The sequence below is a fragment of the Hyperolius riggenbachi genome, chromosome 7 (genome assembly GCF_040937935.1).
Source record: "Hyperolius riggenbachi isolate aHypRig1 chromosome 7, aHypRig1.pri, whole genome shotgun sequence".
Lineage (NCBI taxonomy): Eukaryota > Metazoa > Chordata > Amphibia > Anura > Hyperoliidae > Hyperolius > Hyperolius riggenbachi.
The window spans coordinates 223,547,238-223,619,326 of NC_090652.1; the positions used below are offsets into that span (position 1 = coordinate 223,547,238).

Below are 72,089 nucleotides of genomic sequence, written 5' to 3' on the forward strand. Positions count from 1 at the left end.
AGCCTAGGTGCGTTAAGGGGCCCAACGTCCTATGAGTACCTTTAGGATTTTACAGGTCATTTTGAGGCATTTGGTTTCTAGACTACTCCTCATGGTTTAGGGCCCCTAAAATGCCAGGGCAGTATAGGAACCCCACAAGTGACCCCATTTTAGAAAGATGACACCCCAAGGTATTCTGTTAGGAGTATGGTGAGTTCATAGAAGATTTTTTTTTTGTCACAAGTTAGCGGAAATTGATTTTAATTGTGTTTTTTCACAAAGTGTCATTTTCCGCTAACTTGTGACAAAAAATAAAATCTTCCATGAACTCACCATACTCATAACGGAATACCTTTGGGTGTCTTCTTTCTAAAATGGGGTCATTTGTGGGGTTCCTATACTGCAAGTTAGTCACAAGTTAGCGGAAATTGATTTTTTTTTTTCCCCCACAAAGTGTCATTTTCCACTAACTTGTGACAAAAAATAAAATCTTCTATGAACTCATCATGTGAGGTTCCTATACTGCTCTGGCATTTTAGGGGCCCAAAACCGTGAGGAGTAGTCTGGAAACCAAATGCCTCAAAATGCATGTTCAGGGGTATAAGCATCTGCAAATTTTGATGACAGCTGGTCTACGAGGGGCCGAATTTTGTGGAGCCGGTCATATGCAGGAAGGCCTCTTAGATGACAGGTTGTATTAGCACTGAAGTGCAGGAAGCGCAGGATGTTCTCAAATCTTGACCTGGACATAGCAGCAGAGAACATGGGCATGTGATGTATTGGGTGCGTAGACCAATAAGACCGCAATACATTCTTTTTGACTAGACCCATGTTAAGGAGAAGGCCCCAAAAAATGTTAAGTTTGGAAACTTGAAGTGGTTTCCACCGTAAAGGCAGGGCATGGTAGCTGCTTGGATTGGCGGTTGCGTATTATGTAGCATAATGGTTGGTCTTAGCCACAATTAAGTCGTAGAGATCCACAGTGCAGAACAGATGAAAAAAAGTCTAGGGCCAATCCTAGATTATCTGTCTCCACCTGGACTCCAGACTGGGCGGTGAAAGGGGGCAGTATGGGTGCGGCGGAACCAGGGGATTGCCAATTGGGATTTGCCAGCACCTCTGGGAGACTATGGGAAGTATGGGCCCGTTTTGCTGGTGGCTGCGAATCGGGTCTTAATGCACGTGCCTCCGAACCAGTTTCTACTACCATGCTGGTGTTCGCCACTTCACCAGGGTCTACGGTAGTACTGGTGCTAGATCCAGGAGATGCTACGCTGCTGGTGCATGCCTCACCAAGAAAACTCGGATCAGCGCTAGCACCACTCTGCTGCCCTTGAGTCTGATCCTGCGGTCCAGTGACATGGGGTGTGGTAAGCCTGGTTCTACCCGGGACCTCAACCTCGTCATTGCTATTGGTCAGAGAGCCACTGCTGTTCACCGGTTCGTATTCTGATCCGGAGGGGCAGATGAGGGTCTGATCTGATGGGTATGATGGGTGGCAGGTGGTGACAGGGGGTGATTGATGGATGATAAGTGGGTTATTAGAGGGGAGAACAGATGTAAATAATGCACTGGGGAGGGGATCAAGGGGGGTCTGAGGGCGATCTGAGGGTGTGGGCGGGTGTTTGGGTGCCCACAAGGGGCAGATTAGGGACTGATCTGATGGGTGTCAGTGACAGGGGGTAATTGATGGGTGATCAGTGGGTGATTAGAGGGGAGAATAGATGCAAGCAATGCACTGGCGAGGTGATCGGGGGGGGGGGGGGGGGGTCTGAGGGCGATCTCAGGGTGTGGACGGGTGATTGGGTGCCTGCAAGGGGCAGATTAGGGTCTGATCGGATGGGTAGCAGTGACAGGTGTTGATTGATGGGTGATTAGAGGGGAGAACAGATGTAAACAATGCACTTGGGAGGTGATCTGAGGGCGGGTCTGCGGGTGATCTGAGGGTGTCGACGGGTGATCAGGTGCCCGCAAGGGGCAGGTTAGGGTCTGATCTGATGGGTGGCAGTGACAGGGGGTGATTGATGGATAATTGACAGGTGATCAGTGGGTGATTACAGGGGGGAATAGATGTATACAGTACACAGAAGGGGGGGGGTCTGGGGAGGATCTGAGGGTGTGGGGGGTAATCAGGAGCCCCCAGGGAGAAGTTTAGGACCTAATCTAAAATATAGCGTTGACAGATAGCGACAGGGGGTGATTGATGGGTGATTAGGGGGGTGATTGGGTGCAAACGGTGGTCTGAGGGGGGATCAAGGGGGGTCTGAGGGGTGCTGTGGGTGATCAGGGGGCAGGATCAATGTCCTTTTGTGACTACATGCACAGCTGCCTCCTCCCCTGGTGGTCCCAGTGATCACTAGGACCACCAGGGGAGGAGGCAGCCTGTATAATACACTTTGTATACATTACAAAGTGTATTATACACATTGTACGTGGCAGATCGGGGGTTAACAACCCGCCGGCACTGCTAATTGGCCAGCGTGTTGACGTCGCGGGTGGGCAGAGCCTAATGCCGGCGGATGCGCGCGCATGTATGCACACGATCCCCGGTTAATCATTCCCCCAGGTAACGCTGCCGATTGGCGTTGGGCACGGTCATGGGGGTGCCATTTTCCCGCCGCCAATTGGTAGTGGGCGGTTGGCAAATGGTTAAAGGATACCCGATGTGACATGGTGAGATAGACATGGGTATGTACAGTGCCTAGCACACAAATAACTATGCTGTGTTCCTTTTTTTCTTTCCCTGCCTGAAAGAGTTAAATATCAGATATGTAAGTGGCTGACTCAGTCCTGACAGGAAGTGAGTACAGTGTGACCCTCACTGATAAGAAAATCCAACTATAAAACACTTTCCTAGCAGAAAATGAGTTCTGAGAGCAGGAAGGAGATAAAAAGGGGAATTTCTTATCAGTGAGGGTCACACTGTAGTCACTTCCTGTCTGAGTTAGGACTGAGTCAGCCACTTACATACCTGATATTTAACTCTTTCAGGCAGAGAAAGGAAATAAGGAACACGGCATAGTTATTTGTGTGCTAGGCACTGTACATACCCATGTCTATCTCATCATGTCACTTCAGGTATCCTTTAATAAAGTGGACCTGACGTCAGATCGTCCTCTCTGCTCTAAAAGAAACACAGCAACATAACCTTTAAAGAAAAAAAAACATTTCTTTGTTGTTGCTGGTAAAAATCCTAAAATAAATCTGCAGCAAGTGTCTACGTCCTGCTTTTATGGAAGCAGACATATTGTTAACATCCTGTGCTTTCAAATGAGCTTATCTGCTGTGGCAGTCAGGTGATACAGGGGAGAGATCAAATTACAAATTGCGATTAGACACAAATGAGGGGAATTAGACAGGCTAAACTCTCTAAATACATTCAGGGTGCATTTCTCTATGTTTTCATTCTGTCTTGTGCGAGAGGTCAGCTTTTTAACCACCAAATACTACTATGCTTCCAGAACTCTATCATGAACTTGTCTCTTCGAGCTGTAGTTGATATGTCATTGGCTGAAGCACAGAAGCTCGCACACTGATTGGCTGCATCCGTCACGAAGCTTCGAGCGTCTGGTCGAATGGTGTCATATGGACACTGATTGGACCGCCTAGTTTGCTCTGACACATGACAGCGCATTCTCCCGCAGTCCACAGCCCACAGCGTTATCAGCTATTATTTTCCATTATAGAGTGTTCCTCCAAACTGCTCCAGCGGGAGGCGGGTCACAGGGAAGCCCAGCGTGTACCTGTAGCAGACAGTACTGCTTCCTGATGGAAGGGGGCAGTGACGGGGCGGACTCGGCTAGTGCAGACGCCCCTAGAGTCGGTAAGAGAGTGCTATTTGCTGTTCTCCATATATATATATCCCTAGATAACTTCCTGTGTGCGGTTTCTGCTTAGGTCCCAGAGCCCTCGCTGCCCCCTGCTGGAGCTGTGACCTCACACCTTGCTTTACATTGCCTCCTGTAGTAACGCTGACATGATCAAACATTAACCCTGTGTAGCTCTGACATCACACTGTTCCCTGCTGGAGCTCTAACCTCACACCCTGCTTTACATTGCCTCCTGCTGTAACGCTGACATCACACAGTAACCCTGTGTATCTCTGACATCACAGTGTTCCCTACTGGAGCTCTGACCTCACATCCTGCTTTTCATTGCCTCCTGCTGTAACACTGACATCACACAATAACCCTGTGCAGCTCTGACATCACACTGTTGCCTGCTGGAGCTCTGACCTCACATCCTACTGTGTAGCCCTGACCTCACACCCTTCTTTACATTGCCTCCTGCTGTAGCTCTGACATCACACAGTAACCCTGTGTAGCTCTGACATCACACCCTGCTTTACATTGCCTCCTGCTGTAACACTGACATCACACAGTATCCCCGTGTAGCTCTGACATCGCACTGTACCCTGCTGGAGCTCTGACCTCACACCCTGCTTTACATTGCCTCCTGCTGTAACACTGACATCACACAGTAACCCTGTGTAGCTCTGACATCACACTGTACCCTGCTAGACCTCTGACCTTACACTCTGCTTTACATTGCCTCCTGCTTTAACACTGACCTCACACAGTACCCTGTGTAGCTCTGACATCACACTGTACTCTGCTGGAGCTCTGACCTCACACCCTGCTTTACATTGCCTCCTGCTGTAACACTGATCTCACACAGTAACCCTGTGGTGTAGCTCTGACATCACAGTGTACCCTGCTGGAGCTCTGACCTCACACTCTGCTTTACATTGCCTCCTGCTGTAACACTGACATCACATCGCCCACTGATGCAGCCCTGACCTCATACTGTGACCCTCTGTTGCTCTGACTTCACACTGCCCCCTCTTTGAGTTTTGACCTCACACACTGCTTTATATTGGCTTTAGTTCAAATTCTATTTTATTGTGTAAAAGCGCAATACAAAAAAAAGCTTGCTAGCCAACATTTTCTATCTTATAAATATTATGTGTTCAGATCATAAACAGTACAACATTAACACATCTTTGCGTACATAGTATGAAGTTATCTCATAGGGTACAGAGTCTTTTAGTTAACAGCAGGTAGTCTATAGTGTAACAAGTAACAAGCGTTACATTAATCTATCGGACAGCAAGAAGTATGGACGTCAGAGGGGCACGTGAAGCAACGTATAACAGCTCGGTGGTGTCTGAGCGGTCATCCAGGGATCCCAGATTCTAAAATGATCAGCAAGAGTAGCACTAATTTTCTTGCATACTATTGTATCGTTGATCTTATCAACAACTACCTTAACCACTTGAGGACCACAGTCTTTTCGCCCCTTGGACCAGAGCCTTTTTTTCCATTCAGACCACTGCAGCTTTCACGGTTTATTGCTCGCTCATACAACCTACCACCTAAATGAATTATACCTCCTTTTCTTGTCACTAATACAGCTTTCTTTTGGTGCCATTTGATTGCTGCTGCGAGTTTTTTTTTTTATTATATTCATCAAAAAAGAAATGAATTTTGTCAAAAAAATGACTTTTTTTAACTTTCTGTGCTGACATTTTTCAAATAAAGTTAAATTTCCTATACATTTGAGCGCAAAAGTTATTCTGCTACATGTCTTTGATAAAAAAAAAAAAAAAACATTCAGTGTATATTTATTGGATTGGGTAAAAGTTATAGCGTTTTACAAACTATGGTGCCAAAAGTGAATTTTCCCATTTGGAAGCATCTCTGCCTTTTCTAACCACCTGTCATGTTTCATGAGGTGCTAAAATTCCAGGATAGTATAAATACCCCCCAAATGACCCCATTTTGGAAAGAAGACATCCCAAAGTATTCAGTGAGAGGCATGGTGAGTTCATAGAAGATTTTATTTTTTGTCACAAGTTAGCGGAAAATGACACTTTGTGACAAAAAAAAAGTTTCCATTTCTTCTAACTTGCGACAAAAAAAAAAATGAAATCTGCCACGGACTCACTATGCTCCTCTCTGAATACCTTGAAGTGTCTACTTTCCAAAATGGGGTCATTGTGGGGTGTGTTCACTGTCCTGGCATTTTGGGGGGTGCCTAATTGTAAGCACCCCTGTAAAGCCTAAAGATGCTCATTGGACTTTGGGCCCCTTAGCGCAGTTAGGCTGCAAAAAAGTGCCACACATGTGCTATTGCCGTACTCAGGAGAAGTAGTATAATGTGTTTTGGGGTGTATTTTTACACATACACATTCTGGGTGGGAGAAATAGGACTTTGGGCCCCTTAGCGCCTAGGCTGCAAAAAAAGTGTCGCACATGTGGTATCGTCGTACTCAGTAGAAATAGTATAATGTGTTTTGGGGTGTATTTTTACACATACCCATTGTGGGTGGGAGAAAAATCTCTGTAAATTAAGATTTTTGGGATTTTTTTTTACACAATTGTCTATTTAGAGAGATATTTCTCCCACTCAGCATGGGTATGTGTAAAAATACACCCCAAAACACATTATACTACTTCTCCTGAGTACGGCGATACCACATGTGTGGCACTTTTTTGCACCCTAACAGCGCTAAGGGTCCAATGAGTACCTTTAAGATTTCACAGGTCATTTTGCGACATTTGGTTTCAAGACTACTCCTCACGGTTTAGGGCCCCTAAAATGCCGGGGCAGTATAGGAACCCCACATATGACCCCATTTTAGAAAGAAGACACCCCAAGGTATTCCATTAGGTCTATGGTGAGTTCATAGAAGATTTTTTTTTTGTCACAAGTTAGCGGAAATGGATTTTAATTGTGTTTTTTCACAAAGTGTCATTTTCCGCTAACTTGTGACAAAAAATAAAATCTTCTATGAACTCACCATACTCATAACGGAATACCTTTGGGTGTCTTCTTTCTAAAATGGGGTCATTTGTGGGGTTCCTATACTGCCCTGGCATTTTAGGGGCCCTAAACCGTGAGGAGTAGTCTTGAAACCAAATGTCGCAAAATGACCTGTGAAATCCTAAAGGTACTCATTGGACTTTGGGCCCCTTAGCGCACTTAGGGTGCAAAAAAGTGCCACACATGTGGTACCGCCGTACTCAGGAGAAGTAGTATAATGTGTTTTGTGGTGTATTTTTACACATACAGATGCTGGGTGGGAGAAATATCTCTGTAAATGACAATTGTTTGATTATTTTTTTTTTTTACACACAATTGTCCATTTACAGAGAGATTTCTCCCACCCAGCATGGGTATGTATAAAAATACACCCCAAAACACATTATACTACTTCTTCTGAGTACGGCGATACCACATGTGTGACACTTTTTTGCAACCTAGGTGCGCTAAGGGGCCTAACGTCCTATTCACAGGTCATTTTGAGGCATTTGGATTCTAGACTACTCCTCACGGTTTAGGGCCCCTAAAATGCCAGGGCAGTATAGGAACCCTACAAGTGACCCCATTTTAGAAAGAAGACACCCCAAGGTATTCTGTTAGGAGTATGGTGAGTTCATAGAAGATTTTTTTTTTTCTGTCACAAGTTAGCGGAAAATGACACTTTGTGAAAAAAAAAACAATACAAATCAATTTCCGCTAACTTGTGACAAAAAATAAAATCTTCTATGAACTCATCATACACCTAACAGAATACCTTGGGGTGTCTTTTTTCTAAAATGGGGTCACTTGTGGGGTTCCTATACTGCCCTGGCATTTTACGGGCCCAAAACCGTGAGTAGTCTGGAAACCACATTTCTCAAAATGACTGTTCAGGGGTATAAGCATCTGCAAATTTTGATGACAGGTGGTCTATGAGGGGGCAAATTTTGTGGAACCGGTCATAAGCAGGGTGGCCTCTTAAGGCTCATACACACGGGGTACGGCCGTCGCCGCAACCACGTGGCACGCGCGTGTTGCGGCGACGGTTCGTCCGTGTGTATGACGCGCGCGCCCCGAACCGTCGCCCGTCGGAGCTGTCGCCAGGCGATTGACATGTTCAATCGCCGGCTACAGCCGTCGCCGCAACATCGCCGGAACTGTCGCTAGCCCCGCATGTGTATGCGGGCTAGCGACAGCTACCCACACACAGTACACGGAGCATCCGGCGGGGGGAGGAACCTCGGCGACAGCTTCCGCCGCATCGCTAATCCCTCTGCTGCCGTGTGTATGCAGAGGGACTTGGCGACGAGCTGTCGCCGAACTGTCTCCGAACTGTCGCGCACACGCTCCCGTGTGCAGCGACAGCTACAATTGTCCCCCCGTGAGTACTTAGCTTTAGATGCCAGGTTGTGTTGGGCCTGATCTGATGGATAGGAGTGCTAGGGGGGTGACAGGAGGTGATTGATGGGTGTCTCAGGGGGTGGTTAGAGGGGAAAATAGATGCAATCAATGCACTGGGGAGGTGATCGGAAGGGGGTCTGAGGGTTTGGCCGAGTGATCAAGAGCCCACATGGGGCAAATTAGGGCCTGATCTTATGGGTAGGTGTGCTAGGGGGTGACAGGTGGTGACAGGTGTGATTAGAGGGGGGGAAATAGATGCAAGCAATGCACTGGCGAGGTGATCAGGGCTGGGGTCTGAGGGTGTTCCGAGGGTGTGGGCGGGTGATTGGGTGCCCTAGGGGCAGATAGGGGTCTAATCTGATGGGTAGCAGTGACAGGGGCTGATTGATGGGTGATCAGTGGGTGATTAGATGGCAGAACAGATGTAAACAATGCACTTTGGAGGTGATCTGAGGGTAGGTCTGGGGCAATCTGATGGTGTGGGTGGGTGATCAAATTGCCCGCAAGGGGCAGGTTAGGGGCTGATTGATGGGTGGCAGTGACAGGGGGTGATTGATGGGTGGCAGTGACAGGGGGTGATTGATAGGTGATTGACAGGTGATTGACAGGTAATCAGTGGGTTATTACAGGGAAGAACAGATGTAAATATTGCACTGGCGAATTGATAAGGGGGGGTCTGAGGACAATCTGAGCGTGTGGGGCGGGTGATTGGGTGCCCGCAAGGGGCAGATTAGGGTCTAATCTGATGGGTAACAGTGACAGGTGGTGAGAGGGGGTGATTGATGGGTAATTAGTGGGTGTTTAGAGTAGAGAAAAGATGTAAACACTGCACTTGGGAGGTGATCTGATGTCGGATCTGCGGGCGATCTATTGGTGTGGGTGGGTAATCAGATTGCCCGCAAGGGGCAGGTTAGGGGCTGATTGATGGGTGGCAGTGACAGGGGGTGATTGATGGGTGATTGACAGGTGATTGGCAGGTGATCAGGGGGGATAGATGCATACAGTACACAGGGGGGGGGGGGGGTCTGGGGAGAATCTGAGGGGTGGGGGGTGATCAGGAGGGAGCAGGGGGCAGTTTAGGGTTAAAAAAAAATAGCAGTGACAGAAAGTGACAGGGAATAATTGATGGGTGATTAGGGGGGTGATTGGGTTCTAACAGTGGTCTGGGGGGTGGGCAGGGGGGGGGGGTCTGAGGGGTGCTGTGGGCGATCAGGGGGCAGGGGGGGGGGGGGAATCAGTGTGCTTGGGTGCAGACTAGGGTGGCTGCAGCCTGCCCTGGTGGTCCCTCGGACACTGTGACCACCAGGGCAGGAGGCAGCCAGTATAATAGGCTTTGTATACATTACAAAGCCTATTATACTTCTTCCATGCGGCGATCCGGGTGCTAGTAACCCGCCGGCCCTTCCGAACGGCCGGCGGGTTACATCGCGAGGGGGGCGGAGCCTGTCGCCAGCGGCTGATCGCGTCATGAATGACGCGATCGCCGCATAACCACGCCTGCCGCCGCCGCCGATGGGCGTATTGCGGTCGTTTAGGCCCAGTCTTTGCTGGCGCCCATCGGCTGGGGGCGGTCGGCAAGTGGTTAAAGAGAAACGCCGAACCAAGAATTGAACTTTATCCCAATCAGTAGCTGATACCCCCTTTTACATGAGAAATCTATTCCTTTTCACAAACAGACCATCAGGGGGCGCTGTATGGCTGATATTGTGTTGAAACCCCTCCTACAAGAAACAAGAAAAGTACATACTCTTGGCAGTTTCCTGTCTGTGAACCTTGCTGCATTGTGGGAAATAGCCGTTTACAGCTGTTTCCAACTGCCAAAACAGCAAGCAGCAGCTACATCACCTGCCAACAGTAAAAATGTCATGTAATAAATGTCAGAATGTAAATTGGGGATTTAAAAGATTTGACAATGGGCAAACACTGACTAAATCATTTATACATAATGATTGTAAAAATCCTCATAGGGGATTCTCAGGGTTTTCTTTGTTTTCAACAGCATTTCCTGAACAGCAGTATAACTGCCAAAATAGTAAGATACCAGCCAGCCTTTAAGCCTAGCAAAAAAAAATAGTTTTACTCTCTTGGGGCTTCTACAAGCCCCATGCAGCCGTCCCGTGCCCTCGCAGTCACTCGCGGATCCTTCTGTCTCCCGCCGTCAGCTAATTTGCTTTCGCCTGACAGGCTCAATGCGCCTGTGCAGGCCTGGCCATGTGTCTCCTTAATCACGTTCCCATCTGCAATGGCGCTATTGCAGATGGGAACGCGAAGGAGACTACGTGTTGCCAGGCCTGTTGCTGAATCAAAACTAGCTGAAGGTGGGGACAGGAGGATCCGCGAGTGACTGCGAGGGCACGGAACTGCTGCAGGGGGCTGGTAGAAGCCCCAGGGGAGTAAAAATATATATATATATATTTTTTTTTTTTTGCTAGGCTTAAAGGACACCTGAGGTGAAAATAAACTAATGAAATAAACAATTGCATCTATCCTCCTTCTCCTAAAAGTGGGGGATTCTCAGGGTTTTCTTTGTTTTCAACAGCATTTCCTGAACAACTGTTGCAAAGTCTAACTGACAAAATAGTGTGCAAGTGAGTAGGGAGGCTGGCTGGTATCTTACTATTTTGGCAGTTAAACTGCTGTTCAGGAAATGCTGTTGAAAACAAAGAAAACCCTGAGAATCCCCTATGAGGAGATGGACTGGCCCAAAACCTGTTGGTTTTGTCAGATTTTAACTACCTACTTTTTTCATGATAGTGGTCCTTTAAAGAGGAAATCCTCCTTCTCCTAAAAGTGACCTTCTAAGATATTCCACAATTTTATTTTATTATTTAAATCTACTTTTTAAGTTTTGACTGTGACTTTTTTTTTTTTTTTTTTGCTCAATGACACATTCATTGAAGTATGCCGGAGCTAAAATCTATGAGCTATTGACCCCTTTTATCTCTTTCCTGCTCTCAGAAGCCATTTTCTGCTAGGGAAGTGTTTTATAGTTGTAATTTCTTATCAGTGAGGGTCAAACTGTAGTGTAACCCAGTCCTGATTCAGACAGGAACTGCCTCTTACATACCTGATGTTTAACTCTTTCAGGCAGAGAAAGAAAAAAGGGACTGATGATGACATCAGTAGCAAGCAATCATGCTGTCTGAGGTGATGCTGCAGCTGCTGAATCTTAGCCTTAGTCAGAAAGAGACAGCCAGGGTCTTCTGCGCATGTAGGATACCTTTAAGGATATAGCGTTTATGTTTGTGTGTGTGGTGGGGGGCACAGAGTGGAGAGGAATAAGGGCTGGTGCTATGTGGGGTGGGCGGACTGGGGGGGGGGGGGGGGCGCCACCACAAGTTTTCTTGCCTGGAGTGACAAAATGGCTAGAAACGCCCCTGCCTAAGCATGGATAATCATTTCCACCTTACATAATATGACAGTAGTCTGTAGAGTCTCACACAAACTGCCATCACCCAATTCAAATGCAAAATAACAGGTTGTGGTTTGCAGGTTAAAGTGAACCAGAGACGAAGCACCCTTGTGTATTTTACCATAGAAATCAGTGGGAACATTAGAGAAAACATTTACCATGCTCTCTGTTCCATCCTCACTGCTAAAAGTGTCTGTTATCTAGCTGAGATAAGAATCCCGGACTGAGCATTGAGTCTGGCTTTGCTATAATGACTCAGCTATAATGATTCCTGAGCAAAGCCAGCAGGGGGCAGGCTTGGACTTGAAGACAGCAAAGAACACAGTCTCAGCTATAATTATTCTGTAGCAAAGCCAGACCGACTGCTTAGTCGGGATTCTTATCTTACAGGTGATAACAGGCAAATTAAACAGAGAACAATGTAACAAAGAGCAGATTAGGTGTTTACTGTCATGTTCCCACTGATTTATAAGGTAAAATACATGAGGTTGCTTCATCTCTGGTTCTCTTTAAAGACTGCTGTGGTCCCCATAAGCCACTAATTTCTCATAAAACCACCCCTATAGAATTAAAAAATAAACAACTTTGTTGCCATTAATCAGCCTAAACAATAGTCCTAACAAAGTTCCACTCTAGTGACTCTACGGCATGAGGTGTATTTTTGTGAGGGATAGAGCTGGTCTTGTCAGCAGTAAGCATTGTGTCATATGTACAGCGACAAGTGCAGACTCTCTACAGCCCATGGGGATTCTTCCATGCCACCCAATATGTTCTTCACAGACAGAACAGATGGCCAGTGCCTGGAAGATGTATCTGCATCTCACACCACTGTACAACTAAAATAAATTACAATCATTTATTTAGGTCACAAATTCTTTCTGTATAGCAGTACAAAACATACCAATTATTCCGATTTCTTGTAAAGTATAATAGAATGCTGCTTTGTTGCTATTTGCTGTATTTTCTTCTTAAAGGACACCTCATGTGAGAGGGATATGGAGGCTGGCACGTTTTTTTTTTCCTTTTAAACAATTCATGTTGTCGGGCTTTTCTGCTGATCCTCTGCCTCTAATACTTTAGACCAGGGGTGCCCATTAGGTAGATCGCGATCTACCGGTAGATCTTGAATGACTTCATAGTAGATCCCGACCGCACTACATTTTCCATTATGTATATACAATTATGCTCCTAAAATTGCACATGGGTAGATCATATTGAATTGCTAATTTTTTTTAAAGTAGCTCACAAGCCGAAAAAGTGTGGGCACCTCTGCTTTAGACCCTGAACAAGCATGCAGATCAGATGTTTCTAACTGAAGTCTGACTGGATTAGTTCCATGCTTGTTTCAGGTGTGTGATTCAGACACTTCTGATGCCAGTATGATCGCCAGGATGGCCAGGCAACTTGTATGGTTTAACATGAAATATTGCAGCCTCCATATCCCTCTCACTTCTAGGGTGCTCTAAAGTGATCCTGTGCCCATATCCTTTATAGTAAAGCCAACCTGTGAAAACCCAATGCAGGTTGCTATGATACATTTCTAACTTCAATGTAATTATTTCTTTGTTCTGAAACCTCCTTTCTATTTAGAGTGTAAAGTGAGACTTGTTCCTATTGTTTCCTGCCTCACTAATTTGTTCCCTTTGGCCAACTATCTCTAATCATATCATACTGTGACAGGATTATCATGCTGGGTACACACGATACATATTCCGCTCGATTTTCCACCTGATCGATTTTTCCGCTCAATCCTCTTATCTTCCGCTCGCTTTTCTTAATTTTTTTCCATTCAGTTCTATAAGAAATTGAGCGCAGAATCGATCGGAAGGAATATCGGACATGTCAGAAATAATCTATCGAATCCATCTATCGATTATGGTGTGTACCCAGCATTAGACACCAGACTTCTGTTAATGGTGTCCATAGATTATTTTACTTGGCGGCCGATCAACCATCCGATTCAATAATTATAATCGAATGAAAATTGGTGCTGCCAAGAGTATACATGATCGATGATGCAACCAATTTTGGGCCGAATTTGGTCGCATGTATCGATTGGACATGCTGGAAAATCTCAGACTCATACGCTTGATCGAGTGTGCGGTGGTAACTGCGTGCGATAAACGCAAATGAAGAATGCAATGGAACCTTCCGGCCACTCCCCCCCCCCCCCCCCCCTACCCCGTGCATGCTGCCCACTAGTGTCTGCTGCAGTGTCCGCCGTGCTTGTGAACTCTGGCCCCACATGACCACCAGCATATAGCACGTGGGATGCGTGTTTGCCGTCACACACACACTGTGTGTTATAATGGCGGCAACAACGTGGGGGTGTAAATGTGAAAAAGCGAGGACTGCGACAGATGAGGGCAGTTAAGGTACAACTGCACAGAGCACCAGTTGGGACAAACAACATTAGAGAGACTGTGGTCGGGGGCGGTGTCACAAGGCATGCTGAAATCAATCGGGAATTGGCATGCGGTTTGTGGCGGCCAAAAAATCTCTTCGATCAGAGAGATATCTGTCTCTTGGTGAATCGGCAGCAAAACTCGCTAGATGTTTGGCTACCTTAACTTAGTACAGCTTGTCCCGTGTGAAATATAAAGATAAACAGGGGCTTACATGTGGGAAGCATTTGTGCTTATTGCTCACAGCAGCCAGTCATATTTCCTTTTCATTGGCAAATCAGCACTACAAAAATGATAGTTGGAATCAGAACAAATGCTACCGGGGTACTGATAAGTCTTTCTTACACACTAGAGCCTGGTACATACACACTTTTAATTATGATTGGCCAATCACTGACCAATTTTACTACAGCCATGTAGTATGAAGGTCAACAGTTTTTCAATACTCGGAACAGGTTGTGTAGGTGGACTCTCACACTACATAGGGGTGGTAAAATTGGTCAGTGATTGGCCAATCATAATTGAAAGTGTGTACCAGGCTTAAGGAGGGCAAATGCAGCAGGGAAGCTCCTGTGCTTGTGCCCATGATGAAAGCATGAGTTACAGACTATGAAGACACAAGAGATTTAGCGGGGAAGCCAGTATTATTACCCCATAAAGCTATGCATGCAGTCAAATGATTAAACACATTTTTGAAACAGGTTTACCAACCGGTGAGGAGAAAATACTTTTTTATTAGATACTTATCTCAATAGAATAAAGGCTTTGGATAGTCCAGAGGTTTCCTGGACCCTCCATGTGCCCACTGCTGTTTCTTGGGACCCTCTCTTACTAACAAAGCCCCCATTAATGTACAAGCACAGGTGCACTGTGCCTGCGTGAGTACGGTCCGCACATGCGCTGTAGCATGAAGCCGCACAGAGGAAAAAAGCTATGCACAAGCAGCTTTGCGCTATTGGGTATGCATAGAACGTACTTGCGCTGGCGAAAGCGGTGCTGCAAGAATATATTCGACAAGCTTTTGTCCACTATGTTCAAAGAAAGTATATTCAACAAGCTTTTGTCCATTATGTTCAGAGGGAACATATTTGACAAGCTTTTGTGGAATATGTTCAGAGGGTCCCAGTGCTGGAACAGTGGCCACCAGGAGGAACCAGCGAGCCTCTGGATTACCCAGAAGTTTCCCTCTACTGAGATATGTATCAAACTTTTATCTATTTTTTATCTATTTACTTTCTTCAGGTACGCTTTAAATTAGAACAGATTATATGCATTTAGATTGTTGTGAAAGGACAACCAAGGTGACATGTGACATGATAGATGTATGTATGTACAGTGCCTAGCACACAACTAGGCTGTGTTCCTTTTTTTCCCTTTCTCTACCTGAAAGAGTTAAATATCAGGTATGGATGTGACAGTTTCAGACTACAGCGTAACCCTCACTAATAAGTAATTACAGCCAGAAAACACTTTCATGTCAGTAAATGGCTTCTGGGAGCAGGAAAGAGATAAATAATGTCAATAATACATAGATTTGAGCTCTGGCATACTTCAATAAAGGTGTACTTGAGCAGAGACAATGAAACAGTAAAAACTTAAACTAGTTTTAACTATTAATTAAATTAATTATAAATTAAATTATAAAATAAAACAAAAAAGTCATTTTAGGAGAAGATAGTACAATTGTTTTTTTCTTATCAGTTTTTTTTCCACCTCAGATGTCCTTTAAGACCATGAAACATACTGCATCTTTTTCTGTTTGCAGGACGTAATTTGAAAGCTTGGCTGCAGGACCAGTACTGTGACCATGAGCTGGAGCAATGTCAGGACACTCTGCTGCACAATGCAGCCTGTGTGGGGGACATTGATACTCTCAGGACATTGTTTCGGGAAGAGAAGTTCCTGAGGTAAATCTAAAGTTGTGTATTGAAGGAACAGATTATTGCTTAGCTTCCATAGGGTGTGTGTAGCATATGTGCAAAGAGCACTGAGGATGCAGGTCCCTTACAAGTTTATGGCTTGGCTCACCATTTGGATATCGGTGCTGGATAGTGTACTGGTTAAGGGTTCTGCCTCTGACGTAGGAGACTTGGGTTCAAACCTCAGCATTTCCTGTTCAGTATACCAGCATCTATTCACCTATGCGTAAGACTCTCTAACACTGCTACTGAGCGTGCCCTAGTGATTGCAGCTGTGGCGCTTTTAGTTTGCCAGGAGAAAAGCTGCAATGCTAAAGCAGAGTCATTGCTACATTTTGCCATTATCAAAATGGCACAGAGGTTAACAAATCACTGCGGTGGTCTCCAATTACTATGTTTTATATGGTTGCATTTGTTTTATCCTTGTGAATTAATCTTTTCATATTGCACTGTAAAGTGTCATGGGAAATCATGGTGCATTATGAAGTAATGATAATTGTAGTATGTAGGTTTAGTCAATGCCGTGTTAGTACAGCAGCTTGGCTCCTCAGAGCTTGTATATGTATTTTTTGTTAAGATTCTCACTAAAGGCATAAGAGAGGATATTATGTTGTCCATACATTGATAGATCCCTCTCAGATCAGATTCAACCAAACACTGCACACCCATTTCTAAGTTTTCAGTATGAACTCTACTGGATATCTACCTAGCACTGTCTCCTCTCCCTGCTGGACCTCCCCTCTCTGTAAGGTGCCCCCCACAGGGCCCATGGTGAGTGCAGGTGCAGCTCATCTACCTACCGCGAGTGTCCTCTAGTGTCCAGGCTCCATCACTGCGTCAGTCACAGCACTCCCTAGCACTATTACCCCACCTGATTGGTAGATGCAGCTGTGCTAGCCCCGAAGATACCGTACTTAATCAGCGGCGTGCAGCATGTGTACAGTATGTAGACGGGGTCAGCACAGTGGAGGGGGCAGCGATGTTTCATCTGCGTGCAACATATCTACTGCATGTAGAAGGGGGCCAGCACACCGGAGGAGGCAGGGGGATGGGGACAGCATGCCACTGGGGACAGAGAACATGCGGGCGGAGGACAGGGACAGCAGCAAAAGTAGTGTTTGGACTGTAAGACTCCCCCACTCCCCCTACACTTTTGGAGGAGAAAAAATAAATGCGTCTTATAATGTGAAAAAATACATGGGCTACAATGCCCTCGGGCCACTGTCGTTTTAGAGTGTGGTATGCCAAATCTTTATTTATAAAGGAATTATGCCTTGGAATAGGGGAAATAATGGGCAGCACGGTGGCGTAGTGGTTAGCTCTCTCGCCTTGCAGCGCTGGGTCCCTGGTTCGAATCCCAGCCAGGGCACTATCTGCAAAGAGTTTGTATGTTCTCTCCGTGTCTGCGTGGGTTTCCTCCGGGCACTCCGGTTTCCTCCCACATTCCAAAAACAGACGGATAAGTTAATTGGCTCCCCCTAAAAAAAAAAAAAAAAAATTGGCCCTAGACTACATTACTTACACTACATAATATAGACATATGGCAATGGTAGGGATTAGATTGTGAGCTCCTTTGAGGGACAGTTAGTGACAAGATATATATATATACACTGTACAGCGCTGCGTAATATGTCGGCGCTATATAAATACTAAATAATAATAATTGTCAGCGCTTGCTGAATTCACAGCTCACTGCAGTGGCATTGCCCTGATTGCTCCGCGACCAAAACTAGCGGCAATTAAACATATCACAGGCTTCTACCACCTGCATAGTTTGGCATGAAGCACAGTGTTAAATTTATTTACCTACAGGTACTCCCTGGCTAACAAACAAGATAGGGACTGTAGGTTCGTTCTTAACCTGAATCTGTTCTTAAATCAGAACATGCTATCTCTGTCCCCTGTACCTCATCTGTGCCTCCACTGTCCCTCTCTGTGTCACCTCTGCCCTCTGTGCCTGCTTATACAAGTTTAAAAGCCATTTTTCTTTGAATTTTTTAAAATCAATTTTCTCAAAAACGACAAGTTCAATTTAAAAAACCTTTTTTTGGCTTGTTCACATGCAAACACTGAATCTATGCCATTCGTATCAGCGGATCGCTCGTAAGTCGGGTGTTCGTAAGTCAGGGACTACCTCTACTGCAGGGATTCCTGTTCAGCTGATGACATTCTCACCACAGCTCACACCTCTCAAACTTTCTGCTATAGATTGATAGACCAGCCTACTGATAGACCAGCCTACTATTTGCAGATGTGACTATGTGTGACTATGAATCATAGTTACGCTGGGAAAAAAAGCTGTATGTTTTTTTGTTTTTTTTTTAATCACTTCAGTACCAGCGGTCTCTGGTGCCTTAAGAATTGGCGCTACCGCTGATCATGCCGCTCAACCGTCGCACCAGTCTACTTGCTCTACCATCATAGCCAATGGGATTGGCTCACAGTGGTCATGGGGTCAGGAGCCAATTAAATAAGCTCCTGACTGGCTCACAGAGCCCTGCTGTCATACCAATGGCAGAGCGAATGGCTGCAGCGAGGGAGAGATCGCAGTATTGGCGATGAGTGAAATCTATGCCCTGGCAGGTATAACAGCTCCCAAACAGGTTGTGGATTTCAATTAGTGTCCTCCGAAGGTGGTTAAGGTCCAAATTGATGAATGCTTCTGTTTTATCCAGAGCATGTGTGTTTTTATTGGTGTCCGTGTCCCCATTATGGATGTTTGCTTTCATTTCTTGTTACTTGGGCTAAATGAGACTGACACCAGTGAGACAAAAGACAAGACAAGACAAATAACATTTATATCGCACTTTTCTCCTGGTGGACTCAAAGCTCCAGAGCTGCAGCCACTAGGACACGCTCTATAGGCAGTAGCAGTGTTAGGGAGACTTGCCTAAGGTCTCCTACTGAATAGGTGCTGGCTTACTGAACAGGCAGAGCCGAGATTCGAACCCTGGTCTCCTGTGTCAGAGGCATAGCCCTTAACCAGTACACCATCCAGCCACGAGACAACATCTCCATGAGAGACACTATAGCAGTTAAAATATTTTATGCATGCACAAGCTGTAGAAATACTGAAACGTTTTTATTTCTTCCGGTATCGCTTCCTTTCATGATATGGTGACAGGAAGTAAAACAGACCAGAGTCAAAGCATCTGATCTGTATGCTCATTTTGTGCCAATGACTTAGGGTGCATACAAACATGCAATATTTATTGGTCAATGATTGGCCAATTTAACCACCTCCATTTTGCATGAGGGCCAACAGACCATGAACAGATTGTGCAAGTAAGCTTTCATACTACTTCCAAGTGGTAAATTTGGTCAGTGATTGGCCAGTCAAAGTTGCAAGGGTGTATGCACATCCAATTTGATTGGCCAATCACTGACCAATTTTACCACCTCCATGTAGTTTGAGAGCTTACCTACACAATCTGTTCATTGAATTCAAAGTCTGTTTGTCCTCCATCCAGTTTGGATTATTAGCCAATGACTGGCCCATTTTACCACGCCTATGTAGTATGAAGGCCAACACATTTTGAATACTATGTACAGATTGTGTAGGGAAGATCCCATACTACATGGAAGTAGTAAAATTGGCCAATCAAAATTGAATGTGTGTATTCACACCATGTGCCTGATGCCAACAGCAATACATATCTGACATGGGTTATAATATGCTGTATCTTTGCTGCAGAATGAAATAAAAAGTGCAGACATCACTTCAGTCTTGTAAAGGTCACTTCCTGTTTCTCTGTGCACAGGCGTATCAATGAGAAGTCGGTGTGGTGCAGCGGATGGCTCCCCTGCTCCCCTCTACGCATCGCAGCAACAGCCGGCCATGCAGACTGTGTGGCTCTCCTTATCCATCATGGGGCAGACCTGGAACTGGTGGATGTAAAAGGACAAACGCCTCTGTTTGTGGCTACAGAGAATGGACACTTAGAATGTGTGCAGGTTCTTCTGAAAGCTGGAGCAGATCCCAATGGCAGCCCCCATAATCGCAGCTCTCCAGTATATCATGCAGCGCGTATGGGCCGAGCCGATATACTAGAGGAGCTTATACGGTGAGAGCTCACTTGTACCATTTCTTGTTAGTATGTGCAGTAATAGGCAGGGCTGTGGAGTCGGAGTAGGAGCAATTTTGGGCACCCGGAGTCTGAGTTGGAGTCGGAGTCGTGGTTTCAGAAACTGAGGAGTGGGAGTCGGAGTTGCATGATTTTTGTACAAAATACAGAGCCCTGTTAAGTATTAGACTAAGGAGTCGGAGTCTGAGCAATTTTGGGCAGCCGGAGTTGGAGTCGTGGTTTCAGAAACTGAGGAGTCGGAGTTGCATGATTTTTTTACAAAATTCACAGCCCTGTTAAGTATTAGACTAAGGAGTCAGAGTCTGAGCAATTTTGGGTACCCGGAGTCGGAGGCGTGGTTTCAGAAACTGAGGAGTCGGATTTGGAAGATTTTTGTACCGAATCCACAGTCCTGGTAATAAGAAAGGGATTGGTTTTTACACAGACATTATTTTTATTGTAAAAGTAGTTACTGAGACAGATGCATGAACTGGCATACCGGACCTTTCACTATAGTAGATCTTTTCTTTTTCATTGACCAAAAGGTTTATTACGTAGAAAAAGCAGTACAAAATATGCAGACAGATATAAGCATAGTAATAACTGTAGGGTACATATCAGCGTTACAGAATCATGTAAAATCTGATAACAAAATGAACACAGTACAAAGTACATGGAAAAGACTTAATACATAATATATTATGAAAGGCATACCCAGGGGACCTGTTTCATGTCTTCTAAGGCGTATGAAGGAAGGAAGGTGGGAGGTAATAGAATTGGGAAGAGTACATTTCCACCTAGTAATGAGGAGTTTACAGAAGAAAGGTAAAGTAGCCAGACAAAAAAAGGCAGGAAGCATTAGACATTAATTTGTATGGTACATGTGAATAAATTAACAAGCATATCAGTTGACTTTGTCCATCCATCTGTCCCAGATTTTATTAAATTTCGTTGGGCAACCCCTGTGTTGATACACTAATTTTTTAAGAGGGAGAGAGTTTTTAACCTTAGTTTTCCAGTCTAAAAACGTAGGGAGAGTGGAGGATAACTATCTAAATGCTATACATAGTTTGAGCATGAATAGGGTTTCCAACAAGAAATATTTGTCAAACTTGTTTTTGTCTTGGTCGTATATATTGAGGATGCAGCTTTTAATGTCTAATGAGGCCGGGGATCCCATAGTGTCGTGAAGGAAGGTCACCACTTGTTTCCACACATTGGCTATTGGAGGACAAAGCTACAGTAGATGTAGAAAAGAAGAGTTGGGTGATTTACATTTAGGACAAGTATTTGGGGTGTTCTGAGAGTATTTTGAGATATGGTTAGGGGTGAGGTAGCTTTGGTGAATTATGTAGAGTTGGAACAGACAGTCTCTAATACAAGGAGATACATATCGAGTGGCGAGCAGACAATCTTCCCATTCTTCCTCATCTATTTGGATCTTAAGTTGTAGCCACTTTTCTTTGGATTTTTCGGCTACTGGACCTGAAATCTGTTCATTAAGTATATTATATAAGGTGCCAATGTGGTGGGGGAGTGGGCCATCCTTGAGAAATTCCATAAGAGTTGAGTTTTCAGTAAGTGGGAGTCCGTTGGGGAATTGGAAACTGAGGGCGTGTTTCAGCTGTAAGTACATGTAATGGAATTGCAGAGGTAATGAGTAGCGACTTTGGAGGTCGGCATAGGAGAAAAGGGTTGATTGAGTAATTATTTGACCCATGTAGTGGATACCCTTGTCTGCCCACCGGCTGGTGTTATTAAGTTTAAGTAGTTACTGTAGTAGATCTTAACATGTATGTAACAGGATAGCAATCAGCACTGCATTGTTGAAATGATGGCAGGCTTCCTATACTGTCCCTACATCCGCTAGGCTACGTTCAGTGGTGTGTTGCAGTATAAGGGCTGCTCTGTAATGCACCACCTATGCTATGTCCACAGTGTGTCGGGTGCATTGCACTACAATGGAGTGCAGCATGGTAATGCAAAAGGGTTACAGTGAAGCATACTTTTCATTGACTATGCTTCACTGTATGCAACGCATGGATAAGGTGCAGTGCCGCTTTCCCAATCTGCTGCATTCCTGCTGCTATAGGGAATGCAAAGGCCATTGTGAACTTAGCCTTACTATAGATACTAGACTGGACTGGACTGAATTAGCTGCATGCTTATTGCAGGTGTGTGATCCAAGCACTAGGGCATCCAGAGATCAGCAGTATGCCAGGCAACTGGTATTGTTAAAAAGGAAATAAATATGGCAGCTACCACATGCTTCTACGGTGGCAATCATAAACCCTGTGGGAATTTGGAGTGCAGCAGGCATTTACTTACCTACCTACCTGTCGATATAGAAGCCTCCATCTTCTCTTGCTAAGTGTCGCAGGTCGAAATCCCTGATATATGTGCGTCCCTGGCAGCTGGCAACAGGGGCATTGCTAGCCCCAAAGATCAGTGGCACGTGCCACAGATCTATTCTGGGATGCCCTGGAGATCCTCCAGGCAGAGTCAGAGCTGTGGAGCCTCTATGGGGGCATTATAGGAGCTGTGGTGCCTCAATAGCAGGCATGATGTGAGCTGTGATGCATCAATGGGGTATGCTGTGTGCTGTGGTGCCTTTAGGGGGCATGCAGGGAGCTGTGGTTATTCTATGGGGGCATGCTGGGAGTTTTGGTGCCTCAATGGGAGGTCTGTGGGAGCATGGGAGGGGATCCACTAGAAAGTCAGATAATGCTATGGGGGGACTGCCAGACAACCTGGCAGCAGGCCAGCATACCCATCAGCAAGCCAGACCAGCCAGCACAGAAGCCAGGTAACGCTGCCTAGTTATGTTTAAAGTGGCACTACGTAATTATGTGATTTGCTGCATTTATTTATTTACTAATTGTATTAATGAGGGGGGCTTCATCCAACGTTGCTGGGCAGGCCTATTTAGACTGTTAAATTTATGGGAATTTGGCTCCACCCATGACCACACCCACATCCTGTTGCATGGCACCACCCATTTTTCAGCTGGAGTGCCCAAAAGTACCCCAGATATCTTAGGATCCTAGCAACGCCCCTGGCTGGTAACACATGCAGCAGAAGTAGTTAATTCATGTGATTACATCTTCTGGCCAGATGATGTAATCACATCAATAGGAACTACATCTACCAGCATGCATTACATGTCCCCAACATGTATTGTTGCCACCAAGGACGAGCTATATTGTATCCAACCTGTGTTTCTGCAGATGGATGCCTCCATACAGGCGAGGAGCTGTGGTGCAGCCCAATGTAGGTAAGTAAGTGCTTGTTGCATCCTGAAAGGTGCACACAGTTCATGAACCTCCCGTAGGGGGATATTTGTTTGACAAGTTTTGTAAAATGAATGCTTAGTTCCCTTTAATACTTTACATGAGTGTGAGTTGTCAGGACACAGCATGCTTTGCAGGTTACTGCACACGGTACTGCTTAGCTGCAGACAAGTCACAATGCCCATGCTGACCCCCTGTTCATTGCCAGGACTGGAAGCAATGAAAGAAGGTGGCCTGGTCTGTTAAATCACATTGCTTTGCCTCCCATTTCTTCAAATCCCACCAAGATGAAATTCTGTTGGTCCATTTTCAAGCTGCATAAATGTGCATTATCCTGCATAAGCTCAAAATTATTTGCATCTCCTTGACCATCCCTACTCATAATCATAAGGGCAAATTCTTAACTTTTTGTTAAGGGAAGGGAGATAAGTGTTTACAAATAGGTAAATAAGAGTTCAGTTTGTCTGATACGGTTTATCAGGAAGTGGAGACAACTCAAGAACGACGCATGGAATTTAGAAGAGGCCACAGTAAAGCAGGCCATACACTGGCTCGATTCCCAGCCGTTTCGACAGCAGATTCGATCCTGGGATCGAATCTGCTGCCAATCGTTCGCGGTAAACGCAGCCGCCGATCCGATTTCCTCCCGAAATCGGATCGGTGCGTCGATCGCGCCGTGCGGGAAATTAACCTCGATCGCCCGCGGGTAAAGTGCGCGTCGCTAGCGGCGGCCGATCCGATCAAGTATACATTACCTGAGGCTGGCTCCCGGGCGTCTTCTCCGCGCTGCACGGCTCTGTTTCGGCTCCGTCCATCCCGGCGCTTCCTGTGTCACTGCAGTGACCAGGAAGTTCAAATAGAGGGCGCTCTATTTGAACTTCCTGGTCACGGAGTAACACAGGAAGCGCCGTAATGGAGCCGGAACAGAGCCGTGCAATGCGGAGAAGATGCCCGGGAGCCAGCCTCAGGTAATGTTTACGGGGGGGGGGACAGGTGGCAGGAGCAGCTCAGCAGATGGTGAATCTGTTTCAGGCTGAAATCGATTCACAATCTGTTTGCAGTAAAGGCAGCCATACGATCCCTCTCTGATCAGATTCGATCAGATAGGGATCTGTCAGCTGGTCGATCTAATGGCACATCGACCAGTGTATGGCCACCTTAAGCAATAATATCCTGATTAGGGAAATAGACGTTGGGCTCTATGCACAAACCTTCTCAAAAATATTTATCACCTATTTGATAAAAAAAATAACCTTTCAGCACATTTACAAGCAAAATAATCACTTAGAATGAGTTCCTGATTAACTTCATTTTAGTATTACTTTTCTTACCTTAATTATATTTTTGCTCTTTGGAAGGTTACAAATGTAACATAGATAAGGTGAAAACAGTGGAATACAGGTGAAAAAGCTTTGTGACTCATGCCCTTTGTGTGAAAAATGAGTAGGATCAAATCATGAACAGCCTCATAAATAAATATTTAGCCCCTAGAAAGGCAAAAAATATACTCAAAATGCTGCCCCAAATTTACCCGAGCCGAAGCTTGTGTACACAGAATTAGATACTTGCCTAAAGAGAGGGAAGCCTCAGGATCCTATTGAGGGTTCCCTTCCTGCTGTGTTGTCCCCCGTTTCTGAGCACAGCCTCCCTCCCCCCCCCCCCCCGAAGATTAGCCGCTATGCATTGTTGCTAATCCTAGCGGGCCACGCAGCTCTTCCTGCTCCAGTGTGGCCGCACAATACCAGACCCAGCCCGCCCACGCGCATGCACATTAAGCCGGAGCCACAGGTTCTGTGCTATTCCGCATGCATGCACTGGCTGGCTACTGCACGGACCCGATGTGAAGATGGGCTTTACAGTAGCGAGGGAAGGCTCGATAGGATCCTGAGCCTTCCCTCTTTTAAGGTATCTATCTGGTTTTGATCCCGAGCTTTGGCACAAGATCAGTTTAAGGTTTACATGCTTTCCTTACCTTCTTAGGACTTATTCACATTCAAGGTGCTTAAAGGGAACCTGAAGTAAGAGGGATATGGAGGCTGCCATATTTATTTCCTTTAACCAATACCAGTTGCTTGGCTGTCCTGCTGATCCTCTGCCTCTAATACTTGTAGCCATAGACCCCGAACAAACATGCAGATTAGATGTTTCTGACAAGATTAGCTGCATGCTTGTTTCTGTTGTGATTCAGACAATACTGCAATCAAAGAGATCAGCAGGACTGCCAGGCAACTAATATTGTTTAAAAGGAAATAAATATGGCAGCCTCCACATCCCTCTCACTTCAGTTTCCCTTTAAAATGTATCTTGTAGATAAAATGGAAAACAAAACCCAGGAGAAAAGTTAATTGAACCAAAGTTAAGGGCCAAGGGTGAGCTTTTCTCAACCCATGTGCCGTGGCATAAATGTGTTTCGGCAGCCTTGGGTATGTGTCGCCCCGCTCTGTCTTCCTCTTCGACCGTACCGTCTGTAGTTAGAGCAGGGCTACAAGAAAATGTCCGCCAATGTCCACAAATATGGACATTGACAGCCATCTTTTTTGTAGCCCTGCTCTAACTATAAGCGAAGACGACAGAAGTGGAGGAGCACTTATGCAAAAGGATATGGGGCGTGCCGTAGCTTTAAGACCACTGTACCAATGATCATGGCTTCTGGCTTTGAAAAAGAGCTACTGAGCTTGAAACAGCGGGCTGTCAGCCTCTAAAGCCATTTTTATCGATGACTTGTCATTTTTTATGACTTTTTCAATAAAGAGCTACTAATTTACTGAAGGTGGTGCCTGCTTCGCTTGGATCTCTAACTATAAGCGGAGAGGGAGACAGACCAGGGCGCTGAAACGATGGAACGTATGGAGCTGGTGAGTGAGCCGCTGCTGCCATATATGATGTGTCATGGAGATCTGAGCATTTGGCGTCATGTGTCACAACTTTTAAAAAGGTTGAAAACCTTTGGCCTAGGTGGTATATTTTAAAACTGCTTGTAAAAGCTTTAGTCCAAGGTAAAAATTACTTCAGATTTGGGTACCATGGTAAAGGGTTAGAACCTAATTAACTTTTATTGCTGTCCTGTCACGATATCTGAGATTTTTCTCTCTCCTGCCAGAGAAAAAGAGGGAAAAACTCTGCAATAGTGAGAGTAGAAAGGGGAATTATCCCTTTTTATTGCTGTTCTACTACAGTTACCTTTTTTTTTTTTACCCTGGAACTACCAGAGTTCATATTCAGGCTTATACTTCTATTTTTTTATTTCGATCGGCCTTTCACACTGGTACTTGTGGCATGATGATTTCTGGCGGAGTAACGCACAGCATGCAGTGTTTTTCTACTGGGCAAGGCACACAGTGTACACATGGTGTATGGACTGTATGCTGCACTGTACGGGTCGCATCATAGCAGTCAGCTACGATGGTACTTTACAGGACCGTTGCCTTGCAATTATATTTTTCAGGATGCTCAACACAATGTATATAGTGTGAAAGTAACCTAAAGCTACGAAGTACCATGGAGGTCCCAGGCAGGGCCGGGCCGAGGCATAGGCTGGAGAGGCTCCAGCCTCAGGGCGCAGTGTAGGAGGGGGCGCACAATTCATTCAGCTGTCATTCCTAATTGTGTATGAAGGAGAAAGAAATAAGAAAAGAGGATACATAGCAGTGACTGCATGCCAGATAACTAGAGATTAAGGTGTTGGGGAGGTTGTGGGCCCTGTGGCCCTCTTAGTCTAATAGCAATCAGTGTGTGACAGCTGGGGTGGGAGGGCGCAATTTGGTGTCTCAGCCTTGGGTGCTGGAGGACCTTGTCCCGCCTCTGGTCCCAGGGATAGGAATTGAGGGAGATTTTCTCTCCAGTGGGGACACAGACTTCAATGAAAACCCAAAACCTTTCTAGTTTCTTTCCACACCATTTAGAAAAAAAATCCTGGAATTTAAGTTCAAAGAAAACAATTTTTTTTTTTAATTTCCTTTTCAAAATTGCAATTCCTTGTCTCTTATGCCGATCATGTGACTTCTGCATATTCCTTCTGGGTCTGTGACTCTGATATCATCGAAGGATCAGCACAGCAGCTCAGCATGTGGCATTTTAAAAGGAAATTAGCAGTGGCTGTTGCCTAGGCAGCATTATTATATTTCTATAATGTATTACCTTATTTAAAGGACCACTATCACAAAAATCGTAGAATTTAAAAGTACATGTAAACATATGCAAATAAGTACATTTTCCCAGAGTAAAATGACACATAAATTACTTTTCTCCTATGTTGCTGTCACTTACAGTAGGCAATAGAAATCTGACAGGTTTTAGACCAGTTCATCTTCTCATGGGGATTCTCAGTGTTTTCTTTATTTTCAAAAGCATCTAGTAAATGGCATTTGCTCCATCCAACTGCCAAAAAACTGTGCAGCAAACAGGGAGGCTGGAAAGCATCTTCTTTTTCAGGGAGTGTCTTTATAAAGAGTAAAGGCCATGCTGAGAATCCCCCATGCAGAACTGAGCTGGTTCTGTCAGATTTCTACTACCTACTGTAAGTGACAGCAACATAAGAGAAAAGTAATTTATGGCTCATTTTACTCTGCAAGAAGCATACTTCTTATTTTGTATATGTTTACATTTATTTAAAATGTTACACTTTTTTGTAATAGTGGTCCTTTAAATATGCATTTAGAAAATCCAAGTTTCAGCTTGGAAAGGGCCTACCCACCTGGATGACTAGTGAGTCATGTGATCACTGCTTGCTAATCACCATCAAGAATCATTGGGTGTTTGGAACTAGTGGTGGGGTGCATGCGTGTACATGAGACCACCTGTCTACCAATTGTTACTGCACATCAAATGCTGTCACAGTGCAGCGACATTTCCCAAAATGGACTTGTTCACATCTTGGGCTTGATTCAGTAAACCGTAATAACTCATATCACGACCACGCTATCGTTTTTGTGCGCGTTTCTGCGCGCAATCGTTAATTTTCACGCGCAAACGTGAATTTTTGTGCATAAACTTGAAACCAGCTGCAATTTTGCGCAAAAAATGTTACGCGCGTTATTATGCTACCAAAAGCGGTAGCGTGGCCGTGATATCAGTTATCATGGTTTAGTGAATCAAGCCCCTTATGTGAATTTTTGCATGAAGGGGAAAATGACAGGCAGGTCCAACCACTTTGGATGCTACTGGCATTTGAGCGCACATTGGGCTTGATTCACAAAGCCGTGATAACTTATAGTCGCACTAGCGTTATAGCGCGCGTAACAAATGCGAATCTGCGTGCTATAACGCTAGAGAGACTGTGATAAGTTATCACGGCTTTGTGAATCAAGTCCATGATATCCAAAAAAATCCATGCAAAAAAATACTTACCCGTTTTTCATGCATTCAATTGTGAACCTTGCCCAGGTGTTTGTTAACCAGTCCTAAGGATGTGTGAGCACAAAAAGTATGGCAATGGGAGTGTGCCATTCATATTTTCTGTACCATACAATATCTGCCTGAATGCTCTCATATTATTGCAGGTATGGAGCAGATGTGGATGTTGATCACCAGCTGATGTGTGGTGTGGCTTCTGCCCCTCGATATCTAACATCATTGTCTTGCACACCGCTGTACATTAGTGCAGCCTATGACAGTCTGCCTTGCTTCCGTCTCCTGCTTAAGGCCGGTGCTAACCCTGATTACAACAGCCAGAATGCAGTGTGCAAAGCAAACTTCTCACGAATATCTCCATGCTGCTTGATGGAGGCGGTACTTCGCCATGGCTGCGATCAGCACTTTGTTCAGCTGCTCATTGACTTTGGTGCAAATCTGACCCTTATGGACAAAGAACCCAGAGCTGATGAGAACTCCAGGAGGAGGGTGGACCCCGAGGCCCTGAAGCTCTTTAAAGAAGCAATATGTAAGTTCTGTTAGATATTAGCAGTCTGCTCTGTCTTTAGGGACAAGACTTGAGAGGGATCTGGAGGCTGCTATATTTCCTTTTAAACAACACTAGTTGCCTGGCATGCTGCTAACTTCTCGTGCATCCAACACCTAACACAAGCACGGCAAATACAGTTAGACATTGGATCTGCCAAATCAGGCAAACACCGTGCTGGAAATGTGGGTGCTGCCGCAGGCTGTAATTAGAATTATGGCTATAGCCGCGCTCAATCAGTTATCTGGGTGCCATCAAAAGACTGAGACCAAATTACAATAAAAACAGTGTAATTCAGCCGCCAGCAACAGCTGTAAGCTGAAATACATCTTTCCCCAGTGTCAAAGGCGGCCCAAAGAGGGAATAGTAATTAACGCTGCTGGGACTTGTGCAGGAGCAGGGTGAGATGTTTTTCGGCTTTGCCCTGCGCCCACATTTCCTGGTGCCTTAATTACATGTATGCCTGATCTGAATGCTTGATCAGGGTCTATGGCCAAAAGTATTGGAGGCAGAGGATCAGCAGGGCAGCCATGCAACTGGCATTGTTTAAAAGGGAACTGATGTAAGAGGTATACAGAGGCTGCCATATTTATTTCCTTTTAATCAATACCAGTTGCCTGGCAGCCCTGCTGGTCTATTTCTCTGCAGTAGTATCTGAATAACACCAGAAACAAGCATGCAGCTAGTCTTGCCAGATCTGACTTTAAAGTCTGAAACACCTGATCTGCTGCATGCTTGTTCAGGGGCTATGGCTAATAGTATTAGAGGCAGAGGATCAGCAGGGCTGCCAGGCAACTAGTATTGCTTAAAAGGAAATAAACATGGCAGCCTCCATATACCTCTCTCTTCAGTTCCCCTTTAAAAGGAAATAAAGGAAATAAATATGGCTGCCTCCATATCCCTCTCACGTCAGTTTTCCTTGAAGGTAGCCACACACCATACTTTTTTCTTACATATTTTTTGGGGTACTTCCATATTATCCCATTTGGAAAGTTTGACAGCTTTTTGTTAAAGTTCTGTTTGCTCCCCCAGGAAGATCTGACCATTTTTGGAAAGCTGAAAGTCCCGGCTTTCTGTTGCACTGGGTCCCGAGTCAGTACGATGCTCAGTTCCCAAGTTATGGGGTTTTGAAGGAGGGGTGTCCCCCGAACTTGGCTGCAGAAAGTGCAATTACAGAAGTACGGGACAAACCCGACATGATGATAAGCAGCACGCCCGGTAAGTCTTCTTCCTTCACAGCATAAATCTGTGTCTTCAAAACTTATGTCAAGTGCCCTGGGTCTCTCATTAGAGATGAAGGAGCAGCACAGCTAGGCACCCTCGTCTCCTCTCTGTCTTACTGGCATGGGCAGGAGACTCTATTCCACTGTGCTCTCTGCAGCAAAGTGCAGGGGGACACCTGTCCCCCCCCCCCCCCCCCCACAACTTGGGAATGGGGCATCGCATTGACTCGGGACCCAGTGCAAAGGAAAGCTGAGACTTTCAGCTTTCCAAAAATGCTTAGATCTGGCTAGGGGATCAAACAGAACTTTAACAAAAAGCTGACAAACTTTCCAGATGGGATAATGCGCAAGTACCTTTTTTTTAATTTGAGAATTACAATCAATGTTTTCAATTGTTACATTTGAAAAATGTGATCAATGTATCACGAACCTATGTTACATTTTTCCTCTATTATGGAAAAAATGGTTGAAAAAATTGCTTGGCTCTTTAAATCAAGACATTTTTGAATGTATTGTCTACAACTACACCGTTCATTTTTCTGAAAAAATGTAAGAACTATCAACCAAAACCAATCAAAATATATCCCAAATATTGGAAATTTGATCAAATTTGGCAGTCAGATAACAAAAAAAAACCTTTCAGGCTAGGTTCACAGTGGTCCATTGCATACCGCATGTGTTATAATAAACGGCAATGGAGACTGGACATAGACTTTAAAGTGAACCTTAAGTCTAAAAAAAAAAAAAAAAGTTTTACTCACCTGGGGCTTCCCTCAGCCCCCGGCAGCTGATCGGTGCCCTCGCCGTGTCTCTCCAATCCACCCGTCCCTGCTGGCGACCACTTCCGGTTTCGCCGTCAGGACCCGACAGGCTGGGAATGCGAGTGATTCTTCGCGTTCCCAGCCACAATATCTCTCCCTATGCTGCTATTGCGGTCTTCCTTGCCGCAATAGCCGTATAGGGGGCGATATTGTGGCTGGGAATGTGAAGAATCACTCGCGTTCCCAGCCTGTCGGGTCCTGACGGCTAAACCGGAAGAAGCCGCCAGCGGGGACACCGATCAGCTCCAGGGACTGAGGGAAGCCCCAGGTGAGTAAAACTCTTTTTTTTTTTAAGACTTAAGTGCCTCTTTAATACAAAGCCTGCATGCAGCCAGTTAGAATACAATGCAGAGATGTGAACAGCCCCATAGAATTGTATGAGCAGTGAGTCGACATGCAGGATTATTCTGCAACACACCGTGAACCTAGCCCTCAATCTTCTGGAACAACCCATTTTTAAAGAAAAACTTGTTATTGTATCATGTGTTGCCTCCTTTACTGATAATAATTTGTAATGAAAAGATCAGCATATAAAGAAAAGTTATTTTGTATTCTCAGGCTGCTTTCAGACGTTACAGGCGCACGTTAGTGCAGCCTGTAACGCAGCCTAACTCACAGCAATGAAAACTAAATGGGCTGTTCACAGTGCCCACGTTGCATTACACTGTAACGCTGCACATTCTGATAAGGTGCAGCATACTGTGCGTTCTGACTGGTTGCCCATGCGCAGTAATTAGCCACATGGCTAATTAATATTCACTGCACTGCTGACTTGCAGTGTTTTCTTCCTGGATCAGCCGCTTTGTGCGCTGATTGGCTGGCAGGACCACTCCGCATCACGTGGTCCCGCCAGCCAATCAGCGCCACGGAGACACACAGACACACGGAGCGCACAAAGAGCTCCATAACGCGGCTCACTCTGACGTCCTGCTTCAACACCACCAGGCATTGCGTTAGCGGCACGTTATGCGACCATAACGTCCCCTAAAACGCAACGCCTTGGTGTGAAAGTAACCTCAATATTCAAGCTGTGTAGTTCTGTGGAAAATCTGTTCAGAGTTCCCTTGCATGTGATTATTCCAGGTAGGGAGAAGGTTTTAAAAAAAATAATAATTGTAAGACAATACATCTACACATGGTTTTCTATAACCAATGTCTGTTTACAGGGGCTGAAACTCAAAGCTCCTCTAAAAGATGCAAAACAGCAGAATAACCTTTAAACAAAAAGCATGTCTTTGTTACAGCTGATACAAATCCTAAAATAAATTTGCACAGTTTCTACTTCCTGATTCATGGAAGCAGACATATGATTTACAGACTGTGCTTTCAAATGGGTTTATCTGCCATTGGCAGTCATGTGACACAAAGGAGTGATTAAATTACAACTTGTGATTAGACACAAATGAGGGGGAATTAAACAAGCTGAACGCTATAAATACATACAGGGTGCATTTCTCTCTGTTTTCCATCTGTCCTGTGCAAGAGTTCATGTCCACTTTGAGTATCCTCCATTTTCTGTTTCCATTGCTTGGCTTGCCTGCCATCCCTCCTTTCCTCCCCCACTCAGCAGTGCGCACAATCAATATACAGTCATTAACCACTTGAGGACCCACCCTTTACCCCCCCTTAAGGACCAGCATTGAATTATGTGATCTGTGCTGGGTGGGCTCTACAGCCCCCAGCACAGATCAGGGTGCAGGCAGAGAGATCAGATCACCCCCCTTTTTTCCCCACTAGGGGGATGATGTGCTGGGGGGGTCCGATCTCTCCTGCCTGCGTGTGGCTGGCGGGGGGGGGCACCTCAAAGCCCCCCTCCGTGGCGACATTCACCCCCCTCCCTCTCCTACCTGTCCCCCCGGTGATCGGGGCTGCACAGGACGCTATCCGTCCTGTGCAGCCAGTGACAGGACGTCCCCTGTCACATGGCGGCGATCCCCGGCCGCTGATTGGCCGGGGATCGCCGATCTGCCTTACGGCGCTGCTGCGCAGCAGCGCCGTACAATGTAAACAAAGCGGATTATTTCCGCTTGTGTTTACATTTAGCCTGCGAGCCGCCATCGGCGGCCCGCAGGCTATTCACGGAGCCCCCCGCCGTGATTTGACAGGAAGCAGCCGCTCGCGCGAGCGGCTGCTTCCTGATTAATCAGCCTGCAGCTGGCGACGCAGTACTGCGTCGCTGGTCCTGCAGCTGCCACTTTGCCGATGCACGGTATAAGCGTGCGGTCGGCAAGTGGTTAAAGTGAATGGGAATCGTTAAAAAAAATAAACAAACCAGATAGATACTTAAGGTGATGGAAGGGTCTGGGTCCTATAGAGCTCTGTTCCCCAACCCTGACCTCAAGGCTCACCAACAGTGCATGTTTTGTGGAAATCCACAGAGGTATTTAATAAGCTCTGCTGAGACACTAATTACCTCACCTGTGATTGTGTGTGGTTTCCTGCAAAACATGTACTGTTGGTGGGCATTCAGGACAGGGTTGGGGAGCTCTGCTATAGACCCTTTCCGCTCCTCTCTCGGTCCCCGTTCCACCGCTGGTTCCTTGGGAGCACGATTCGACCAATTTAGTCAAATACTGTTTACTCTGCTGCCAAAGGAGGTTTCGGGAGTGCGCCCTCTCGCACAATATGGAGCCGTCTGTCTCCCGAAGACTTCCGAAGTCCTCCACGGCGGGGGATTCAAGCAGAGGAGCTTCCGCTGCTACGAGGGCACCGTAAGAGGAGAGGGAAGGCTCTATATGACCCAGAGCCTTCTCTCTAGTTAGGTAAATATCTGGTTTATTTTTTTTTCCGATTCCCATTAGCTTTAAAGGGAACCTTAAAGGAGAACTGTAGTGAGAGGGATATAAAGGCTGCCATATTTATTTCCTTTTAAGCAATACCAGTTGCCTGGCAGCCCTGATGGTCTATTTGCCTAAAGAAGTGTCTGAATCACACCAGAAACAAGCATGCAGCTAATCTTGTCATATCTGTCTAAATTTGTCAGAAACACCTGATCTGCTGCATGCTTGTTCAGGGCCTATGACTGAAAGTATTAGAGGCAGAGGATTAGCTGAATAGCCAGGCAACTGGTATTGCTTAAAAGGAAATAAATATGGCAGCCTCCATATACCTCTCACTCCAGTTCTCCTTTAACTGAGAGGGATATGGATGTTTCCTTTTAACCACTTGCCGACCGCGCACTCATAACGCGCGTCGGCAAAGTGGTAGCTGCAGGACCAGCGACGCAGTATTGCGTCGCCAGCTGCAGGCTAATTAATCAGGAAGCAGCCGCTCGCGCGAGCGGCTGCTTCCTGTCAATTCACGGCGGGGGGCTCCGTGAATAGCCTGCGGGCCGCCGATGGCGGCTCGCAGGCTAAATGTAAACACAAGCGGAAATAATCCGCTTTGTTTACATTGTACGACGCTGCTGCGCAGCAGCGCCGTAAGGCAGATCGGCGATCCCCGGCCAATCAGCGGCCGGGGATCGCCGCCATGTGACAGGGGACGTCCTGTCACTGGCTGCACAGGACGGATAGCGTCCTGTGCAGCCCCGATCACCGGGGATGACAGGTAGGAGAGGGAGGGGGGGAATTTCGCCGCGGAGGGGGGCTTTGAGGTGCCCGCCCCCCCCCCGCAACATGCCAGCCAAGAGGAGCGATCAGACCCCCCCTGCACACCATCCCCATAGGGGGGAAAAAAGGGGGGCGATCTGATCGCTCTGCGTGCTGCCTGATCTGTGCTGGGGGCTGCAGAGCCCACCCAGCACAGATCACAGAATACTGCGCTGGTCCTTAAGGGGGGGTAAAGGGTGGGTCCTCAAGTGGTTAAAGAGAACCCGAGGTGGGTTTGAAGAATATTATCTGCATACAGAGGCTGGATCTGCCTATACAGCCCAGCCTCTGTTGCTATCCCAAACCCCCCTAAGGTCCCCCTGCACTCTGCAATCCCTCATAAATCACAGCCACGCTGCTGACAAACAGCTTGTCAGAGCTGGCTGTGTTTATCTCTATAGTGTCAGTCTGCTGCTCTCCCCGCCTCCTGCAGAACTCAGGTCCCCGCCTGCATCCCTTCCCTCCCTGCTGATTGGAGGGAAGGGACGGAGGCAAGGACCGGAGCTATGCAGGAGGCGGGGGAGCAGCTGAGACTGACACTACAGATGTAAACACAGCCTCACAGCACGGCTGGGATTTATGAGGGATTGCAGAGTGCAGGGGGACCTTAGTGGGGTTTGGGATAGAGGCTGGGCTGTATAGGCAGATCCAGCCTCTGTATGCAGATAACATTCTTTAAACACACCTCGGGTTCTCTTTAAACAATACCAGTTGCTTGGCAGTCCTGCTGATCTCTTTGGCTGCAGTAGTGGCTGTATCACACACCTGAAACAAGCATGCAGCTAATCCAGTCTGACTTCAGTCAGAGCACCTAATCTGCATGCTTGTTCAGGGGCTGTGGCTAAAAGCATTAGAGACACATGATCAGCAGGAGAGTCAGGAAACTGGTATTATTTTAAAAGGAAAAATCCATATCATTCTCAGTTTAGGTTCCTTTTAAGGGGGATGTATATGCAAAGCTTTGCCCTAAGGGCCCGTTTCCACTCTCGCGGAAACGGCCGCGAATCCGCAGAGTTTCCCCGCAGGCAAATCGCGCGGGGAAACTCTGCCATAGAGGATAACGGCGCCGCCGGCCGAATCGCTTGCAGTAGCGATTCGGCCGGAAACCCCCACAGAATTCGCGGCGGAGGCTGCGATTCCCATAGCCGTGCATGGCACGGCTGATGGGAATCGCCTGCGATCCCGCCCACCCGCTCAGTGCCGGCGTGCGTCTACGAGACGCACGCCGCACTAGTGGAAACGAGCCCTTACTGTAACAAACATATGCAGTATGCACCATTAATTTAACTGATGTGATGTGCTTGTGTTTTGTGAAAACAGTAAAGCAGGCTAACTAAACTATTGATCAGATTTCATTTTAAGCACAGAAACTAAAATTTCACCTTTAGTTAAAGCAAATATTAAGAGGGGAAAAAAAGTTGTTTTATTTACCTGGAGCTTCATCTAACCCCCAGTAGTATCTGAGGTCCCTTGGTATCTTCATGGTTCCCTCCATTGATCCACTGTCAGCCCAAGTGGGTTGTTGACTAAGACACTTGCACAGTCCCAGCCGTGCGCCTCCTTGATCGAAGACGCGTGGCCAGGAGCATACTGTGCATGGGCAGTTTTTAAAGGCTTGCAACTGCAGTGCATAGGATGAACGCGGCCTTGGAAGCGCATGCACTGTAATCCACAACTAGGCCAGTCTCAGACTTTAGCTGGGGGGGGGGGGGGGGGGGGGGGTGACAGCGGCACAGTAGAGGGGACGAGAACACCAATGGACCTCAGATACTGCTGGGGGGTGGAAGATGCAACACTTAACTTATTTTCCCCACTTAAGTTTCGTTTAAAAAGTGTGCTGCCATGTACACAATTAGTACACAAATCATCTTGAAGGCCTGGAACCCACTACAAAGCGCTATCGCTAATTGATAGCGTTTTTAATGAGCGTTTTGTAAGCGATTTCATGAGCGTTCTCTGGCGATTTTGGTAGCGATTTTAAAAAGTGTAAGCGTTTTGCCAGCGGTAGTGTAGCAATTTGCGATTACCGTTTTTAATTCTGATTGGTCCTTTCAATTGTAGTTTTCTTACAGTGTGCAGTAATGTAAATACGCTAGCAAAATCGCTATGTATAGATATTCATAAGCGATCATGCCAGCGTTTATATACTTTACATTGCAAAAACGCTAACGCTCAAAAATGCATGTCCTGCGTTTGCGATTTTGTTAATCGCAATCACTCCAGTGGAATTTGGCCCATTCATTAACATTAGCTGAGCGTTTAGGGAAATCGCCAGCTTTTTGAATCGCTCCCTAAACGCTCAAAAAAAATCGCTCTAGTGGGTTCCAGCCCGTAAGCATGTTTGCAATGCTCTTTTATAAATTGTTATACGGTATGTCTACAACAATAAAGAAGTAAAAAGAATATATATATATATATATATATATATATAAGTTGATAGCACATGCCATTGCAACACAAGTATAAGATTAAGGCTCATACACACATCAGACCATAGTCTTTGGAAAATGAAAGATCACAGACCAATTTTACCCCCTTCCATGTAGTAGGAGAGCCATACCTACACAGTCTATTCTATGGAGCTGAACTCCCCATCAGACAGAGTTTTTGATTCTCAGAGTCTCAGAGTCACAATCTTAGGCCACATACACACATCAGACCATAGTCTTTGGAAAATGAAAGATCACAGACCAATTTTACCCCCTTCCATGTAGTATGAGAGCCATACCTACACAGTCTATTCTATGGAGCTGAACTCCCCATCAGACAGAAATCTTTGCAAGATGCTGCACACAAAGATGCTGTACACATTCAAAAGATTAGTATCTGCAAAAGATCCATTCCTGCAAAATGCATTCATAGTGTATGATATCTGCAGATCCTCATACACACCTTGTTTAACAGACATTCATCTGAAGATCCGATCCACCAGGATGGATTTTCAGATCTGCAGATGAATGTCAGTTAAACAAGGTGTGTATGATGATCTGCAGATATCATACACTATGAATGCAATTTGCAGGAACAGATCTTTGGCAGGAACAGATCTTTTGCAGATACTGATCTTTTGTGTACAGCATCTGTGTGTGCAGCATCTTGCAAAGATTTTTTCTGATGGGGAGTTCAGCTCCATAGAATAGACTGTGTAGGTATGGCTCTCATACTACATGGAAGGGGGTAAAATTGGTCTGTGATCTTTCATTTTCCAAAGACTATGGTCTGATGTGTGTATGTGGCCTAAGATTGTGACTCTGAGAATCAAAAACTCTCTTTCACAAAATATTCAGTTGTGCACAAATAAATATGGCCTTTCCCACTGCAAAAAAATATGCAAAGCACACAGGAAAGATGCCTGCATTCTGGTCTCATCTTTCCTGATCACATGCCATGCGAGTCCCATTCAGTATAACTGCAGTTGCACAAAAAATGTATGCAGCAGGCAGTGTATTGTCGATTTGGCAAGAAGTAATCTGTCACCACTCTCCTACAAATTCAGAGCAGTAATAAAACGGTGCTGAATGGACAAGTCTTTGGATGTCTCAAAACTATCTCCTAGGCTGGCATATGCCTTAAATTACCAAGAAATAAGGGCTTTAGGTTTTCATGTTCTTTTGGTCTCCTAATCTTGAGGGACTCTTTGGTTAACTCAAACACTCTGTGCATAGGATATTACTTTGGCAGACTAAGGGCACTATTAAGTCAATTGATCAAGCCCTCCGACAAAGGAGGCAATATAGTGATCATGAACAGTACAGATTATCGAAATATGTGCATGGACCTGCTGGGGAACCAGCAGTGTTATAGGAGGGTTTCCATGTCGAGGGCCACCAGGTGTCAGGCCGATCTGGCTGCCATAATTGATGATGCGGTTCTCCGCAAAGTAATTGACGATGAAACAAGTCAGTTTCTTAAAGTAGTAAACCCCATTACACCTACGTTTTACTCTTTACCTAAGGTGCATAAATGTCTGGATAAGCCCCCAAGGCGCCCGATTGTTTCGGGGAGGGGATCCCTCACGGAGAAAATTAGTATCTACCTAGATAGGCACCTGCAATCGCATGTGCAGAGTTTGCCATCATATGTTAGGGATACGCTGCACTTATTACAAATTCTTAATGGCTTGCAGGTTTCGGCTGGCACAAGTCTGGTGGCCCTCGACGTTGAGGCTCTCTATTCAAGCATCCCCCATGACAGGGGGGTAATGGCCGTAGGCACGTTTTTGAGCGAAATAAGCATTACACATGCAGCCCATAATGGATTTTTGCTGTCCTTGTTGAAATTTTTACTTTGTAATAATATTTTTGTTTTTGAGGAAACCCACTACCTCCAGGTGCAGGGTGCAGTGATGGGAACCATGTGTGCCCCGTCGTACGCAAACCTGTACCTGGGGGAGTGGGAACGGGAGATTTTTGCTGATGACTCCATGTCGATGAACCTGTGCCACATTGTTGCGTGGCACAGGTACATCGACGATATCTTGCTATTCTGGACTGGTGGGCACAGGTTGCTCACGGATTTTATAGCCCGTTTGAATATTAATGAACGCAATTTGCGATTCACGTTTCAGGTGGATGACGCGGTGGTCCCCTTTCTCGACCTGAAAATTTCCTTAAGCCCTGATGGCTACATTTCCACCACCCTCTATAGGAAAGAGACGGCTACCAATTCATTATTGAGAGCGGATAGCTTCCACCCCTCGCATACTGTCAGGGGGATTCCCACTGGTCAGTACTTGAGGATGCGTAGGAACTGCTCAGAGACGGCCACCTTTGAAAGAGAGGCCAAGGATTTGCGTAACAGGTTTAGGGAGAGGGGCTACCGAGACGTCCACCTTAGATGCGCATATCAGTGTGCGATACATGCTGATCGTGAGGCTTTGATAGGGGTACAACATCACCCCGCACGTGCACAGAATGATTTGCATTTTTGTACAAGATTTTGTGTCCAGCATGGCTTGATTATGGATGTTCTTAGGCGCCATTGGTATATTTTACGCAATGACCCAAAGCTCAGTGCCATTGTCCCGGAGTCCCCGAGTGTCTCCTTTAGGAGAGCCCCGTCACTAAGAGATCTACTGGTTAATAGTCATTTCCCAGGCACGGGCGGTACCCCCAGACATTGTAAGGTCACTGGGAACTACAGGTGTGGGGGCTGTACGGTCTGCCGGTTTTTGCAGGTGGGAAGGGTGGTCGAGCTACCGAACGGCAAAACCTGGACCCTTGCCCATTTTGTTAATTGCAACACCACTTTGGTGAATTATCTCTTGGTCTGCCCATGTGGAGCTTTCTACGTGGGTAAGACCAAGAGGGAATTGAGAAGACGTATTAATGAGCATATAACTAAGATTAAAAGTAAGGATCCAGAGGTTCTGTCACCGGTGGCCCGCCACTTCAAAAATGTTCATGGGGGGGAATTACAATGGCCTGAGGGTTATTGGTTTAGACCGTATTCATACTAACATCCGAGGTGGGAACTTCGATCAATTGGCTCTCCAACGTGAAGCACGCTGGATCTATGAACTAAAAGCTACGACCCCCCGGGTCTTAATGATTCTCAGAGCTATGCCTCCTTTTTACCACTGTAGTCTGCTCGCCTCTCTGGCGTTATGTATCCCCTGGCACACCCACCATTGGGGTGTTGCCGTTGGACATTTACCCCTCGGCTTGTGTGGCCATGAGTATTGGTCCTTGCGGGGGTTGCAGTCCGGTTGTACATCATGTGGCCTCCTTTTTCTTTTTTTGCTTTCTTTTTTTGGTTCTGTGACACAATAATGTTGGGGTTTGTTACCCGTTTGAATAGGCATGGATTTGGTTTTTCCTGAGCCCTCTTTTTTGTTTTGAAGTATTTAAATATATATATTTTTTTAACACTGTTGGCCACATATCCACAATAGATCTAGTTAAAGGAAGTCTTTGAATAGGGCACGGCTGCTCTGTTCTTCCGCCCTTCCTCCCTCCCGTCCCTGGTTACAGCTTGCGTTCCAGTGATGCGGAGGGAGGCGGCGGTATGTGCAGCTGCTGACTGGCCGGAGTATAGGATTTATAGGAAGTGCGTGCATGGTGACGTGAGCTTGCTGACACGCCCCCTTGAGAAAGCCGCAAGTGAACCGGCGAAACATGTCGGGTACACACGGCGTGCGAGTGTAACCCACGTGGAGTGTGCCTGCCCTCTGCTACCCTTCTATCACTTGCCTGGATGCCATGGCTGTTTTTCGGATCTGCCCTGCTCCTGCCTTGCTGCCTTGCCAGGACGGAACTGAATGTGTCTTTGCGACTACCTCCTGTGTGAGACCAGGATGCCGGTATGAGAGTACAAACTCCTTACAACCACATTGCTCATTAGATGAACTATACGGACATCTCTGTGGGACACATACTGCCTTGCAACTCCATGGAGCCGGTAGAGTATATGGATTAAGCTGGAAACCAATGTGTTGATACACTGCATGCTGCTACTTGTGCTGCTTCAATGGCTTATGACTCTTGAATCGGCTCCCGCTTATTGCTATAAGGCTTTGTTTTCTTGCTTGGCGTGCTTTGCTGGCACCAAAGGCCCCTAACATGAACAGCTGAGCATGAGGCAGATTCTTGATGGACATCTGGGCACTAATTTATTCAGTGATCACTGCAAATTGATTCTGTCTGTTGTATGTGGATGAATGGATGAAAGGGATATTATTTAGTGTTGGGTCGGCCGACCACCTCGTGGGTTTACACTTTTTATGAAAATTGATGTTATTAAGGTTACTAATAAAATTTACATTTTTATAATATACTGAAGTACCTTGTGTATTTGGAGTGTACTCTCTCCTTCAACTACCCTTACATATTTTTCACTATTAAGTCAAGCAAAGCAAAGCTGACCAGCACTGGTTTAAAGTTTTATTGTGGGGTACTGGTGGTGGGAAAAGGTTTGAGCTAGCAGAGGATTGGCAGAAAGTAAGTTATCAGCAGGGTATGGGGCAGGGAATGAGGCTATGCCTCGGTGGAGGGGCAGGGAATGAGGCTATGCCTCGGTGGGGGGGCAGGGAGAACAGTGTTAGAATCCGGCACATTTTTGCAGCAGAACATGCACTTCTGCACTGGTCATTGCAGATAATTGCCTGCTCTGGAATCGCACATCATTTGCATTCTCCGCTATCATTTTCCAGCACACACATTGCGCCGCAACCTGCAAAATCGCTGATGTACGAGTGCTCCCAGCCTTATCCTTATACCCAGCACCCTACTGAGATTAAATAGATAGAAAATAGGAAAAACACCTTGTAATTGCTTTGATAAATTTACACTTCTGCTTCTAACTTTCCCTTCCCATATATATGTGGTGCTGGGCTTCAACATTTCTTAAATATGTCTGTTATACAAATAAGCACTGAATGTGAATACACTATACTGCATATCTAACCCTTGCCTCTCTTCCACAGGCTGTCCCCACACACTGTCAAGTTTATGTCGTATCGCTGTGCGGAAGGCACTTGGGAAACACAGACTGTCCTGCATCAACAGCCTCCCAGTTCCATCCCGTGTTGTGCGCTACCTTCTCCATGAAGATTAATGGCTGCTGTCACCATTCATAGCAACAGTATTTACCCAAACCTTCTGCATCTGGTTACTCCATCTTCACACATCACATGAATGCTTTATCCTGGCTGGAGGATGGCTTTTCATTATAATGGTGCCTTACTATGTTTTGCTTTCCACTAAGAGAAGCATTAAGAGGTGTGTAGTCACATCTGAGAGCACATGTATGCCTCTAGCTGCTGGGATAGCAGACACTGAAGAAACGCTCCCCATTAGGAAGCTGTGTGGTCATGCCTCTGCCTCTGATACAAGGGACCCCTGATGGTTGGATGATAGTGTTATGGATTTTTGGAAAATGCCACAAAATCATGACTATTATAACCAGTAACAGCTGGTGTAACAAAGACGGATCCTGGTTGCTATTGGCAGCAGTTAAAAAAAAAAAATATATATATATATATTTTATTCCCTCCAAGTTATTATATATTCTGTTCATGTTTTCATCTGAGTCTGAAGTGTTATAGGACACCTGAGATGAAAATGTATAATTGTATCTATCCCACTTCTCCTAAAAATGACTTTTTTGAGATTCCAGTTTTATTTTAGATTTAGGGCTAGTTCACACTTAATTTAAAAACGTATCCGTAGCTACGTTTTTTGTCCCGGACGAAAAACGTAGCCACGGATACCAATGTTAAAAATAGGAACAGCACACACTCAAGTTAAAAACGTATCCGCGTGCGATCCGCGGAATACGTTTTTAAACCCGGAACGCTGAGTCCGGACTTGCAGCATTTTTCACGGACCCGTATACACGTACGGGTAGTGAAAATCAATGGGGAAACGGGCCTCCCTCTTCACTGACATTTTGGGACACTGGAAACGGATCAGTTTCCAGTGTCCCATGGTGAAGGAGGGGGCCGCCATGCTGAAGGGGGTAGCAGCCAGGACGGGGGGGCTTCGGGCAAAGTGGCGGGCAAAGCGGCGGCCAGGGGGGGTCACATCCACCCCCCCCCCCTTGCTCACCTGGGTGCCCCCCTCCCCGCTCCCCCTCCAGCTCGCATATAATGTAATAATTTGTACCTAATGAAGTTCGGCGAGCCGGGCACTTCCGCCCACACCGCTCGCCGTCACTTCCTGCGATGCCGCCCACTGAAATACAGAGGGCGACATTGCAGGAAGTGACGGCGAGCGGTGTGGGCGGAAGTGCCCGGCTCGCCGAACTTCATTAGGTACAAATTATTACATTATATGCGAGCTGGAGGGGGAGCGGGGACGGGGGGCACCCAGGTGAGCAAGGGGGGGGGGATGTGACCCCCCCTGGCCGCCGCTTTGCCCGCAGCCCCCCGTCCTGGCTGCTACCCCCTCTAGCAAAAAAAAAACAAAAAACGCAAGCGGATCCAAAACGTGTGCTGCAAAAAAGGCAGCACGGATCCGTTTGCGTTCCGGGTTTTGAAAATCGGAGCCCGGACCGCGGATGCGTCCCGCACCCGGAGCTAGTGTGGCCCAGGCCTAAAATCAACTTTTTAAGTTTTTACTGTTTTATTGTTTTTGAATTCATTTATTGAAGTATGCCAGAGCTAAAATCTATGAACTATTGATCTCTGTCCTGCTTTTAGAAGCCATTTTCTGCTAGGAAAGTGTTTTATAGTTGTAGTTTCTTGTCAGTGAGGGTCACACTGTAGTCTGACCCAGTCCTGACTCAGACAGGAACTGCCACTTGCATATCTGATGTTTAACTCTTTCAGGCAGAGAAAGAAAAAAGGAACACAGCATAGTTATCCGTGTGCCTGGCACTGTACATACCCATGTCTATCTCATCAGGCCTCGCTGCAGGACCACACAACTCGGCACACAAGTGATTACCCCCTTTTCTCCCCACCAAAAGAGCTCTCTGTTGGTGGGGTCTGATCGCTCCCCAGATGTTTGGGGGTTTTTTAGAAAATTTTACTTCATTATTTTTTAAATAAATTAATCTTTTTTTTTTTTTTTTTTTTTTTTTACCATCCTCCCTCCCCCGGCCAGCCAATCAGCGATATCGGCTGGCAGAGGCTTCAGCGGATCACTTTTGTTAATGCCAGGGGGACAGCTGTGTCACATGGCTGTCCCCAGTACAGTGTTGCTGCAGATCGCAGCGCTGTAAAATGTTGGCTGGTCGATGACATCACGATGTCAGTTCCAATCCTCCTCCTACCGGAGAATACCGCAGCTGTGCATGGAGACTGCAGCGATTGCTGGACAGAGGCTTGGGGAGTAAAGCGGCGGGATCGGTGGCACCTATACTAGCTTCCCTATTGCTGCCTACATTGTACTGGAGCCCCTACACATAGCTAACTTACACTTATGTCGTGCAAAACCTCCTGAGTGGCATGCCCGACCAGTGGCGTAGCTTAGGAGCTGTGGGCCCTGATGCAAGTTTTACATTGGTGCCCCCCCAAGCACTCCATACATAACAATTGATACGGTGCACCACAACCTGACAATGGCAACTACAGTGTCTGAAGCGCAAGAAGGGGATGGGAACAGTGTGCTAATGATTACCACTATTCAAAGTATCAATATAAGTGATTATTATGAGCACAGGACCAATAGAGAGCAAATACTGAAGTTCAAGGAGGGCCCCATGTCCCGTGTCCTGATCACCCCTCCCAGCTGCGCACGCTAGGCTTCAAATCTCAAAATCATAATTAAAAATAAAACAAACAATTTGCGCCAAAACAGCAGAAGGAGAACCAGGCACGTGCAGAGGGGGGTGTTCTGGTTCAAAAAAGGCCCCTCTTGCCGCGCATAAGCTCCGCCCACCCGTGGGAAGCTCCGCCACCGCCTGGGACACTTTGAAGTGAAGAGGCCCAGACAGGAATCCTAGTGTGGCATACTGACATCTCCCTCCACCTAGGACCCATACTGACCTCTACCTCCCCAGTGATATCTCCCATCACCTAGCACCCACAGTGACCTTTCCCTCCATCTAGCACCCACAGTGACCTCTCACTCCACCTAGCACCCACAGTGACCTCTCACTCCACCTAGCACCCACAGTGACCTCTCCCTCCACCTAGCACCCACAGTGACCTCTCCCTCCCCAGCTCTAGCAGTGATCCTGCCTACCCCAGCACCCACACTGACCTATACCTCCCCCAGCACCCACAGTGATCTTTCCCTTCCCCAGTGGCTACCCTCCTGTCCCCTGCAGCACCCACAGGGACCTCACACCCCAAAAGCAGCACTTACAGTGATCTCTCCCATTGCCAGCCCCCTCAGTGGCCTCTTCCAACACCCAGCATCCAGTAACTACACCGACTATCCCAACACCCACAGTCACTTCCCCTTCCTCAAGCACCCATACTGATCTCTTCCTTCCACAGCACCCGCAGTGAACTACCCTTACCTCAGCACCCACACTGACCTCTACCTCCCTTAGCAGAAACTATGCCATTCACAGCAGCACCCATAGTGACCTCTACCTCCCCCAAGACCCACAATGACATCCCCCAAAGGACCCACAGTGATCTCCCTTTCTTCCAGCACTCATACTGACCTCTACCTTCCACAGCACCCACAGTTACTCCCCCCAGCACCCACAGTGACCTACCCTTCCCCAGGCACCCACACTGAGCTCTACCTCCCCTAGCAGCGACTATGCCATTCATAGCAGTACCCACAGTGATCTCCCACCCCCTGCACCCACAACAATCCCACCAATATTCAGCACCCACATTGCACTCAACCAGTAACCCCCACTATAGCAAGCACCCAGTACTTGCACCCTGCACCCAAACTCACATTTGGCCTCAATATGACACTTAGTACTTGCATCAAACCACATGACACCCAGTACCTGCACCCCTTCACCCTATAGCTGGCACCCAGTACTCACACCCACATGGCACAGTACTTGCACCCAGCCCCAACATGGCACTCCCTACTCTACTCACACCTGCACACCGCCTTCACATGGTACCCACTATCTGCACTCACATAACTAGTACTAGCACCCAAGTACTTGCACTCAGAACCCACATAAAACACAATGCTCACCCATAGCTAGCACCCAGTGCAGGCATGGCACCGAGGATTCGCACCTATGTGATACCCAATACCTGCACCCAACACCCACATGCTTCATCTGCAGTAGTTCCAGTTGCACTAAGCCTCCACTTAGTGCCCAGTACAAACACCAAGCCCTCACATATGACATCCAGTACTTGCACCCAGAACTCACAAGGGACTGAGTACCTGCAATCAACACCTACATGATGGTTGATACACACCCATACAGCCAGAATCCACAAGACACCCTGTGCCAGCACCCAGAACCCACATGGCACCCATCATCTGCCTTTAGCACCCACATGACAACAAATACCCCACTATCCAGCATCCATCACCCATATATCACCATGTACTCACTCCCAGTACCCACTTGGCACTCAGTATTTGCACCTAAGACCCACATACCCCCATAATCAACACCCACATGGTACAGTACTCACACGTCACCAAGTTTCAAAGCCATTATATGCACCTAGTACCCATCCATGGCCAGCACCCAAATAGCACCCAGTACCCATCCTTGGTCCGAACCCATATGAGATTCAGTACTCTCCCATGGCACACATCCAGACCACACATGGCACTCCCTACTCACTCATGTCCAACACTCACATGGCTCCCTGTACCAATTAGCACTCACATGGCACCCAGTATTGTTTATCACCATCTGCTACTCACTCAGCAGCCAATACTGCATAGCACCCACTGCAAATAAACACCCAATACAAACTGGACCTTGGTACCCACAGCAGCTTGACACAGACTGTACTTTGGCATCTCGGCACCCACTGCAACTTAGCACAAAGTGAACCTTTGCATCTTACCATCCACTGCATCTGGGCACCCACTGCACCTTGGCACTTACTGCAGTTTTGCATCTACTAATGCTTAGCAACCACTTCATATTGGTAACCACTTCTTTGCCTGAAAAGAAGCTTGGGTGCTGATCAAGAGGGACAAAGGTCCCAGTAATGAAAGGTGAGTCTGTGCCTCCACTGTGGGCTCCACTGTGCCCACTCTAACCCACTAACAGAGGGCACCTATTACTGCTGATTTGAGGGTGGTGGCGCCAAAAGTGTTGGTTGGAAGGAGACACAAAGTCTGCCTGATACTGCTATAAAGGTGTGTGTGTGTGTGTGTGTGGGGGGGGGGGGGGTTGGTGGTTAAAACTGCCTTATGCTTTCTGGAGAGGTGATATAACATACACAATTTAGCACGATTTATCAATTTCAAATTTGAGCACCACCCCCTTGAGGAACCTCTGCACGGCCCTGCCCCTTCCTGCAGCACCCACACTGACCTCTACTTTTCCCAGTACCCACCCCATCCCCTCATAGCTGGCACCCAGTACTCACACGACACAAAGTATCTGCACCCTGGCCTAAAATTGCACCCAGTACTCACACCTGCACACAGCTTCCACATGGCCCCCACTATCTGCACCAAGCACCCACTTAACCCGTACCCGCACCTAAAGTACCTGCATTCATAACCCGTGCGATGCCCAAAGCCCACCCATAGCCAGCACCCAGTACAGGCATGGCGCCAAGTATTCACACCCATGTCACATTCAGTACCTGCATCCAGCACCCACATGACATCCAGTACATGCACCTAGATCTTACATGGCACTAAGTACTTGCAATCAACACCCACATGACACTCGATCCCCAACCATAGCCAGAACCCACATGACACTCTGTACTCACACCCAGAACCCACATGGCACCCAGCATCTGCATTCAGCACCCACATGACAACCAATACCCCCCTAGCCAGAAACGAGGTGGTGGGGCATGCGGGGGAAGACGTTGCCAGGCCCCTTTTTTGAATTTGAGCACCCCCCACTTAAGGACCCTCTGCACGGCCCTGAGGAGAACAACAACATCAGAAATCCCATCATGCTTTGCACAGCATCAGGGGAAAAATGCTTGGGCAGATTTATTTGATGGGGCGGAGCTTAGCTCTGATCACTTCTGTAATGTTTATTTTTAGGTTGTTTTTTTAATACATTTTTCTATTTATTTTTAATTCTCCCCTCCCTCCCCCCGCCAGCCAGTCACAGAGATCGGCTCTCAGACATCAGCCTATGAGAGCCGATCACTCTTTGAGACTCCCTGGGGACAGCCAAGTGTCAAGGCTGTCCACAGTACAGTGCTGCTGTAGATCACACCACTGTACAATGTAAATAGACAGCGGTTTCACCGTCTAACAGCCTGGCAATCTCTGCCCCAGGACTTAACGCCAAATGGTGTTACGCGGTCCTGGGAGAGCATGAGGTGGTCGGCAAGCAGTTAATTTCAATTTTGGGTTTAGTTGGACCTTAGTAAAACCAGGATTTATTGAGCTGCATTCTCACACTATAGCTAATTCACTGGCCTTTCAGCAACTCTCGCTGTGGTCCAGTGTGACCTGGGAATTGTTTCTCTCTGAATGGTTTTTTTATAAATGCAGGCCAGGTTTGCAACATGCATTATAAGGTCCAGAGATGTCCTCAGTAAATCCAGCTTATTGGTTCAACTACTTTTTCTTCTATACACAGTTATAAAGTGCATTTAGCTATAGAATACTCAAAGAAAGCACAAAGCTGCCTTTATCATGCACCAGGCTTAATATCACAGTTTATTCCCGCTGCTGTGTGTAATGCGTGAACAGCAATAACTTATCACAGTCTGTGGCTGACAGTTCAGGAAGCAGCTCTTGTGCCTCACTGCCGCACTAAGTTCAAGCATGAACCAAATAAAGAATATCTGAACATAGCAGTCTTTCTGTAATTTGTCATATATATGAATTAACCACTTTCACCTTTCAGCTCTCCTTCCATTCATTTGCCAATAACTTTATCTCTACTTATCACAATGAAATGTGTTAAATGTGTTTTTTTAAATCACTAATTAGGCTTTCTTTGGGTGGTACATTATGCCAAGAATTATTTTATCCTAAATGTTTTTAATGGGAAAATAAGAAAAACATTGGAAAAAAATCCTTATTTTTCAGTTTTCGGGCATTATAATTTATAAATAATGCATGCTACCGTAATTAAAATCCACGTAATTTATTTGCCCATTTGTACCAGTTATTACACCATATAAATGATGTCCCTATTACAATGTCTGGCGCCAATATTTTATTAGGAAATAAAGATGCATTTTGTTTCAGTTTTGCGTCGATCACTAATAAAAAGCCCATAATTTATAAAGTAACAGTGTTATACTCTCTTGACATACATATTAAAAAAAAAGGTCAGTCCCTAAGAAAACTATTTATGTATTTTTTATAATTGTAAATTTATTTTATTTTTTTACAAAAAAAATAAATGTTTGTAACTATTGGGGAGTGTGGGAGGTAAGGGGTTAATTTAAAATGTAAAAACAGGTCTTTGCATTTAAAAAAAAAAATGCTTTTAGATGTAGTTTTACTATTTGGCCACAAGATGGCCTCAGTCTTTTTTTGATGCGTCCTGTAAGCGAAATATGTATGCTTACAGGAAGTGTACTGAGGATGGGAAACTTATTTATTAGAATGATTGTGCAGCTTCCCATAGAATACAAGGACTTTGATCAATGATTAGGAATTGCTTTCCCATTCATTGATCTCCTGGCGGGCAGAAGGCAACGTGAACGAGCGCACAAATAAGCGGGAGCGCGTACAGCAGTGGTAGCGGGGGTACGTATATTTACTCCCCTGGGCGTTTGAAGTCTGCAGGGGAGTAGATATACTGTACTGAAGCTGTGAAGTGGTCACTGTGACACAATCATCCTATAACATACCGTGGTGCATCAATTATGCAACTGGAACAATCTCTGTGGGATAATCCCAAAGTATGGACTGGCAATGAGACCTGTAAAAGCTACGGTGATTAGCAAGCTGGAGTCAATTCCTCAGAGAAAATGGCTAGAAAGACCAATATGATCAATAAAACACTGAGGCCTGGAACCATGGGCATAGCAATCACCCCTGCCATCGCAGGTGGGCCCCAGAGGCTTTGGGGGCCCCTCTTTCGCCCTCTCTCCAACCGCAAGTGCAGCCAATTAGCAAAATCCAGTTGTTAGAGTGGATGCTGTATAAGTGTGAGGTGGCTCATGAAGTATACTCATAGTATGTTTTTAGTGGAATGTTGGTCATGGATATTTTTCTACTAACAAAGAATTTTTGCACTGTTGGAGTGGCGGTTATTTTGATTTGTGCAATATATCGCAGGGCAGCAAAGCAAGGAGTGAGCAAGGGGGAGCAGAACTTTGTGGTGAGCCACTGCCTAGCTCTCTGGGGGTGGGGCCAGGCTACCTATAATTAAGCGGGGGGGGGGGGTAGAGGAACTTGCAAGGCTACCTATATTGGCAATACTGACAATCTGTAGGGTAGCAATCTAATTGTAGTCTTTTTCCCCACCGATGCCACCTACTTTTCCCCTCCCATATGCTCTCTTTTCCTAAAGTGTACCTGTAAGAAAAAAGTGCCCCTGGGGGTACTTACCTCAGTGAGGGAGAGGCCTTTGTATCCTAAAGAGGTTTCTCCCTTTCTCCTCAGTAGACGGGATCCAGTGCTGGGAGCCCCAAAGTTCTCCTTGTAGGTGTGTGTGCATGCGCAGTAGCTGCTCTCCGTTCAGGCTCCAGCAGAAACAGCCAAGCCCGATCGCATCTAATCTACTGTGCAGGCACACTGGTGGTACTTTTTAGGTGATAAAAGTGGTACAATTAGTACAAAAACCCTGCTCTAGACACTCTCTCTCTCTCTCTCTCTCTCTCTCTCTCTCTCTCTCTCTCTCTCTCTCTCTCCCCGACCGCCTAACGCACAGGAGCGGCCGGGAAGTGGAGCCCGCAAGGACCAGCTCACCCACAGAGGCGGCGGTCCTTGTAAGGGCATGGGCGGAGCGATCGCGTCATCCGTGACGCGATCCTCCGCCGGCGCCTGTCTCCGCTCACCCGCCGCAACATCCCGCTGGCCATACAGAAGCGCCGGCGGGATGTTAACCCCGCGATCGCCGCATACAAAGTGTATAATACACTTTCTAATGTTTACAAAGTGTATTATACAGGCTGCCTCCTGCCCTGGTGGTCCCAGTGTCCGAGGGACCACCAGGGCAGGCTGCAGCCACCCTATGTCGCACCCAAGCACACTGATTTCTCCCCCCCCTGCCCCAGATCGCCCACAGCACCCCTCAGACCCTCCCCTGCCCACCCCCCAGACCCCTGTATGCACCCAATCACCCCCCTAATCACCCATCAATCACTCCCTGCCACTATCTGTAAACGCTATTTTTTTTATCCCCCCCCCCTGCCCCCTCCTGATCACCCCCCCACCCCTCAGATTCTCCCCAGACCCCCCTGTGTACTGTATGCAACTATCCCCCCTGATCACCTGTCAATCACCCATCAATCACCCCCTGTCACTGCCACCCATCAATCAGCCCCTAACCTGCCCCTTGTGGGCAATCTGATCACCCACCCACACCAATAGATCGCCCGCATATCCGACATCAGATCACCACCCAAACGCAGTGTTTACATCTATTCTCTCCTCTAAACACCCACTAATTACCCATCAATCACCCCCTATCACCACCTGTCACTGTTACCCATCAGATCAGACCCTAATCTGTCCCTTGCGGGCACCCAATCACCCGCCTACACGCTCAGATTGCCCTCAGACCCCCCTTATCAATTCGCCAGTGCAATATTTACATCTGTGCTTCCCTGTAATAACCCACTGATCACCTGTCAATCACCCATCAATCACCCCCTGTCACTGCCACCCATCAATCACCCCCTGGCACTGCCACCCATCAATCTGCCCCTAACCTGCCCCTTGCGGGCAATCTGATGACCCACCCACACTAATAGATCGCCCGCAGATCCGACGTCAGATCACCTCCCAAGTGCAGTGTTTACATCTGTTATCTACCCTAAACACCCACTAATTACCCATCAATCACCCATCAATCACCCCCTATCACCACCTGTCACTGTTACCCATCAGATCAGACCCTAATCTGCCCCTTGCGGGCACCCAATCACCCGCCTACACGCTCAGATTGCCCTCAGACCCCCTTTATCAATTCGCCAGTGCAATATTTACATCTGTGCTTCCTTGTAATAACCCACTGATCACCTGTCAATCACCCATCAATCACCCCCTGTCACTGCCACCCATCAATCACCCCCTGGCACTGCCACCCATCAATCTGCCCCTAACCTGCCCCTTGCGGGCAATCTGATCACCCACCCACACCAATAGATCGCCCGCAGATCCGACGTCAGATCACCTCCCAAGTGCAGTGTTTACATCTGTTATCTACCCTAAACACCCACTAATTACCCATCAATCACCCCCTATCACCACCTGTCACTGTTACCCATCAGATCAGACCCTAACCAGCCCCTTGCGGGCACCCAATCACCCGCCTACATGCTCAGATTGCCCTCAGACCCCCCCCCCCCCCCTTATCAATTCGCCAGTGCATTAGTTACATCTGTTCTTCCCTGTAATAACCCACTGATCACCTGTCAATCACCTATCAATCACCCCCTGTCACTGCCACCCATCAATCACCCCCTGTCACTGCCACCCATCAATCACCCCCTGGCACTGCCACCCATCAATCACCCGCTGTCACTCATCAATCAGCCCCTAACCTGCCCCTTGCGGGCAATCTGATCACCCACCCACACCAATAGTTCGCCCGCAGATCCGATGTCAGATCACCTCCCAAGTGCAGTGTTTATATCTGTTCTCTACCCTAAACACCCACTAATTACCCATCAATCACCCCCTGTCACTGCTACCTATCAGATTAGACCCCTATCTGCCCCTAGGGCACTCAATCACCCACCCACACCCTCAGAATGCCCTCAGGCCCCAGCCCTGATCACCTCGCCAGTGCATTGCTTGCATCTATTCCCCCCTCTAATCACACCTTGAGACACCCATCAATCACCTCCTGTCACCCCCTAGCACACCTACCCATCAGATCAGGCCCTAATTTGCCCCGTGTGGGCTCCTGATCACTCGGCCAAACCCTCAGATCCCCCTCAGACCCCCTTCCGATCACCTCCCCAGTGCATTGATTGCATCTATTTTCCCCTCTAACCACCCCCTGAGACACCCATCAATCACCTCCTGTCACCCCCCCTAGCACTCCTATCCATCAGATCAGGCCCAATACAAACTGTCATCTAAAAGGCCACCCTGCATATGACCGGTTCCACAAAATTCGCCCCCTCATAGACCACCTGTCATCAAAATTTGCAGATGCTTATACCCCTGAACAGTCATTTTTAGACATTTGGTTTCCAGACTACTCACGATTTTGGGCCCGTAAAATGCCAGGGTGGTATAGGAACCCCACAAACTGACCCCATTTTAGAAAAAAGACACCCCAATGTATTCTGTTAGGTGTATGACGAGTTCATAGAAGATTTTATTTTTTGTCAAAAGTTAGCGGAAATTGATTTTTTTTTTTTTCACAAAGTGTCATTTTTCACTAACAAAAAATAAAATCTTATATGAACTCACCATACACCTAACGGAATACCTTGGGGTGTCTTCTTTCTAAAATGGGGTCACTTGTGGGGTTCCTATACTGCCCTGGCATTTTAGGGGCCCTAAACCGTGAGGAGTAGTCTAGAGAACAAATGCCTCAAAATAACCTGTGATTAGGACGTTGGGCCCCTTAGCGCACCTAGGCTGCAAAAAAGTGTCACACATGTGGTATCGCCGTACTCAGGAGAAGTAGTATAATGTGTTTTGGGGTGTATTTTTACACATACCCATGCTGGGTGGGAGAAATCTCTCTGTAAATGGACAATTGTGTGTAAAAAAAAATCAAACAATTGTCATTTACAGAGATATTTCTCCCACCCAGCATGGGTATGTGTAAAAAAACACCCCAAAACACATTATACTACTTCTCCTGAGTACGGCGGTACCACATATGTGGCACTTTTTTACACCCTAAGTGCGCTAAGGGGCCCAAAGTCCAATGAGTACCTTTAGGATTTCACAGGTCATTTTGTGACATTTGGTTTCAAGACTACTCCTCACGGTTTAGGGCCCCTAAAATGCCAGGGCAGTATAGGAAGCCCACAAATGACCCCATTCTAGAAAGAAGACATCCAAACGTATTCCGTTAGGAGTATGGTGAGTTCATAGAAGATTTTATTTTTTGTCACAAGTTAGCGGAAAATGACACTTTGTGAAAAAAAACAATTAAAATCAATTTCCGCTAACTTGTGACAAAAAAATAAAAACTTCTATGAACTCGCCATACTCCTAACGGAATACCTTGGGGTGTCTTCTTTCTAAAATGGGGTCATTAGTGGGGTTCCTATACTGCCCTGGCATTTTAGGGGCCCTAAACCGTGAGGAGTAGTCTTGAAACAAAAATGACCTGTGAAATCCTAAAGGTACTCATTGGACTTTGGGCCCCTTAGTGCAGTTAGGCTGCAAAAAAGTGCCAATCATGTGGTATCGCCGTACTCGGGAGAAATAGTATAATGTGTTTTGGGGTGTATTTTTACACATACCCATGCTGGGTGGGAGAAATACCTCTGTAAATGACAATCTTTTGATTTTTTTAACCACAATTGTCCATTTACAGAGTTATTTCTCCCACCCACCATGGGTATGTGTAAAAATACACCCAAAAACACATTGTACTACTTCTCCCAAATACGGCGATACCACATGTGTGGCACTTTTTTGCACCCTAACTGCGCTAAGGGGCCCAAAGTCCAATGAGTACCTTTAGGATTTCACAGGTCATTTTGAGAAATTTTGTTTCAAGACTACTCCTCACGGTTTAGGGCCCCTAAAATGCCAGGACAGTATAGGAACCCCACAAATGACTCCATTTTAGAAAGAAGACACCCCAAGGTATTCTGTTAGTAGTACGGTGAGTTCATAGAAGATTTTATTTTTTGTCACAAGTTAGCGGAAATTGATTTTTATTGTTTTTTTTTTCACAAAGTGTCATTTTCCGCTAACTTGTGACAAAAAATAAAATCTTCTATGAACTCACCGTACTACTAACAGAATACCTTGGGGTGTCTTCTTTCTAAAATGGGGTCATTTGTGGGGTTCCTATACTGTCCTGGCATTTTAGGGGCCCTAAACCGTGAGGAGTAGTCTTGAAACGAAATTTCTCAAAATGACCTGTGAAATCCTAAAGGTACTCATTGGACTTTGGGCCCCTTAGCGCAGTTAGGGTGCAAAAAAGTGCCACACATGTGGTATCGCCGTATTTGGGAGAAGTAGTATAATGTGTTTTGGGGTGTATTTTTACACATACCAATGCTGAGTGGGAGAAAGATCTCTGTAAATGGACAATTGTGTGTAAAAAAAAATTAAAAAATTGTCATTTACAGAGATATTTCTCCCACCCAGCATCGGTATGTGTAAAAATACACCCCAAAACACATTATACTACTTCTCCTGAGTACGGCAATACCACATGTGTGGCACTTTTTTGCAGCCTAACTGCGGTAAGGGGCCCAAAGTCCAATGAGCACCTTTAGGCTTTACAGGGGTGCTTACAAATTAGCACCCCCCAAAATGCGAGGACAGTAAACACACCCCACAAATGACGACATTTTGGAAAGTAGACACTTCAAGGTATTCAGAGAGGGGCATGGTGAGTCCGTGGCAGATTTCATTTTTTTTTTTGTCGCAAGTTAGAAGAAATGGAAACTTTTTTTTTTTTTTTGTCACAAAGTGTCATTTTCCGCTTACTTGTGACAAAAATTAATATCTTCTATGAACTCACTATGCCTCTCAGTGAATACTTTGGGATGTCTTCTTTCCAAAATGGGGTCATTTGGGGGGTATTTATACTATCCTGGAATTCTAGCCCCTCATGAAACATGTCAGGTGGTCAGAAAAGTCATAGATGCTTGAAAATGGGAAAATTCACTTTTTGCACCATAGTTTGTAAACGCTATAACTTTTACCCAAACGAATAAATATACACTGAATGGGTTTTTTTTAATCCAAAACATGTTTGTCCACATTTTTCGTGCTGCATGTATACAGAAATTTTACTTTATTTGAAAAATGTCAGCACAGAAAGTTAAAAAAATCATTTTTTTGCCAAAATTCATGTCTTTTTTGATGAATATAATAAAAAGTAAAAATCGCAGGAGCCATCAAATAGCACCAAAAGAAAGCTTTATTAGTGACAAGAAAAGGAGCCAAAATTCATTTAGGTGGTAGGTTGTATGAGCGAGCAATAAACCGTGAAAGCTGCAGTGGTCTGAATGGAAAAAAAGTGGCCGGTCCTTAAGGGGGGTAAAGCCCACGGTCCTCAAGTGGTTAAAGGGTCAACTGAAGTGAGAAGAATACGGTGACTGCCATATTTATTTCCTTTTAACCACTTGCCGACCGCACACTCATAACGTGCGTCGGCAAAGTGGCAGCTGCAGGACCAGCGACGCAGTACTGCGTCGCCAGCTGCAGCCTAATTAATCAGGAAGCAGCCGCTCCTGTCAAATCACGGCGGGGGGCTCCGTGAATAGCCTGCGGGCCGCCGATGGCGGCTCGCAGGCTAGATGTAAACACAAGCGGAAATAATCCGCTTTGTTTACATTTGTACGGCGCTGCTGCGCAGCAGCGCCGTAAGGCAGATCGGCGATCCCCGGCCAATCAGCGGCCGGGGATCGCCGCCATGTGACAGGGGACGTCCTGTCACTGGCTGCACAGGACGGATAGCCGTCCTGTGCAGCCCCGATCACCGGGGGAGGCAGCAGGTAGGAGAGGGAGGGGGGAATTTCGCCGCGGAGGGGGGCTTTGAGGTGCCCCCCCCCGCCACCCACAGCAGGCAGGAGAGATCAGACCCCCCCAGCACATCATCCCCATAGGGGGGAAAAAGGGGGGCAATCTGATCTCCCTGCCTGCACCCTGATCTGTGCTGGGGGCTGCAGAGCCCACCCAGGACAGATCAATCAAACCAGCGCTGGTCCTTAAGGGGGGGTAAAGGGTGGGTCTTCAAGTGGTTAAAATATATGAGTTGACTGGCAGCGCTGCTGATCTATGTCTCTGCAGAAGTGTCTGGATCACACCAGAAACAAGCATGCAGCTAATCTTGTAAAATCTGACAATGTCAGAAATACCTGATCTGCATATGCTTGTTCAGGTGCTGTGGCTAAAAGTATTAGAGGCAGAGGATCATCACAATAGCCAGGTAACTGGCATTGCTTAAAAGGAAATAAATATGGCAGCCTCCATATCCCTCTCACTTCAATTATCCTTTAACTGCTATTTTGGCTCACTGTAGTGGTCCTTTAAACAGTTGAAATTTGACAGTTGGAAAATGACAGGTTAACCACCCTGGCGTTTAGTTTTTTTGCGGCGCTCGGCCGCGGGTGGGTTTTTTTCATCTATTTTTTTGTTTCATCATGTAGTTAGCCTAGCGCTAGCTACATGATTGCCCCATCCCTGCGCCATCCCTCCCACCCCTCCGATTGCCACCGGCGATCATAACCAACAGGAAATCCCGCTCTGAACAGGATTTCCTGTTAGGGCTTCCCTCGTCGCCACAGCGACGATCGGAATGACGTCATCGACGTCATGATGATCAGGGGGAGTCCCGATCCACCCCATAGCGCAGCCTGGCGGTGATTGGCCAGGCTGCGCTGAGGGTCTGGGGGGGTGCCCTCTTTCGCGGCGGATCGGCGGGGAGCGGTAACGATCAGATACAACATGTACAGTGGAGGAAATAATTATTTGACCCCTCCCTGATTTTGTAAGTTTGTCCAATGACAAAGAAATGAAAAGTCTCAGAACAGTATCATTTCAATGGTAGGTTTATTTTAACAGTGGCACATCAAAAGTAAAATCGAAAAAATAACCTTAAATAAAAGATAGCAACTGATTTGCATTTCATTGAGTGAAATAAGTTTTCGAACCCCTACCAACCATTAAGAGTTCTGGCTCCCACAGAGTGGTTACACACTTCTACTCAATTAGTCACCCTCATTAAGGACACCTGTCTTAACTAGTCACCTGTATAAAAGACACCTGTCCACAGAATCAATCAATCAAGCAGACTCCAAACTCTCCAACATGGGAAAGACCAAAGAGCTGTCCAAGGATGTCAGAGATAAAATTGTAGACCAGCACAAGGCTGGAATGGGCTACAAAACCATTAGCAAGAAGCTGGGAGAGAAGGTGACAACTGTTGGTGCGATTGTTCGAAAATGGAAGGAGCAAAAAATGACCATCAATCGACCTCGCTCTGGGGCTCCACGCAAGATCTCACCTCGTGGGGTGTCAATGGTTCTGAGAAAGGTGAAAAAGCACCCTAGAACTACACGGGAGGAGTTAGTGAATGACTTCAAATTAGCAGGGACCACAGTCACCAAGAAAACCATTGGAAACACATTACACCGCAATGGATTAAAATCCTGCAGGGCTCGCAAGGTCCCCCTGCTCAAGAAGGCACATGTGCAGGCCCGTCTGAAGTTTGCCAATGAACACCTGAATGATTCTGTGAGTGACTGGGAGAAGGTGCTGTGGTCTGATAAGTAAAATAATAGAGCTCTTTGGCATTAACTCAACTCGCTGTGTTTGGAGGAAGAAAAATGCTGCCTATGACCCCCAAAACACCGTCCCCACCGTCAAGCATGGGGGTGGAAACATTTTGCTTTGGGGTGTTTTTCTGCTAAGGGCACAGGACAACTTAATCGCATTAACGGGAAAATGGACGGAGCCATGTATCGTGAAATCCTGAACGACAACCTCCTTCCCTCTGCCAGGAAACTAAAAATGGGTCCTGGATGGGTGTTCCAGCACGACAATGACCCAAAACATACAGCAAAGGCAACAAAGGAGTGGCTCAAGAAGAAGCACATTAAGGTCATGGAGTGGCCTAGTCAGTCTCCGGACCTTAACCACTTGAGGACCTAGGGCTTTCTACCCCTTAAAGGGAACCAGAGATGAACGTTTCACACAAAATAAACATATCAGTTGATAGCTTGTAAAGAATAAATGCTCTACCCGATAATTGTGCCGCTCTGGTGTGCCTTTTTTAGTGTTTTTTATCCATTATTGCTCCAGGAAAAATCAAATATGGCCGCCGGCTCATATCCCTTCTCCTTCCGGGTTATCAGTTGTTCTGGATGTGCTGTCTAGGCTATATGAGACTATGCTGCTATATAGGCTAAATGCAGCCTTTCATCTATGTGCTTTCATTTTGGTATGATATCTGCCTGTAGGAAGTGTCTCTCATAGGAATGAAACTGCCGTTATTATCAGTATCTAGTGCACACAGAGCACACAGGGATCATATTACAGCCACAGAGCTTCTCTCTCAGGAGCAGCAGCCTCTCCCATATCATCACAGCTCTCAGTATGCAAAGCAGGAAATCTAAGCCAGGAGAGGGAAAGGCTTGGGCTTGAAAAGACTACACAGAAGAGTGACTCAGCTATAATGATTCCAGGTCAAACCTCGACTGAATAGTCGGTGCATTCTTATCACAGTTGCTAATAGACTAATTAAGCAGATAACAATGAAACTAAAAGCAGGGTAGGTGTTTACTGTCATGTTCCCACTGATAAATGTAATAAAATACATGAGGGTGCTTCATCTCTGGTTCTCTTTAAGGACCGGCCACTTTTTTTCCATTCAGACCACTGCAGCTTTCACGGTTTATTGCTCGCTCATACAACCTACCACCTAAATGAATTTTGGCTCCTTTTCTTGTCACTAATAAAGCTTTCTTTTGGTGCTATTTGATTGCTCCTGCGATTTTTACTTTTTATTATATTCATCAAAAAAGACATGAATTTTGGCAAAAAAATGATTTTTTTAACTTTCTGTGCTGACATTTTTCAAATAAAGTAAAATTTCTGTATACATGCAGCGCGAAAAATGTGGACAAACATGTTTTGGATTAAAAAAAACCCATTCAGTGTATATTTATTGGTTTGGGTAAAAGTTATAGCGTTTACAAACTATGGTGCAAAAAGTGAATTTTCCCATTTTCAAGCATCTATGACTTTTCTGACCCCCTGTCATGTTTCATGAGGGGCTAGAATTCCAGGATAGTATAAATACCCCCCAAATGACCCCATTTTGGAAAGAAGACATCCCAAAGTATTCACTGAGAGGCATAATGAGTTCATAGAAGATATTATTTTTTGTCACAAGTAAGCGGAAAATGACACTTTGTGACAAAAAAAAAAAAGAAAAAAGTTTCCATTTCTTCTAACTTTCTAACTTGCGACAAAAAAAATGAAATCTGCCACGGACTCACCATGCCCCTCTCTGAATACCTTGAAGGGTCTACTTTCCAAAATGGGTCATTTGTGGGGTGTGTTTACAGTCCTGACATTTTGGGGGTGCTAAATTGTAAGCACCCCTGTAAAGCCTAAAGGTGCTCATTGGACTTTGGACCCCTTAGCGCAGTTAGGCTGCAAAAAAGTGCCACACATGTGGTATTGCCATACTCAGGAGAAGTAGTATAATGTGTTTTGGGGTGTATTTTTACACATACCCATGCTGGGTGGGAGAAATATCTCTGTAAAGACAATTATTTAATTTTTTTTTACACACAATTGTCCATTTACAGAGATCTTTCTCCCACTCAGCATGGGTATGTGTAAAAATACACCCCAAAACACATTATACTACTTCTCCTGAGTACGGCGATACCACATGTGTGGCACTTTTTTGCACCCTAACTGCACTAAAGGGCCCAAAGTCCAATGAGTACCTTTAGGATTTCACAAGTCATTTTGAGAAATTTCGTTTCAAGACTACTCCTCACGGTTTAGGGCCCCTAAAATGCCAGAGCAGTATAGGAACCCCACAAATGGCCCCATTTTAGAAAGAAGACACCCCAAGGTATTCCATTAGGAGTATGGTGAGTTCATAGAAGATTTTATTTTTTGTCACAAGTTAGCGGAAAATGACACTTTGTGAAAAAACACAATAAAAATCAATTTCCGCTAACTTGTGACAAAAAATAAAATCTTCTATGAAATCACTATACTACTAACAGAATACCTTGGGGTGTCTTCTTTCTAAAATGGGGTCATTTGTGGGGTTCTTATACTGCCCTGGCATTTTAGGGGCCCTAAACCGTGAGGAGTAGTCTTGAAACGAAATTTCTCAAAATGACCTGTGAAATCCTAAAGGTACTCATTGGACTTTGGACCCTTTAGCGCAGTTAGGGTGCAAAAAAGTGCCACACGTGGTATCGCCGTACTCGGGAGAAGTAGTATAATGTGTTTTGGGGTGTATTTTTACACATACCCATGCTGGGTGGGAGAAATACCTCTGTAAATGGACAATTGTGTGTAAAAAAATCAAAAGATTGTCATTTACAGAGGTATTTCTCCCACCCAGCATGGGTATGTGTAAAAATACACCCCAAAACACATTATACTACTTCTCCTGAGTACGGCGATACCACATGTGTGGCACTTTTTTGCACCCTAACTGCACTAAGGGGCCCAAAGTCCAAAGAGTACCTTTAGGATTTCACGGGTCATTTTTTTTTCAAGACTACTCCTCACGGTTTAGGGCCCCTAAAATGCCAGGGCAGTATAGGAACCCCACTAATGACCCCATTTTAGAAAGAAGACACCCCAAGGTATTCCGTTAGTAGTACGGTGAGTTCATAGAAGATTTTATTTTTTGTCACAAGTTAGTGAAAAATGACACTTTGTGAAAAAACCCCAATAAAAATCAATTTCCGCTAACTTTTGACAAAAAATAAAATCTTCTATGAACTCGTCATACACCTAACAGAATACCTTGGGGTGTCTTTTTCTAAAATGGGGTCACTTGTGGGGTTCCTATACCGCCCTGGCATTTTACGGGCCCAAAACCGTGAGTAGTCTGGAAACCAAATGTCTCAAAATGACTGTTCAGGGGTATAAGCATCTGAAAAATTTGCTGACAGGTGGTCTATGAGGGGGCGAATTTTGTGGAACCGGTCATAAGCAGGGTGGCCTTTTAGATGACAGGTTGTATTGGGCCTGATCTGATGGATAGGAGTGCTAGGGGGGTGACAGGAGGTGATTGATGGGTGTCTCAGGGGGTGGTTAGAGGGGAAAATAGATGCAATCAATGCACTGGGGAGGTGATCGGAAGGGGGTCTGAGGGGGATCTGAGGGTTTGGCCGAGTGATCAGGAGCCCACACGGGGCAAATTAGGGCCTGATCTGATGGGTAGGTGTGCTAGGGGGTGACAGGAGGTGATTTATGGGTGTCTCAAGGTGTGATTAGAGGGGGGAATAGATGCAAGCAATGCACTGGCGAGGTGATCAGGGCTGGGGTCTGAGGGCATTCTGAGGGTGTGGGCGGGTGATTGAGTGCCCTAGGGGCAGATAGGGGTCTAATCTGATAGGTAGCAGTGACAGGGGGTGATTGATGGGTAATTAGTGGGTGTTTAGGGTAGAGAACAGATGTAAACACTGCACTTGGGAGGTGATCGGACGTCGGATCTGCGGGCGATCTATTGGTGTGGGTGGGTGATCAGATTGCCCGCAAGGGGCAGGTTAGGGGCTGATTGATGGGTGGCAGTGACAGCGGGTGATTGATGGGTGGCAGTGACAGCGGGTGATTGATGGGTGGCAGTGACAGGGGGTGATTGATGGGTGGCAGTGACAGGGGGTGATTGATGGGTGATTGATAGGTGATTGACAGGTAATCAGTGGGTTATTACAGGGGAGAACAGATGTAAATATTGCACTGGCGAATTGATAAGGGGGGGTCTGAGGGCAATCTGAGCGTGTAGGCGGGTGATTGGGTGCCCGCAAGGGGCAGATTAGGGTCTGATCTGATAGGTAACAGTGACAGGTGGTGATAGGGGGTGATTGATGGGTAATTAGTGGGTGTTTAGAGGAGAGAATAGATGGAAACACTGCGCTTGGGTGGTGATCTGATGTCGGATCTGCGGGCGATCTATTGGTGTGGGTGGGTGATCAGTTTGCCCGCAAGGGGCAGGTTAGGGGCTGATTGATGGGTGGCAGTGACAGGGTGTGATTGATGGGTGGCAGTGACATGGGGTGATTGACGGGTGATTGACAGGTGATCAGTGGGTTATTACAGGGAAGGACAGATGTAAATAATGCCCTGGCGAATTGATAAGGGGGAGTCTGAGGGCAATCTGAGCGTGTAGGCGGGTGATTGGGTGCCCGCAAAGGGGCAGATTAGGGTCTGATCTGATGGGTAACAGTGACAGGTGGTGATAGGGGGTGATTGATGGGTAATTAGTGGGTGTTTAGAGGAGAGAATAGATGTAAACGCTGCGCTTGGGTGGTGATCTGATGTCGGATCTGCGGGCGATCTATTGGTGTGGGTGGGTGATCAGATTGCCCGCAAGGGGCAGGTTAGGGGCTGATTGATGGGTGGCAGTGACAGGGGGTGATTGATGGGTGATAGGTGATTGGCAGGTGATTGACAGGTGATCAGTGGGTTATTACAGGGAAGGACAGATGTAATTAATGCACTGGCGAATTGATAAGGGGGGGGGGGGGTCTGAGGGCAATCTGAGCGTGTGGGCGGGTGATTGGGTGCCCGCAAGGGGCAGATTAGGGTCTGATCTGATAGGTAACAGTGACAGGTGGTGATTGATGGGTGATTGATGGGTAATTAGTGGGTGTTTAGAGAAGATAACAGATGTAAACAATACATTTGGGAGGTAATCTGACGGCGGGTTTGCGGGCGATCTAATGGTGTGGGTGGGTGATCAGATTGCCCGCAAGGGGCAGGTTAGGGGCTGATTGATGGGTGGCAGTGACAGGGGGTGATTGATGGGTGATAGGTGATTGGCAGGTGATTGACAGGTGATCAGTGGGTTATTACAGGAAAGAACAGATGTAATTAATGCACTGGTGAATTGATAAGGGGGGGTCAGAGGGCAATCTGAGCGTGTGGGCGGGTGATTGGGTGCCCGCAAGGGGCAGATTAGGGTCTGATCTGATAGGTAAAAGTTACAGGTGGTGATAGGGGGTGATTGATGGGTAATTAGTGGGTGTTTAGAGGAGAGAATAGATGTAAACAATGGATTTGGGAGGTGATCTGATGTCGGATCTGCGGGCGATCTATTGGTGTGGGGGGGTGATCAGATTGCCCGCAAGGGGCAGGTTAGGGGCTGATTGATGGGTGGCAGTGACAGGGGGTGATTGATGGGTGATTGACAGGTGATTGACAGGTGATCAGGGGGGATAGATGCATACAGTACATGGGGGGGGGGTCTGGGGAGAATCTGAGGGGTGGGGGGTGATCAGGAGGGAGCAGGGGGCAGATAAAAAAAATAGCGTTGACAGATAGTGACAGGGAGTGATTGATGGGTGATTAGGGGGGTGATTGGGTGCAAACAGGGGTCTGGGGGGTGGGCAGGGGGGGTCTGATGGGTTCTGTGGGCGATCTGGGGCAGGGGGGGGGGGAAATCAGTGTGCTTGGTGCAGACTAGGGTGGCTGCAGCCTGCCCTGGTGGTGCCTCGGACACTGGGACCACCAGGGCAGGAGGCAGCCTGTATAATACACTTTGTAAACATTACAAAGTGTATTATACACTTTGTATGCGGCGATCGTCGGGTTAACATCCCGCCGGCGCTTCCGTATGGCCGGCGGGATGTTGCGGCGGGTGAGCGGTGCCAGGCGGAGGCGGAGGATCGAGTCACTGATGACGCGATCGCTCCGCCCATGCCCCTACAAGGACCGCCGCCATTTGTCTATACGGCGGTCCTTGCGGGGTGCACTTCCCGGCCGCCAATTGTATATACGGCGGTCGGGAAGTGGTTAATCCAATAGAAAACCTATGGAGGGAGCTCAAGCTCAGAGTTGCACAGAGACAGCCTCGAAACCTTAGGGATGTAGAGATGATCTGCAAAGAGGAGTGGACCAACATTCCTTCTAAGATGTGTGCAAACTTGGTCATCAATTACAAGAAACGTTTGACCTCTGTGCTTGCAAACAAGGGTTTTTCCACTAAGTATTAAAGAGGAGCTGTTAGGTATAAGGTCTCAGAGAAAATAAACACATATATCAGTAGCTAAAGATTGGCTGTACTTACATTACATATGCATTTCACTGTCCACGTTTGGATTTCACAGAATTTTTATATAGTATATGCAGAGATTGATGCTCCTGACAGCTCATGGCAGGCTCCATGTTTTTCTGTCAAATGTGTCGTCATGTCCTGCCTGCTTCCTAATCACAGATAAGCTCCTACTTGAACAACACAGTGTGCAGTGAATATTAATGAGCCATGTGGCTAGGAACAATAGCTGACTCCTGCAGAGTACTCTGCCCGCGGAGATTTATCAGTGCTACGCGCTGGACTGATTAGAAGCTCCTGTAACGTCTCATTAGCAGCCGAGGGGAGGGCCCCAGAATGCTTTGCAGTTTAGTATGCGGCTTGCGTCCTTATGGGTCTATAACAGTCTTTAAGATAAGCACACATCAAAGGTAACTGAGATTTTTATCTTCACTAATGGCTTTTGGGCTTCCTTCTAAACTGTTTAACACAGGAGAATAGAGGTTTAAATTAGCTTCTGCAGCCTGACAGTTACTCTTTAAGTCTTTTATTGTTAGAGGGTTCAAAAACTTATTTTACTCAATGAAATGCAAATCAGTTGCTATCTTTTATTTAAAGGAGTACTATCGATTTAAACGACTTTTTTTTTAATACTCTATATTAGTGTACACATTACCACTAGTGCTAGGGGCACTTTATTTATTCACCCAGGTCTCTCCACTATCCCTGCTTAAAAATGCATTTCTCACACAGCTCATAGTAGTTTGGGTCACCCTGAGCTGCTTGGTTACTCTGTCACACAGCTCACAAATATATTTCACTGTGTCACTCACAGCATGCAGCAGACATGAGGAGAAATAGGCTGATCTGAGGTGGTAACAGGTAACTAAATGAGCTGGAATATTGCTGGAATTTTGTATCCAACACTGACGCCAAAACTGACAGAGAATTTTACAGCTGAGAGGAACAGCTGTGTGAGGAATCAAATGGCTCCTAGTACTTGTCCTAATGTGTGCTACAACATACAGCATTTAAAAATAAATGCATACATCGATAGTATTCCTTTAAGGTTATTTTTTCGATTTTCCTTTTGATGTGCTATCTGCCACTGTTAAAATAAACCTACCATTGAAATGATACTGTTCTGAGACTTTTCATTTCTTTGTCATTGGACAAACTTACAAAATCAGTGAGGGGTCAAATAATTATTTCCTCCACTGTAGCTAGCAAAGTGCTAGTTACATGTTTTTTAAATTTTTTTTTAAAAAAGACCGCTCATAGAAGGAGCTATCCACCCCGGCGTTCATGCTGAGCTCGTCCGTAACGCTAGGGTGGTTAAAAAAGACATTTAGAAGATGGCAGTTGAAAACAGTATAAAAATGGCAGTTGAAATTTGGCAGTTGAAAAATGACCATTGAAAAATGGCAGTTTAAAAACAACAGTTTAAATTTGGCAGTTGAAAAACAGTTGAACTGTCATTTTTCATCTGCCATTTTCCAACTGCCGTTTTCCAACTGCCATTTTCCAACTGCCATTTTCAACTGCCAAATTTCAACTGTCATTTTTCAACTGCCAATTTCCAACTGTCATTTTCCAACTGTCATTTTCCAACGGCCAATTTTCCAACTGCCATTTTTCAACTGCCATTTTCCAACTGTCACATTTCAACTGCCAAATTCCAACTGTCATTTTCAACTGCCATTTTCCAACTGCCATTTTCCAACTGCCATTTTCCAACTGCCATTTTTTCAACTGCCATTTTTCAACTGCCATTTTTCAACTGCCAAACTTCAACTGCCATTTTTCAACTGTTAAATTTCAACTGCCATTTTCCAACTGTCAAATTTCAACTGTCAAATTTAAACTGACATTTTCCAACTGTCATTTTCCAACGGCCAATTTTCCAACGGCCAATTTTCCAACTGCCATTATTCAACTGCTATTTTTCAACTACCATTTTTCAACTGCCAAATTTCAACTGTTGTTTTTAACTGTCTTTCTCCAACTGCCAAATGTTAACTGTCATTTTCTACCTGCAAATTTTAACTGTTTTTAACTATCATTCTCCAACTGCCATTTTCCAACTGTCATTTTGCAACTGCCAAATTTCATCTGTTTTTTAAATGCCATTTTCCAACTGTAATTTTCCAACTATCCTTTTCCAACTGTTTCCTTTTTCCTTTCCTATTTTATCTAATTGGCAAATACAAGCCTTGAGGTCCTCAATGTTAAATTTTGATTTGCCACCACATTTTATGTTTTGGGCGCTAGATTTTCACCACGATTTGCACAATTTAAAACTGTCAATCTCTAAAACGTCCATAACCAGATGAAACAGTCACAGGTGTCAGATATGCAACTGTGAAGAGGGAGTGGAAGAAAAAGCCTATGTTGGCGTTTTATCTTCTTATGTTGCTCCCAGTCTAATGACCCATTTATTGACTTCAACTTTCATAGTGGTTCTCTTTCCAGGCTAGCACTTGTAGCCACCTTTGAAACCTGTCCACACATTCAATACCTTAGTGTTTGGTTCCTCCACAATGGTGACCCTCTTTTTCTTGGGCTACTTCAAATGTATTTATGTATTGTGCATTATGGTGATTTATTGTTGTTGAGCTGTTTTGCGGATGAACTTACACTGGTTTTTCTTGATAAAAAGGTACTTTGTTGCTTTGAAACGTTGGATTATATTAATTTCAGCATTACTTACAGATCTTTCTGTACCAATTTTTTAGAGTGCCAACCATTTACTTCTCTTTACAAAAACGTATGGCATGTGTGTTGCTCTGCGTTGCAGTATTGATTGAAATGAAAAACAAAAGTTTGCTTTCTTAAAACAGAAAGAATTTGCGATAATTCAGGTTGGAGTGAGCTTGAGATGTCTCCCAGGGTATCACTGCTGAATATATGCAAATTAACCATTGTACTCTTAGAAGCTAAACACACCTCCAGAACCGCTGGAATGCAATGATGTGTCAGCTTGTTAATTTGTACAGAGCCATAATAATCCAACATGCATACAGACTGTTTTTGAAATGAGTCAGCACTGTGTTGGCACAGAAATGTATGCAGCAGTTCATTGTCAGAACACACTGCTGCACAGCACATGAGAGTCTGAGATACTTTACTGAAATAAGCTCAGCAATGCAGCAGTGCATCCCGACCTTCAAGATTGTTATCAAACTACCATTTTTAAAGGACCACTATAGTGAAAAGTAAGCAGTTTATATCTTTCAGAATCGACATGTTTTGGACTAGTCTATCTCATCATTGGGAATTCTCAGGGTTTTCTTTGTTTTTAAAATAATTTCCTAAATGGCAGTTGCTAAGCAGAGCAGTGCTTTTCAGGGCTGCTAGATTTGGGCGCAGCCAGCGCCGCCATAGACTATAATGGGAATCAGTCTTTAGCGGCGCTCAGTGAGTAACGTCGGCTTCGTCAGAAGACGGAGCTGAAGTTGCTTAAAAAACACAATAATTAGGCCTCCAGCAATCGCTGGAAGCCGAATTATATCATTCCGCCACTATCCATGGCGGCCTGGAGGTGGAATAGTAATTAACACTGTCAGGAACCGGCCCACGGCACGCCTGCGTATACGGTTCCTGACTGCGGGTTTGACCAGATCGAGAGGGGAAGCAGCCTTAGTCGAGCTACCACAAGGCTGTGACCCCTCAAACACTTTTCACTGCCACCACTAGCTGTTGCTAGACACGTCCACTCGGCTGTCGAGTGCTCAGCACGCAATCCGCGTTTTCGTATTCGGGTCAGCTTTGCGCTTTAGGCCAAATACGAAAACGCCACGCACACACACACAGTTGCAATCTTACACTGTAGTGAAGCAAAACCACTCACAGTCGTTCCGAACGATACTGTTAGCCACTCCGAGACTTCACACTCTGCTGTGGAGCGCAGAAGTGCCCCATACACACAATGCAATTACAATCTTTTACGGTAGTGTTGCTCAGTCATACAATCAGGCATGGACTTATACACAGTTACATTTCAGTTTCTTCTAGGCTATGAGTGTTAGTTTAGTACAGCAGAAGTCAAACTTATTAAATAACGATTTAATATTCCAGGAAAAAAGTGGAACAATGCAGAAAATAATATATACACAAGATTTACAAAAACAAAGTAAAAAGTTACAAAATAAAAGTTTCAACGATACCCACAAAACAAGTTGCAAAAATAAAAGGGAAATAAACGTAAAGTGAACTTTTACCAACGCAACTGTCCAACCGTGGAGGGACACGGATTTACCGATTCAATTGGGATCAGCTTTGGCGATGTGCTACCCTTAAGAGAAGATGATCTGTGACTGTCCCAGTCTGTTTCTTATAGTCCCAAGTGTTGCCCCGGGCAATGGATGTTCAGTCCCACAATCTAATGCAATTTCCCTAATATCCCAGGTCCAGGAATAATCCAATCTCCTGTTTAACGTGTGCAACTTCAAAGCGTTCCTGTGTTAGTGTTTGATCTTTTAAGAGATTTCAGAACACTTCCATAAACCCAATTTCCACAGGTAAAACTATAGTCTAGTCCATACATCAAAAGATTGTGGGGTGAAGCTTCCTGGCTGTCATATGTAAATTCCTGGCTCTGTGCTGGTGTGAGCTGTGTCAAAGCACACTGCAGCCAGTCCAGGTGACAATTGCTCCCAAGCACAATACACCTCTGAGAGAGTATTTCCCAGAAGATCAAAAGGTAAGGACATGACTGGCTATGGGCATAATTAGCCATCTCCTAATTAGAGGCTAGGTAGACAGTCCCTACTTGAATGTCTAGGTTCATTTGCCTATTCAACGTAATTGACCTATTCAAATGCAGAAAATGGTAGAGTTAATTTACATGTACATACAAGAACTCCATGAAGCCAGCTTGGCATACCTACACCTCTGGCAGATAGAAAAATAAAAACATACTCCTGTATTATCCCAACATCATAACTAGCTGCCATATTCCTGACACCTCCGCTCTTTAAGAGAGTGCTGGCAGGTGACTCCCACGAATCATCTTGCCAGCGCTTACACTGTCAGCCTGGCCAGGTGGGGTAACCCCTTAGCATCCTCAGGAGGATTCCCCACCTGTCAGCTCCCAGCTACACGAATGGAAAGCTAGGTCAGGTTGCTGCAATGTGTCATTGCCCTCGGCAACCTGACGTAACCAACCAGGGGAATGAGGGTCAGTGATGACCGTGAATTAGCGACCATAGAGACAGTGCTGCAGCTGGGGAAGGGTTCCGATCATCACTACACGCACTTTCTCTATAGTGGCAGGAGCTATCTCTCTGTCCCTTTGGGGAACGATTATCTGCCAGTCTGCCTTCTCCAATTCAGACGGCTCCGAGGGAATAACTTCCCAGAACCCTCTCAGCCCGCCCCTCCCAGCTGGTGACCCGCTGGCCAGACCCCTGAGCTCTTCCAGGCTGGTGTCAAATCAAACAGCCCCAAAGAGCTCAGTGCTGCCTGTCACACACGCCAGGAAGGCTGCAGACAGAGAGGCTCCTGGGCCCTCAGGGCCAGGTTCCGAAGTGGATGTGGCTGACCCAGCAACATTTGCCACTTCAGTGGACAGTCCCTCTGCTGTAGACCTGCTAGCGCTGCGGGTTACCACTGCAGCCGAGGGAGCGTCCACATTACACATATCATAAACCACATCACATTTGGGGCTCGATTCACAAAGCGGTGCTAACCCAGTTAGCATGCCTAAAAGACTTTAGGCGTGATAACCATTGCACCACCCTGGTGAAAAGCCAGTTTAGGCGTGAAAAGCCAGTTTAGGCGTGATAAGTTCAGGCATGATAAGTTTAGGCATGATAAGTTTAGATAAGTTTAGATTGTGCGCAAAGTCCCGCTCGCCAAAGCAGCGCCATTCAACTCTATGTTAAGTGCACCAGACTTTGCTAGCGCAAAACTTTTGATCAGCTGTGCACTGCGGTGCTAACCCAGTTGGTGTTTAAACTTATCACGCCTAAACTTATCACACCTAAACTTATCATGCCTAAACTTATCACACCTAAACTTATCATGCCTAAACTTATCACACCTAAACTTATCATGCCTAAACTTATCACACCTAAACTTATCATGCCTAAACTGAGTTTAGGCGTGATAAAGGGCTTTTCACCAGCATGCTAATTGTTAGCACCGCTTTGTGAATCAGGCCCTTGGTCTTAAAAACATCTGAAGGGGGGAGATCTGGCCTGGGGCCGACTGCCCCTTCAGTGGGCAGTTCATCTGCTGCAGCCCAGCGAACACTGCTGGTTACTCCTGCAGCTGACGGAGTGTCCACATGACACACAGCATTATGGAGCACAACACATATGACATCAGCATTATCAACCCTACATATATTGTCATTTGGAACATCACCTGAAACTTCAACAGTATCTGTATCATTACACACATTGCTACTCAGCACTTCACAAGTAGCATCAACAGTTCCTGCATCGATCGCTTTGATAGTCCGTGCGTCATAAATTACATCAGCAGTTTCTGCATTCTTGGTATCGCCAGGTCCCACTCCAGGCTTAGGCACTGGAGACTCACTAGGGCTGGTTCCTAGTACACAGTCCTTAGCCCCTGGAGGCTCACCAGCACCCCCCCACCCCCACTTGCACAGAGCTATCGAACAGTACTTTGCAAGAGTCCTGAACTTCTTCTGGAGATGCAGGCTCCACGGGGGTTGGAGTAGGCTCATACCGGGCCACTAACCGTCCCAGGTCAGTACCTA

The 72,089-nt window shown here is 46.1% G+C and overlaps 1 protein-coding gene and 1 pseudogene across 1 annotated transcript; one reads left to right on the plus strand and one right to left on the minus strand.

Moving 5' to 3' along the window:
• Window positions 1-3,611: 3,611 nt before the first annotated feature.
• ASB1 (ankyrin repeat and SOCS box containing 1) lies at window positions 3,612-42,913 on the plus strand. The gene is made up of 5 exons (XM_068246973.1): window positions 3,612-3,802; window positions 15,767-15,908; window positions 19,682-19,984; window positions 28,773-29,152; window positions 42,228-42,913. The coding sequence occupies exons 1-5, from the start codon at window positions 3,748-3,750 to the stop codon at window positions 42,356-42,358; spliced, it is 1,011 nt and encodes a 336-aa protein (XP_068103074.1). The 5' UTR covers window positions 3,612-3,747; the 3' UTR covers window positions 42,359-42,913.
• Window positions 42,914-71,946: 29,033 nt separating this feature from the next.
• The window catches only part of LOC137526142 (uncharacterized), a 1,117-nt pseudogene continuing 974 nt past the window's right edge, over window positions 71,947-72,089 (minus strand).

Excerpts from the sequence above, each read along its gene's own strand:
- ASB1 (XM_068246973.1), top strand. The coding sequence starts at position 3,748 with ATGGAAGGGGGCAGTGACGGGGCGGACTCGGCTAGTGCAGACGCCCCT. Across the intron at positions 3,803-15,766 it reads TGCAGACGCCCCTAGAGTCG|GACGTAATTTGAAAGCTTGG; the intron begins GTAAGAGAGTGC and ends TTCTGTTTGCAG. Across the intron at positions 15,909-19,681 it reads CGGGAAGAGAAGTTCCTGAG|GCGTATCAATGAGAAGTCGG; the intron begins GTAAATCTAAAG and ends CTCTGTGCACAG.